The sequence below is a fragment of the Ictidomys tridecemlineatus genome, unplaced genomic scaffold, assembly GCF_052094955.1.
Source record: "Ictidomys tridecemlineatus isolate mIctTri1 unplaced genomic scaffold, mIctTri1.hap1 Scaffold_418, whole genome shotgun sequence".
In the NCBI taxonomy this organism is placed as follows: Eukaryota; Metazoa; Chordata; class Mammalia; order Rodentia; family Sciuridae; genus Ictidomys; species Ictidomys tridecemlineatus.
This window is the reverse complement of record NW_027522707.1, coordinates 197,160-269,248: the sequence shown is the minus strand read 5'-3', so window position 1 is coordinate 269,248 and position 72,089 is coordinate 197,160. Positions and strand designations below refer to the sequence as shown.

The window sequence follows — 72,089 nt, the reverse complement described above, 5'->3', positions numbered from 1 at the left end:
AGTATATGTGAGGCACTGGGTTCAATCCTCAGCACCACGTAAAAATAAAATAAAAATATTGTGCCACCTATAACTAAAAAATAAACATTAAAAAAAAGAATCAAGCTTTGATAAACTATTTGGGATAGCAGGTCCCATAAGAGAAGAGAGAGTAAGAAACAACCTTCTAAACAATTTTAATATGCAATTTCCTTTAACAGACTTTGCATAGGAAACACATAAGCCCATTTGGATGTGGAGAAGGATGTGCATACAGTGGAAGAGATGGCTGTAAAATAATGACAAGTTTTTTTTTTTTAATGTACTGGCAGAAAAAGAAAAGGAATACACCAAACTCAGGTTCCCAAATTTGGTAATTTTGTTTTTTAATGAGAAAAACTCAAGAAACATTAATAGGCATGTTCCATTTGGGCTTAACTGTGGGAAGAGGATGGACAGAACAGGTCACTCACACGCCTTTCGGGAGCCCTTGTTCTGTCTCTGTCATTCATTGAAGTATGTCCTCACTTGTGATGAAAAGTCACGCTGAGAGCTCACAATATAAAGGAACGTTTAGTCCTGGCATGTATAAAAAAATGTGACTCTGTCCCACGCTTGTTAAATCAGAGATGTGAAAGGAAAACCCAGTCTGCTTCTCCCTTTCGGGGCCATCCACAGGCCCAGACAGCAGCCGGACCCTCCACCCATCTCTCATCTGGCTGGGGGTCCACAAGCTGAGGTCATCTCTTCCTTCTAAGGGAGGAACCCCCTTTTCAGAAGATGGTTTCACTTTTCCCAAAAAATGGGTAATATTTAAATGTTCTAAAGAAACCAAGACCTTGCAGTGCAAAACAGTAGTAAACTGAATTTTATGAGTTTCTATCACAAGCATATAAAATGCTTTACTGAAACAACCACTGAACTGGAAAAACTCAGGAAAAATGACCTTGAATTCCATGTGAACACTCATAAATCTACCCCTTCCCTTTCTGTCTCCCCAAAGCACATGCTGCATAAAATCCATGTTCTACAGCAGCTTCCTCTCACCTCACAGCAACGCACAACACCATGTACAGCCCAGCATGTGTGGACTGACTGGAGGTCCCCTGGGGAAGCTCTTTTCTGTGCCATCTAACATCACTAGGTGAGCAGATAGGGCAGGGCATACATAGGACAGACTCAGAACAGGGCTGGCCACAGTGAAGACATAGTGGTCACAAGCCTCAAAGGAAAAAGAAAGGAAAAAGGTAAAAATGCGAAGAAGGAGAAGGAGAAGGAGAAGGAGAAGGAGAAGGAGAAGGAGAAGGAGAAGGAGAAGGAGAAGGAGAAGAAGAAGAAGAAGAAGAAGAAGAAGAAGAAGAAGAAGAAGAAGAAGAAAACTGCATGGGAATCCTATTAAAGAGAAATTTGGGGTTGGGGGTAGAGCTCAGTCATAGAGCTTGTTCAATCCCCAGCACTGGGTGGGGGTGGGGGTATTTTGCAGTTATGAATAATGTTCATACACAAATGCAGACTCATTTTCAGGCTAGGCAAAGCTGTCACAATCTGCTACAATTTAATCGAATATTTTGATTGTACATAAAATTAGGCCATACCTACCTGGGACAAACCTAAATGTACAGAAGCCGTCTGGGATATATACATGATTTTGCCATCAGATGCTCCCACAAAAAAAATCCATCCAAAGTCTGAAAAAGAAAACGTATCAGGGTAAGAGATGTTAGTTCTACACCAGCATTAAATCTAGAAATTTTGCTGTCACTGGGCTGGAGGTGAAGTGGGAGGAAGGCATAAAGCTCAGTGGTGAAGTGTTCGCCAGCATCCATGAGCCCAGAACTGGGGAAAAAAAAAATCAACGCATATTTGTTAAATTCAAAAAAGAAGCCAGGGCCATGAGGACCACAGGTGACAACATTCAAGGTTTATTTCCCAAGCCAGGCTCTGAAATGCTTTTAAAGCACTTTAAAAACAACCTTACATCCACATAACAAAAATCATGTGAAACATTTGAGAATTCCTATCATGCTCACTTTAAATGTAGTAGCTTTATTGTTTGGAGTTATTTTAGCACTTAGCACAAATCCGGAGTTCTATGGTACTTAGGGGAACATCCACTACTATATAGACCATTTAAGTCATAATTGGCAGTCATTTATACCACTAGGACATACTCGTAATTTGCCACAATATTCTAGTTACTCATAAGTACCATTTGAATAATAAATTCCGACCACTGCTGCTCCCCAGAAAATAAAACAAAATACCTGATTATTTTACCAGACAAAGTCTATAGAATTAACTATTTCAACTTTGTAAGAGATTGAATAACTTTTGCCAAATTCAAGGAGAAAAAGTATCTTCCAAAAAAATTAAAACTACCCAAATGAAATTCTGATTTTTACGTAATCCCTCTAAAAATAAGATAAAACTATAAGAGATAATTAAGACAAATAAAAAGGTAATGATTATTTTTCTGTGTCAAAGACTTAACTTTTGAAAAAGGAAACTGTACTTTATTTACTCATTCATATTTTAGATCCAGAACCAAAGAAAAGCAATAAAGTCTGTGGAAGACCCATACAATCCACAGTGCAACTCCCATAAAAAATATTCCAAATTAATTTATGGCCACAAATTCTATTTTTACAGCATGTAATTGAAACCAGATTACCTTTGGGTTTTCTACCCCCCCCCCTTGGAGGTGGGCTATAAAGAATGTAGCAGAAATGAAACTTGAAAGATATCCTTACATTCTTCTGTCTCAAATACCGTTTGCTGCAAAAATTCTTTGCTAACTAAATTATCACTACCTTTCCCTGTGCTAGGTTGAGACCAGCAACTTGATTATGTCTTACTTTCAGGTTTCTAACTCAGCTACAACACATTTTCCTAACAGAATCTGGGACATTTCAGAAATATAAACTATAAAGCAATTTCTAAAGTTACAGACACTTTGGTGTATTTTGCATAGTTGCTAAACTCTAAAACCATTAGAGATACATTTAACAAAACAGATCTCTTGCAACATCTAGGAAAACAAATAAAAGTGAAGAAATTATCATAATTAAATTCTAAACGTTACCAGCAGTAGCTTAAAAAATAATATTCTTAATTGAAAACATGGAGTGTGCTTTCCTAGCTTCAATTACCTAATTCACTTACATGTATAATAACTGCAAAGACAGCCATTCCACACACCACTCAGGAATTAATTAAATGTAAGACCTCTGGAAGTGTTGACTTTGCCCACCAGACTTTCTCTGAAGTTCCCCGGCAAGCACTTAGTTGTCCCTGATATTAGTGTCACTTATAATGTGGACAGTATGAAACACGGAAAACATCCAGAGCAAAGCTGGAAGGGCGGGCAGCCGGGGAGCCGAGGGCGTGTGGGCCAGGCTCCCAGACAGTGTTACCTGGCCGGCTGCTATGCCACCGCAGTTCTCTTTAGTTGTGAAAGTTCCGGGTTTCAAATATTCCCCCATTCCCTTCTCCCTCGCACATGTATTTTCAAAAACAACACACACACACACACACACACACACACACACACACACACACACACACTCACTCACACTTGCTAAACGCTGCCACATTGTGGCTCAATGCTTCCTGAACGGTGCTTCTCTGGCTCCAGAGCCTGGCCCAGTGTCTGGGACAAACCGAAGTAAGGTTGAAACGATTTAACCACGTTCAGGGGCGCCTTTCCGCCTAGGTCTGGGTGAGCTAGAAACTCCTGGGGCGCTGGGAGGGACAGGGATGCAGGCTGGGGCTGGGGCTGAGGCTGTACCTGACAGGCTAAGCATCCACGCTTGGGTTTTGACCCTCCCGGGCGGGAGCCACCCCCACCCCTGGGACTTCTTCAGCTTGGGGGCGGCCTGTGGATTTGTGCTGCGCACCTCGAGACTCGGGTGGCAGGGTCGGAAGGGAGCCCCCGCCAGGGCGACTGGCGGCGGCGGCGCTCCTCCCCCGGCGCGGTGGTTCTACCTGCAGCAAGTGGGATCACAGCTCCTTGGCGACACTGTCCAGGGGCCCGGTGCGACTCGGCTGTCCCCATGCATCTCCTAAACCTGGACAAGGAAATGAAACAACCAGTAAATGGCCGCGTTCAGCAAGAGGCGGTGGCGCCACGCAGAGCGCTCAGAGCCTGAGCTCCCTGAGCTCCTCGAGGCTGGAGCGTGCCCCTGCTTCTCGTCTGCCAAGCATGCTGCAGCCTGTGCCCTCGCAGCCGCCCCTTTGCCCTCGGTTTAAAAGAAAAAGACCTGAGGAGGAATTCCCTTCGAGGGCTCCAGCAGAGTGCCCCTGCGCTCACTGAGCCAAGCAGGGGACGGCTCCCGCAGGTCGCCCACGTGCTCAAGGCTCTGAAATTGCCATTTTATTTGAAATGCCACAAAGTAATCTAATCTGCTTTGAAATTGGCCATCCTCGTAGCCGAACGGGGATATCGATTTGACCTGTAAATATTCCCCTAAGGACCTTCTTTTCCTCCCTTCCCAGGTGTCACCCGCAATTCTGCTTTTTCCCCAAGACAGAGAGCCTCAGATGGAAAGGCCCCGCCGTCCAGGGGCAGCTTTTCCCATATTAAAAAAAAAAAAAAAGAAAGAAAAGAAAAGAAAAAGGAAATTTCCCTCCCCTCCACGTTATCCCATAGTCTTCTCGGCTCTCACTGGCTTCCCGGAAGAGCTGTCCCCCTTCCAAACTCAGGAAGGTTTACCTGGGGGTTTCCGGGAAACACGCTCCATATCCGCCAGCCGCGGGCGCGGGACGGGCCCAGAGCCGGGAGAGCCCAGGGTAGGCTCGAATGTAAAGGAGAGGGGGCGGTTCTTGCACAATCCGGAGCCCCCCAGTCCCTGTGCTTTTTAACTGCCTCATCCCCAGAACCTCCTGCTCTTCCCCACCACCTCCCCTACAGCCACCAGTGGTGCAGAAAATGCGTCAGGGGAATGGGGGCCCTGCGCATCCGAGTCCTTTTTCCCTGCGCGCTCGGACCAGCCGCTGTGACTGGGAGACTCCAGGCTTGCCTCTACCAACTCCAGAGGAAGCCAGAAAGCTCCTGAGGAGGCGGCGTAAGGAAGGATAGAAGAACCTTTAAATTTCCCCAGAATCCTTCCGTTATGGGGACCTCCGGTTAGCACCTCGGCCTCAGCACCAGGAGACAGAAGCAGGTGACCGCCATCTCCACTTGCGCCCTAGCTTCCTTAACCTCCCTCTTAGAGAATACGCCCTCGGGCTTTCTCCCTACTCCGGGAGCTCCGACCCCTTCAGGGTTTACATGTCCTCCCGGAAACCGTGGGCCGACCCAGATCGCGCCCTTGAGTGCGGGACTCTAGGTCAGGAGTCGGCTGAATTAGGCGAGAAGTGCTGGGCTGAAAACCTGGTCAGCTGCGGTGGATCCAGTGTGGATCCCTAGGCGGCAAGTCCTCTCTAAACCGGGAGCCTGGCATGAATTCCCGGAGAGTCGCTGCGCTGGCACCATGGGTCTCCTCTCTGACTCTGTGGGAGTCCGGGGTGTAGATTTGATTTAAAAATTAGTTGCTTATTTTAATTTCTCTTTGATAGATGTGCCTTTTGGTGCTGACTCAGTCATATATGAGGTGTTTGATTTTAGACAAATCACAATTAAAAAAATGTTTTTTAGTTGTAGCAGTAACTTTTTTTTTTTTTTTTAAATATGTGGTGCTGAGGATAGAACCCAGTGCCTCACACATGCAAGGCAAGCACTCTACCATTGAGCCACAACCCCAACCCCAACAAATCACAATTTTTAAGAGCTTTTAACTTTACTTTCTTCATCTAAAGTATCATGTTGATAATGCCTACTTACAGGATTATTGTGAAAATAATGTTAGGTAAGCATGAAAATGCAGCTTTTAAAAATCGAACATACCATTTTTAAGTATTGTTGTTGTGATTGTTGTTATTTTGTGTCTGGGTTGGTTAAGTTTCATGATTGTTGACATGATGACATCACCTGGGAATGTAGAATAAGTATGCATATCAGCAGATTTTAAGGTTATAAAAAATAGGTATGTTTATTTGTCTTCTAATGCTCCATTGAAGGGATGTTTCCATTTTCTCATTAAATGGTGGAAATAAATACACCTTTTTCATTAAAGAAAGTAAGTCTAATATTTTGTATCCTTTGAATTGAAAGACTACATTTCATTTTTTTCAGGGAAAATGGGGGACTACTGGGTTAAATTTTCAGCAAAAATAGCAGACACATGACAGGAATACAGATTATACCAAATAAAATTATAACTTGTTTTTAAAAAGTATCACAAAACAATATGAAAGAAAAAACTCGATATTTGGAGAAAAGTTCAGTCTTAAAACCTCATTTCACATCCTACATGAAAATGAATTTTAAAAATAAGAACATGTAGGCAAATTTGGCTCATTTAAAAAATAAATGATAAAAATTAAAGTATGATTATTCAGTAAGAAACGCAATATTTCTTCATCAGAAAAGAACGCATATCACCAGTAATTGACAAAAAAAAAACCAAACAGATGACAATAATTAACCCTCAATACTAATCAGTAATGGTAAGTAAAAATGATACGCTGTTTTGGCTCACTGCTCATGACAGTGCAGAGGGGGAAACCAGTTTCAAGAACTCAGGTTATAATTGTAAGTTTTTACCCAGGAACCCCAATTGTAGACTCTATCTGACGAATATATTAGGAGCTTTGAATGTTAAATTTGTGTCATTTGTTTTACCCCTCACCATCAGCACATATTCTTTCTAAAATTCAGAAAAAATAAAAATAAATTTAAAAATCACAGGTCTCTTTGGTATGTCTAATGAAAAACAGAACTGATCATGTTAAAATACTAGATGAGAGGGCTCATATATGTAGGATGGATCTGCAATAATGTTCTGATTAAAAGATAATTAGTGGTAAATAGGTCTGGTAAAAGACAATTAGTGCAAATATTAAAGGGAAAAACATGAAAATTCAGCCATGGGTATCTAATGTAGTTCTGATTTTCTTTGTTTATATATTTCTTCATTTTCTAAATTATGTGTTATTGGTAAACATTTTCTTATTAGCAAAATTGAGAAACAATGGTCAGAAGACTCTTACAATTGGATTGGGCTCCCAATATTCTGAGGTTTACTGATTATTATTACTTTACTGCTCATCAGGACCCTCTCACTTCTGGTAATATTTTAAAAATTGTTTTCCAAATAGTAATATCTTGCCCTAGAAGGAACAAGTGATATGATTCAACTGTGATGTTAAGTTTTGGATATTAAATCTATAAACTACAAGGATTTATACAAAATGGTCTTTGTTGCATTTTTCCACCCTACTTTAGAATGTAGTCCTAAAATGAAAGGAATAAGAGAGAATGTGATATGTGGATTCCTGACATTCTTTCCTAACAAGAATCATTTTTAAAACTCCTAATATGGAATTCTTCCTTAAAATATTTGCCAACTCTTTTTTTAATTTGATAACTTGTAGGGTTTTTTTTTAAAGATAAAGCTGGTGCTATCTTCTTATTTTCATTTGTTTATATATGTGATTATGTGATTTTCAAATATATGTTAATTTATAAACATGAAGTTTTTCTTTTTTTCTTCATAAAAAACTGAATATTCAACAAGAAAAGCTGATAGGTCTAAAACTGATTAATAAACATTTTAATTATTTAAAATTCTTTGAAACTTAAAAGCCTAGATTGTCTTATTAGTTATACCACCCTATTGTTAAAATGTACTTTTGCCATCAATTGAAATATAGCCTATTTTAGCCACTCAGTATTTTTTGAGAGAGTAAACATAGAACAAGTTCCTTTGGGGAATTTAGATATTTTAGCTTAGCAATAGTTACCCTACATGGAAATGAAACACTCATGGTCTGTCTGCAGGAAAAAGTTTAGCTCTGTAAAATAAGGATTGATAGATTCTGCATATGAAGTGAGAGTTTGGGGAATAGGTGTGCTTGTAATAGACTCTAAAACTGACTTTGTAAGCTGATAAGTTAACAATTTAGAATAAGTATAGGGTTTTTTCTTATGTAGACAGAATAGATTGATTGTAGTTCCAGGGAACTATTATTACATTTTAGCTATTTTAATCATGATTGGATCATATGCAGATGATTCTAAGTGATACTTTCATGTAACTAATCTAGTCCTAAATAAACAGGGCTAGAAAAAATCTTGTAAGTATGTCCTTTATTTTTGTATTGTAGTTTATCATTCTAATGATGTAGCAATGAAAAACAGAAACAGACTATGAAGAAGAATAAGGAGTTCATGGAGTTTGAATATTTATTTCCTTTTCTTAATATTGATAGTTCTGGATTGTATGTTTTGGTTCCCTCCAGCAGATCTGAGTGGGTGAATTGCTAGACAAAAGGAACAAAGTAACAACAGCTCTCCTGTAGTCCCAGCATGGGCTATATTTGCCCACATGGAAGAATGAAAGCTGTGTTAGAAATAGATGAGGAAAGAAATCTTGTTGTGTAATATGCAAACTGATCTCATGTTAATATACTGCTTTTGAAAGCATACAAGAATTTCCTCTATTAGAAAAGAATGGGTTATATCTTATGTTTTGACAAAGTTGTTCAGAAAATTGGAAGAAAAAATTATTTAATGTTTTAGGTTTATTATTGATTATATGTATCTATCCATCTTCCACATCTATGAAGTACATATGTATAAAATTGAGTACAAACAGCTACCTTTTAGCAAATATTACCTATTTCGTAGGAGAACTGAGTGTTTTAAGCAAGAAGCAAGATTCATATTAACCCATATGATTCTAAGGGCCATGTTTCTCGCACTGTATTAGGCTGTCTTGCTAGAGTGATTGGCAGAAGAGCTATCACACATGCTGCTAATTAGTCTGTGGATCGGTCCTCTTTTACTATGCAATGTTAACCTTTTTTTGTCTGACCTCTATAACATGCATTGCTTTGTTGGCTTTGGTTTGCTTGATAGATCTCAAAAGTTGCCCTCAGTTCTCAGGGCAGCCTGTTCTCAGGAAGCAATGTGATCTTCATCCTAGAGCTACTTTAGATTCCTGGCTTTGCTTCTGTGTCAAGAGGCCCAGCAGGCCTGGGTCCACTGAGCCTACTCAGCATGTTTTGTATTATATTATGGCAAAGCCATGATTGACAGAGGGAACTGAGAGGGAACTGAGCTGGGCTTCTTCCACCCAGCTGTGACACCAGACAAAATATTAAAACTTTCTGGATCTCCAGGTCTTCATCTTTAAAACAGATTACATGAAATCAGTGGTATACGATATAGGTCTTTTGGGGAGGAAGCCATAGGAATTGATGGGGAATAGGAGGTAATCTAGCATTATTCTGGGCCCACTACCATCCATGCTTCAACAACAGAGCCGTTAGGATTTGTGTGCATGGTACCTTGCACTTGTTCTATGTCTCCATCTCTCTTGGCTCTGATTCTAAATGAGTTTGTGTTTGAACAAAAGTTTGGGGGAAAAAAGAATTTGGAAAACACTTGACCAAATAGTTCTTAAGGTTCATTCCAGAGGAAGGAGCTGGTGAAAGCAGTTTTAAAGAAAGATTCCCACTATATATTTTTAAAATATTTTTTAGTTGGATACAATGCCTTTAATCAACTAATTAATTAATTAATTTTTATGGGGTGCAGAGGATTGAACCCAGTGTCTCACATGGGCTGGGCAGGTACTCTACCACTGAGCTACAACCCCAGTCCCCAAAGACCCCCACTATCTTTAATTTGACTAAAATATAATATTTAATATTGCTGCAAAACAGTTTTGAATGAGAAATTTCAAAAATAATCTCAAGTAGCAAAATTATGGCAAGATATCAGGCAGGCTGCATGGTATTTATGTGTTCCAGTAGAAATTAAAATAAAATTTCCTCTTGTTTCTTTTAAAAGCATTCTTTTTTCTTCTGGGGTAAGTATAAGATAACATTATTCCCAGTTAGAGGTCACCAGAATATTCTTTTTTAATAGAAAAGTACTACTCCTTGAAGACACCAGAAAGTTTACTTTCCATCTGTTCTTTTTCTCTTGAAAATTTATCATGCTGCTGACAGAACACATCTGCTCTTTCCTGTTGTGACAGTCAATCGAAAAGGTAACTAGATGCTAGAGAAAGGGAAGGAGTTTTGATGCAAAACTTGCTTTATTTGAGTTCCTTCTAGTCCTATTTTGGGGGTCTTATTTTAAATCAGTGTTCAATATGAATTATTAAGCAGTTTGTAGACATTTTGGCACAGTTTCTTTATGGAAGTCCTAGACATAAAAGTGGTAACTTGGAGACCATCATTCTAGAGTGGTTTTACCCAGGAGAACATTCTGTGATATGAAAATACTCTCTGTGTTAAGCAATAGGGTAACCAGTAGCGACTTGTGACTGTTGAGCACTTGAATCTACCCAATGTGACTGCTGAACTACATTTTTTGTGAATTAAATAAGTCATCAGATGTGGGTAGTGGCTCTTCTATTTTAAAGTTTAGCTCTAGAGGGTCAATGAAAATTTTGATCAACAATCAGTGAAATTAGTAAAAAGTCCTATTCTTAGGAAATAGAAGACATTCCCCACTTTTAAAATACTATTGACAATTTATGGTTTGAAATAGATTTTTAAAAATTTTTTTAAATTTTTTGATTGAATATTTCTTCAGTGCCGGGAACATAAACAGTTAACAAATGACTATGCTTTTAGTGGTACCCTCCACCTCCACACCAGGTCTGCTTAACCTCAATTAGGAGGTGTCTCTTACTACCTATGGAAAAGTCTGTCTTTGACTTCCTGTGTTTTCACACTCATCATCTTCTCAGCAAGGTCTATGGATTCCAGTTTCCAGTTTTACTCACCCTGGCCCAAGCCCAGGCTACTCCTGAACACCTACAACAAGGCCCACCCTTTCCTAGAGCCCTTAGACTGTAGCTAACTGGACCATTCTATAGTCTGAATATTTGACCTTTTTCAGGGTCCAATGTTCAGTTTCAGCTCCTAAAATGAGCATCACCAAACTGGAGTATAACTGACATAAAAGATTGGATTCATGTCACATCAGAGTTGAAGGGACCATTACATTAGTCCTCTTTTATCCTTGGGAGATATGCTCCAAGACTCCCAGTGGATGCCTAAAATCATGGGTAGTACTGAACTCAAAATATAATGTGGAGGCTGGGGATGTGGCTCAAGCGGTAATGCACTCACCTGGCATGCACAGGTTGCTGGGTTCAATCCTCAGCACCACATAAAAATAAAATAAAGATGTTGTGTCCACCGAAAACTAAAAAATAAATATTAAAATTTCTCTCTCTCTCTAAATATATATATATGTGTGTGTGTGTGTGTGTGTGTGTGTGTGTGTGTGTAGTGTTTTTTCCACATATACACACCTGTGATACAGTTAAAATTAAAAGTTAAGAACAGATAAAGATTAATAACAATAATAACAAAATAGAACAATTATAATGATATCCTGTAATAAAATTGTCAGCATCACTATTTTTGTGCTTTGGGGCTGCAGTGAAGTAAAATAAAGGTTACTGAACACAAGCATGGCAATATTTCAACAGTCTATCTGATAATCAAGATATCAATGGCAGGTAGCATATCAAACATGGGTATACCAGACAAAGACTGATTGATGTTCAGGGCAGGATGGAATGGGACTGTAAAAGATTTCATGTTACTCAGAATAATGCATAATTTAAAGCACTGTTTTTGGAGAATTCTATTTAATATTTTTGGACCCCAGCTGACTGCAGGTAACTGAAACTGCAGAAAGTGAAACAGCAGATAAGGAGGGACTACTGTATATAGAAACTATTCAATAAGCATACAGCTATTTATATTCTGCTTTGCAACAGGCAAAGTTGCATACCAGAATATAATTAAATGATTCTCATTTAACCTTTTCAGCAATCACATGTCCAATTTATTTGTATATTTTAGAGTTATGCTTAGGCTCAGAGAGGCTAAGTGACTTAATCCAGGTCACCCAGGTAAGAAGTAGAGACCTGTGATTCCTATCTACATTCTGGCTCTTGAGCTTGTGTTTTCAGTTAAAATGCATAATAAAATAGAGTTTTAAAAGTCAGTACAGAGGGCAAGTCTAAAAGGAATTGAGTTTAGTAATTATAAAGAACAGTTTTCTAATAATTCAAGGTCTTCACGATCAAACTGCTCACTCTAGGTAGTACCATGTACCCTCATTAGCTACTTGAATGCCTGCGTTTTTTAATGCTCAAATATCAGTAACTTGGTAGAAAGAGTTCTTAAATTCATGGGAGCTCATGAGTGGCACATGCCTGCTGGGGACCTTTCCAATTCAAATTTCTTCTGATTATAATTTGTCTCTTGAGGACATTTATTATCAATTTATTCTATATGATGAGCTTTCATTTTCCATTAAATTTATTAAGATGATTCTTTTTTCTATGTAAAACCAGAATGGAATTTGTTTATTACCTAAATTGACAGAAGGAGGGTATTCTCTCACTGTAGGTGAACCTGTAGAGGAATCCACTTCACTTTTCACTGAGGAATAAAAAATGAGCTGGATCATGGAAACCCTAAGGTGATTGCCAAAAGTATTTTAAACAGATCTATTAAATTTTGTTAGACAATAATGACAAGCAGGAAAGGAAGAAGGAAATGACACTGGATTCCAAGTTGCATGATATGCCCTTCTATAACTGAGAGTCCTGCTATTATTTTAATATTCATCTTGGTATTACAAAGTGCTCTTGGTGAATTCTGATATGCTTTATATGTGCCTTCATTTTCCATGGATTCACTAACATTTTTATTTCTTAAAGATGCATTTTATGTTTTAAAAGAAAATACACTGAATATACTAAAATCTAAGATTTGATAGTTGTATTTTTGAAAATGTGTTGACTTTCTCTTATTAGAATATAAGCATTATTGGAAATGTTGTTAAGGATAATTTTATGGGAAACAAGGGGATTAGAGAGGTTTTTCTTCTCCCCTGTGAACATTCTAGATTCAGTTTGAGAAAAAAAATAAGTCAATATATGTTCTCTTTTCCCCCTCTATTTGTTCATCCTATCTTTTTTCTCAGCTGCTCCCCATTGTGTCAACCCTCCTGGTTCTCTTCCTAAATCACACAGTTTGTATCAGAAATTGGAAGAGAGTGCATGTAATCCAAGGGATCCTAACTTGTACAGGTACTTTCATGGAGGTAGTTATGAATTATGATTATGCAGAAAGTTTTTTCTTGAAAAATTTATCACATACGAAGAACTTTAGAGAGAAAATATCACAAAAAGAGATGATGTGGCTCATGGGAGCTGTAAACAGGTTTAGAAGGAACTAAAAGGATTTAGTGTAGGAACAGGGAGGAATCTGTGTTTTCAGCAAAGGGGGGAGATTGAGAAAACTGAAATGAGCTAAGGTGTCTAGCCTGGGAATCTAAAAGGAAGGCTTCACTTGAAGTGTAGGCATTAAAGACGATTAGGAGATTTCTAGGTAAGGTAACGAATATCAGCAAGGAAAGAGGCAGAGAAGTGACAGGTATGTCTAGGGAATGCTGATCAACTTAGTTTACAACAGAGTTCAAGAAAGGGAGAAATCAAAATAAGAAAAATAAGTTCCAGGCTACATTGTAAAGACTCTCAAGTATCTGATTGAATACTTAAATACTAGCCTGTGCAGGAATGGTGGTTTAGCCCCCTTTCTTTTAGGAGGTTGGTATTTTTCATCAACTGTGCCACATATGTATGTACTGGTCCCTCCTACAAGGGAAGGCTCTCCATTGTATGTTTTTATTTATAGTGCTAATGCTGAACAAATTCGAGGTTTATTTATTAAATTGGCTGTTGACTGTATATAAATCTCTGGGACTATCAAGCCCCCTTTATACTTTATGTGCGGATAATTGTTTATGGTGTTAATATCATATAATAAATATCATGAGTTTGTTTTATGCATTACATGTATGTTGTGTATATATTTGTGTATATATGTATAGTTTTATGAGTTTGTTTAAAACTATATTTGTTTAAGGCAGATAAAAAATCTTTCTAGATATTTAATTGGAACAGATACTTATGATGGGGCCAAAAAAGAACTTATTTTTTCAAATACTAAACCAACCATGGAATCTTGGAACTGCAACACTGTCAGCACTCATCTCTTCCTTCCTTCCTTCCCATTTATTTTACAGATGAGACAACACCACTTATCTCAAACTCACAGTTACTGGCAATGCCAAGGCTAAAATTCAGTTTTCTGGTATCTTTCTATCATAGAAACTCTTCTTATCTGAAATAAGTGACCAATAAAAACAAAATATTTAAAGACTAACATACACTTGCAATTAAAAATAGATCACATCAAAATGGATCAGTCAGTCAGTTCTATAATTCAGATATAGTAGTAAAATTTTTGTTACCATTACATTAGCAGGCATGCTAAGTTTCTAACAAATCATTTTCTCTACAAGCAGCACCTCTAAATTGATCTTAACAAAGGTTAACCTGTGGCAGTATTGAGAACAAATAGAAGGACATTCTCTTCACCATGAGAATATTTCCTCTTCCTCTTTCCTGGCTACTTAGTTTATAATCGAACCTCTAACCACTTGATCACAAGGACCATCCTGGAGAGTCAAGTCCCTAGTTCCTGGAAGCTCATAATGCAGAGAACTATTAAGAACAATGTATCCTATGTGGGCTTATTTCCCAAGCTGAAATATAATTAACACTATTAATGATGACAATAAGCATCGCTGGAGTTATTGTCACTCACTCAGTGTTCTGCTTCTAATTCTGGAAGTTTCTCTAGAGAATAGGCTGGTCTGATTTATCTGCATCATCCCAGCAGGCAGCTGCAGCCACACACCACTGAGGAGGTGGTCCTGCTCAAGATTAGTAGAAGGAATGTTTGGACACTTCAGACTTCCAAGGGGCAGAAACGTAGCCCGCCTGAAAAACAATTTTTTCTGGATTCACTTCGAAGGCAAAGCAGTTTTTCACTCCTCTACTAAGCTCCGGGTTTCTTTCCCACTCAAGGCCACAGCAAACAATCAGTGAAGAATGAACGTTAATCAGGCTCTGGAATGGCTGCTATTCACTTGGAAGCCTCATAGTTTTCCGTGCTTTGTTCCCCCCCCCCCCACCACCACCTCTGTCAAGTCCCCAGGCCCTGCGCTGCCCAGTAAAGTCCTGAGCCCAGCGACAGAGTCGAGGGAACCGAAAAACCGCGGAATCAGAGGCAGAAGGAGCAGTGGGGGCTGCGGGAGCAGGAGTGGAGGGACCGGCAGGCCTAGCTCCCAGGCTGCGGCGTTGGAGGTGGCGGCTGGAGGAATGGAGCCCTTGCGGGTCCTTGAGCTGTACAGCGGCATTGGTGGCATGCACCACGCACTGAGAGGTGAGAAAGGCCGAATGCTTTCTGGAAAGAATCTAGGGCGCTTGTTGGTGCCTCTGCGTCGAGGGGGGCGCCGCGGCGAGGCGCTAGGGGCGGAGACGGAGTTGAGGCGGCGCTGGTTGCCCAGGAAACCGCCAGGTGCTACGCCTCCGTCTGCCCCTCCAGGCAGAGATTCCCTTCTCCAGGGCCCCACGTTGGTCGCTAGGGTGGGCCCTGAGCCTCCAGGGACCCAAGTTTGTGAGGTCGCTTTCCCTAGGCTGTTAAGTCCAGAGCCTGCGAAGGGGTTATGAAGAGATGATGGCTAACAGAGTGTAGGTAGAAAAACTTCTTAAGTTTTACAAGTACAGCAGCATATTTATAATTGGCAAAGATTAACTGAATATTTTAAATAAGTAGTAAAAATAATTTTGAATGTTCCCAGAACAACAACAAAAAATATTTAAGATGACAGATATGCCAGTTAGCCTGACTTCATCATCTCACACTGTGTACATGTATCAAAATGTCATATTGTAGGACACAAATATATACTTTTTCTTTTTGTCAATTGAAAACAAAAAATATATTCATCATAGTCAGATATAATCAGAATAATCAGACTAGTCTAACATTGCTAAACCAGTGTAAAATATAAGTTAAAATTGAAAGGATGGGAATATTGAAGGGAAAATGTAATTTTACAGTTGGCTTAAACCAATCAATTGCATAGGATAAGATGAGAAAATATAGTTTGACCTCAGTAAAAAGAAATCCTCAAGTTTAATTTGAATTCATGTTGAATTAATTCAACTGTATGCTTTAATCTGTTTTTAAAGTTTAACTGTAATTTTCACTAATAAACTTTCAGCTCTTTTATTTTAAAAAAATAAGACATCAAATTTGATTAAAATTTAAATTAAATTTCATAAATTACATTTAAATAATTCTGTATCAGCATATTATAGACATTCCTGGTAACATACATTAGAAGGGCTACTGACAAAAGAGTTTTAAATAATGGAGTTGCAAATATAGTACGGGTTCTGGGAATCTTGTCCAAAGTGAAACATATTTAGCATACAAAGGAAAGGCTGAGGAGATATATGATTCCTAACTTCAAATGTTAGACTTAAAAAAATACATTTCTAGCTCATTTTCACTTAAACTTTTTCATTTTGTAATAATTTCAGACTTTAAAACTAGCACAAAGAATAGGATACTGGTATATTTTTCACCCAGCTTTCCCAAATGTCTTTCATAACCTTAGTGAATTGATGAAAACCAGGAAATTAACACTGATAAAATAGTATTGACTTATGTATACATATTATTCAATTTTTGTCAACTGTCCCATTAGCTTCCTTTTCCTATTCCAGAATCACACATTAAGTTGTGTTATCACATTAATTTTCTCCACTAGGAGACACTATCTTAATTTTTGTCTTTCTTGACCTTGGTCCTTTTTAAAAAGAGCATTGAATAGCTATATTTTAGAAGGTCCCTCAATTTGAGTTTGACTAAAAGTTCTTCATGAGCTGAGCTTAGTGGCCACACTAATAATTCCAACTATTCTTGAAACTGAGACAGGAAGATTGCTTGAGTCTAGAAGTAGGAGGCCAGCCTGTGCAACATAGCAAGGCTTGTCTCAAAAAAAAAAAAAAAAGAAACTCTTTATGACTAAATTCAGACTATGCATGTTCTCCATAAACACCATGGAAGTGATGTGCTCTTAAAGAAGATGTCTCATCACAGATGATATTTGCTTTGATCACTTGATTAAATATCTGCCACTTTTAAATTTTCTGTCTTTTCTCTACCCTAGAGTTAATATTTGGAGTGTGTTTTTTTCATATATGACAGTACTTTCAGACTATGCAAATATCCTATTACTTATAATATTTTTACCCAGTAATTTTAGCATCTAGTAATGATTTTTGCCTACAATCATTATTGGCATAATATTTGCCAAACGGTGATGTTTCTCTTTTCACTATTCTATTTTTTCCTTGGAATTCTGTGATGAATGAGGTGTTTTTTTTTTAACTCTTTATTCATTTATTTATATCAGGATAGACATAAATTTTGTTTTTAAATTAATTTTTAAATTTGTTTTAATTATACATGACAGTAGAATGCATTTATGCACTTTAATATATCATACATAGATGTGATGTAATTTCTCATTTTCCTGAGTGTACATGTTGTAGAATCATATCGGTTATGCAGTCACATATATACATAAAGTAATTATGTCTGTTTAATTCTACTATCATTCCTATCCCCCACATCCCACCTCCTTCCCTCCAAATATTTCCCTCTACCTAATCTAAGGTAACACTATTATTCTCTAGTGCCCCCCACCTTATTGTGAACTAGCATCTACATATTAGTGAAAAACATTCAGCCTTTGATATTTTTTTAAGATTGGATTGTTTCATCTAGCATGATATTCTCCAATTCCATCCATTTACTGGCAAATTACATAATTTCACTCTTCTTTAAAGCTGAGTGATATTCCACTGATTTTGTATATATACACACTCAGTGATATATATCACATTTCTTTATCCATTAATCTATTGAAGGACAGACACCTAAGTTGGTTTCATAGATTAGCTATTGTGAATTGAGCTGCTATAAACATTGATGTGGTAAATACTGTGGTAAAATATTGTAGTATTTTAATTTTAAGTTCTTTGGATATAAACGGAAACCTTCCATGATAAACAAAAATACAAAGAATTCAAAACTACACAGCATACACAACAGAGCATCCTTGAAAAACTATTCCATGAGAATGAAGTGAAAAAAAATAAAAACCAACAAAGGGAGGATCTACACTAAAGGAACCAAAAGGAGAAACTAAAACAAATCAAAACCAAAAAATAAATAAAATTACAGGGATCACAAATCATATCTCAATAATAACTTTGAATGTTAATGGCCTAAACTCATCAATGAAAAGACATAGATTGGCAGATGGGACTAAAAGTAAAACCCAACAATATGCTGTCCTCAAGAGACTCACCTCATGGACAAAGATCCATAGGCTTAAGGTGAAAGAATGGGATAAAACTTATCACTCATATGGATTACAAAAAAAGCAGGGGTTTCCATTCTCGTCTCAGATAAAGTAGACTTCATACCAAAGTTAATTAGATGAGACAAGAAGGACATTTTATACTTCTTAAGGGAAGTATATATAAGCAGGACATAACACTTATAAATATTTATGCCCCAAACAATGGAGCATCTATGTACATCAAACAAACCCTTCTCAATTTCAAGAGACAAACAGACCACAATACAATAATACGGGGTGATTTTAACAAACCTCTCCCACTACTGGACATGTCTTATCTTCCAAAAAAAAACCAAAAAAAAAAAAAACAAAATAAGGAAACTATAAAACTAAATAATATAATTAATAATTTATACTTAACATAGATATATAGAGTATTTCATCCATCAATAAGCAAATATACTTTCTCCTCAGCAGCACATGGTCTTCTTCTCTAAGATGCAGCAAATCTTATGCCAGAAAGAAACTATTAGTAAATTGAAAAAAAAAATAGATTATACCTTGCAATCTAACCAGCCACAATGGAATGAAATTAAAAATCAATGATAAAATAAAAAATACAAACTATGGTAACAAATGGAGACTAAATAATACACTATTTGAATGATGAAATGATAGAAGAAATCAAGAAAGAAATAAACATATTCTTAAGAGTTAAATGAGAACATTGAAACAACATAAAGTTTTATTTTACTCAGTGGATTTTACTCTATTTCTATCATTATTTTGTTGCTCATACCATACTACATTTGGCCATTGGAAATTTATTTACCTTGATTCCTGTCTTCTTTGTCTTATTCATATTATTTTCAGGATATTTTTATTTTATTTTTTTTTCTTACTATATAATATTATGTATTAATCCTGTATTTCCATTTCCCTTGCCCTTGAGTCAGTCATTTTTCTAAGGATGTCTGTTTTTTTTATTAGCAAATAGTTTAGATATCAAAATGCAGGCACTAAATGTGCTTAAGTCTCTGAAGTGCCTTTGTGTATTTCTCAATGGAATATTATTAGAAAATATATTATAATTTGATATCTAGATTTTTTGTGTCTTTTTGTTTACTACTATTAAAAACTAGCATATTTAGCACAAAATTTATAGCTAATGCTACAGAAGGGATTCCTCAGATGTATAAATTTATATCAAATAAACATACTCTCTGTAGTGTTCATAATAAGAACAATGAGCTTTGTGCTCACTGGAACAGAAAGCTTTGATTATTATCAGAAACAGTGAAGGGAGTTGAAGGCATAAAAATCCTTTTATCCATTTTAGCCTGACTTGCAGAAGGCTTCATCAGTAAAGCTATGGTGAAAAAAAAAAAAAAACAAAGCAAATGAGGATATTTCCTTTATTAGAGTTCTAACATAAATTTGCTTTCTGTCCATTATTTTTTACTTTAGATAGATGAGATCCAAGTATAGGTATTTCTGCTATAATGCTATACATACTTTATAGTCTGCAAAATAGTAGTCTAAAAATAACAAGAATTAAACACAAAAAAAAATAGATTAGGGTAGAGCCCTCAAAATTTATGGAACTTTATATGTATTAACAAAAACTTCTAGCAGTAATTAACTGTCAATATGCTGAGTGACTACTACTATGTTTACCTCTCAATAACAATATTTAACCAGAGTTTCTATTTCCAACATGTGCATTTTTATAGTCTTAGATGTTTCTAAAATATTGCTTGTTCAACCTGTAGAGTCTCTGAATAAACAGTGGTTTCCTGAAGTAATCTTTGGATACCTGGGTGTTATAGAGGCTTTTTTTCAGTGGTAGTTTTGTGTATAGTTGTACAGTCTTTTAAATTCCTTTCCACATATTCCTCTGCCTCCTTCTATCCCTTCACCCATTTCATTAGTCCCCAACTTGGGGCTAGGTTTTATGAAAGAAAAAATATTGAAGAATCATACAATTCCTACTCTTTACAGATTGGAAATAATTTGGAAGTATTATAAGACAAAATATAATCAATTGGTAGAATGCTGTGTGCAGTTATAAACACTAGGCTTGCTTGTGCTATGTCCTAGCATTGCCCAGTTTTTCAAAATGCACTTCCAATGGGAGATGTTGCTGATCCTCCTCAGTCATAACAAGTTGTGAACTGATCTTTTCACTTGTTGACATTCCCAATTTACTGAAAGGAGAGGGTTTCTAAATTCTATAGATTTAATTTGTCAGTATTATGGTTTAGATGTTTGGAGTCCCCAAAAAGCTAATTGAGAGAGAATGCAAGAAAGTTTAGAGATGAAATGATTGGGTGACAAGGTTTGACCTAATCAGTACACTGATTCCCTGATAGGAATGAACTTGGGTGGTAACTATAGGCAGGTATGATATGGCTGGAGAAGGTGGGTCCTTGGGGCATGTCTTTGATGTTTATATTTTGTCCTAGTGAAATAAGCACCAGCTGGCACCATCTCTCTCTCTCTCTCTCTCTCTCTCTCTCTCTCTCTCTCTCTCTCTCTCTTTCTCTTTCTCTTTCTCTCCCTCTCCTCCTCTCCCTCCTCTTAAACTCCCCTATTCCTGGTGTGATATCTTGAGCAATTTCCCTCCACAACACTCTCATGTCATTGTGTTCAACCTCATCTCTACACTCAAGAAATGGAGTCAAGCTTCAATGGACTGAGACCTCTTAAATTGTGAGCCCCCAAATAAATTTTTCATCCTCTAATTGTTCTTGTCAGGTCTTTTGGTCACAACAGTGAAAAAGCCAACTTAAAAAAATGAGTCCATCAGTACCACAAAATCTTGCCTCAAGAAATAAGAAGAAACCTTTTGCAATTTACATATTGTTCCTGTTCAAATTTCCTCTTTGGGTGAAGATATACTTTAGGGTGGCAGGTGGCTAGGGAACTCTTTACTACTTCTTGAATATTATATTATTTATTAGAAAGTTAATTAAGGAAAATATATTGTTCATATATATCTAGTTGTTGAGAAATAAAAAAAGATGGAAGTAATTTAGAAGAATTTTAGAGAGAAATTATTTATGCTTATCTAAATAATATAATCAAGTAAATATCTTTATATAGAATATAGATATTCCCATTTATATTAAAAAATAAACACCTAGTATGGTAGTGTACTAGTGTAATGTCAGCAACTTCGGAGGCTCAACCAAGAAAATTGCATGTTCAATGACAGTCTCAGCAACTTAGCAAGACCCTGTCTTCAATAAAAAAAAAATGCTGGCAATATTTATCAGTGGTAACGTGCCTCTGGGTTCACTTCCTGGCACACAAACAAAAAAGTAAATAACCTTTTTGCAGGTAAATATTATATAATGTTTTGTGTGATATAGAGAATGTAAAAAGTATCTTGGGAATGGATTTTTCCCCCATGTTGATTTGAAAAAAAATTCTAGTTTTCTTGAGATTTTTCAAAGAATTTTTGTATTAGAAAATTTTATCATCATTCCTAAAGAGACAAATGGTCTATTACTTTCCTAAAGAGACAGATGGCCTATTATAAATCCTCATTATCCAGATAGAAAGTGGAGATTGAGAATGATGTAATTATCTTAATGGCATTTAAGATAACAGAATATAAGCCTCTAATATAAATATTCTATTGGGCATATTAGGATGATTTTGTTTAATGGAGAAAAAAATTATACTAATTGAAGATAGGCTACTAGGCACATGTAATTTAGTCTCCTACTCTGGTATTCAGTTCAAAATTGACTCCTGTAGTTAAAGAATTCAAAAGACACTTGGAGCCACATATATTTTTGCTTTGGTTTTTTTACTTTGGGATTTTTTTTCAGGATCTTTAACTTAATTCATAGTTTTGTTTCTATATATATCTACAGTTTTCTAGAAAATAATATGGCAATGATTCCTTTCTAGAAATTAAGCTTTGTATATTAATTAGAAAATGTAGAATGTAGCTTTTAGCTACACAGTGTTTACTTGGAATGTTTTTTCTTTTCCTTTATAAAGTTTGGTAATTTCTTTAAATTGCTAAGATAAAGCCTTAAATGTTGCCTGGTATTTAAGTATGAGTATTCTGCTTTTTGTGATCATGAGACTATTGCAAAAGAGTAGGGGTCCAGTAGTGTGGGGAATGTCCACTCCATTTTCTGCCTACCTTTATAAAACATCAAGAAGCTCCCAACTGATTCAAGAGAGCATATGTGGGGTTGTATCTGCTTCATTCTTCTCTTGCTCATCATTGGCCCTTTGCCTCTTTACTGATGCTGATTGTGTTGACTGGTTGCTTTTGCAATGGTTGTTCTGGTGTTATAATGAAAATAAGAGAAATCAGAGATCTTTAATATTAAGAGAAAGGCTGAAATTGCAATTCATCTCTTCTCCTTCTCCAATTTTGATGTGCCTACAGAAGTCAGCAGAGCATCCCTTTCATGAGGAAAACAGGATTCTCCAGCTCTTTTGCATTTTGTTACTCAGTGGGAAGCACAGAGAAAAAGCAGAGCAGGAAAACATTCATTGTTTTTCAATCTTTTCAGAGTGCTGTTGATCTTTGTTGGGATAAGAAACACAGTGTATTATTCCTTAATTGCCCTCCTCAAAAGAACCTGTTGTTAAATTCCCATTGTTTGACTAGCATTTAGGAAAGTAATTATTAATAGGTTCCAATGATAAATAATATGGCCAGGAGAAAATTTGACATGGTACTTCAGTTGATGGTGGGATGATGTTGACACCTTTGCATGGTGGATACTGAAGAAGAGTCAGTGGTAGAATTGATGAATAAGCATTTACGGGAATTGACTTCCTTTTTAACTGGACAATTACAAGCTTTTGTATTTACTGTACTTCATAAAAAGGAGGCTTTCACATATTTCAACTCTGCAAAACATGTTTTTTTGCAAATATTTGTACACCTAGTAGGAGAATGACAATTTCTATGTTTAACACGCTATCTTGAGGAGCAAGAAAAAAACAACTTGAAATAACACTCAATTTGTAGTATAATAAAGGATGTGGGTTGCTTAGTGATATCTTCTTTCCTTTCAAAGTGTTTCTTAAAACCAGATGTGAGTAGAAAAGAAGGTATTCAGAACACACAATAAAATGGATGTGTGCTTTGTGAAATTGGGAGAATTCATCAATACATGAAACAATGATTTATCATTGCATTTGGTCCTAAAACATATCAATGTAGATCAACAGAGGCACTGTAAGATAGATAGCTACTTTATAATACCAAGGCAAAGGGGTTAATTGGGCTTACTGGGTTCAGTTTGCCACCCTCATGGCACTTTCTGTTGTCTGTGTCAACAGAGTTTCAAAAGTAGATTCCCACTAAGCCATCCACTCTGTTATTTATACAGTTGTACTACCCAGGAGGGATGGATCAGTTTACAAGCTGGGAGGCCTTTTCTTCCTCTTTTTCTGCCCACTTCATGCTTTCTTATCCAGCTGTTCCTACACACCTCCATATTCCTAATCTCTCCTCAGTTCTTCTGATTTTTATTTAATTTTCCTCTTTCCTCTTATTCATGGATTCATGTGTATGCATATTATACCTGGTTCTATTGAACTGCACATGATTCCTTGTCACCTCTAAACTCATTTTACTAAGTTACACCTCAAAACTTACTGAAACCATTTGAAATTTTTGTCAGTAAACCTTTTAAAAACTCTTTAGAAGTTAAACCATTGCACATGTAGCTACAGTCCTCTTTATCTTCTAGTACCTCCACACTCCTGAGATGTTATTATTTAAAAAAATATACTGCCAGACCATTCTCATATTTGTATATCATCTATCTATCTATCTATCTATCTATCTACAAACATAACATGGCATTCTGAAAATATCATTCTGCTTTTGTGCTGGAGTCTGGCTGGCTGGGCATAAAAACTGGGGGGGGAGGGGAGGGGCGTGACAAGCAACTTGTAAAGGTTGATACAGAGGGAGCCACTTCATTGTAGGAGAGTAGAAGTATATATACACCTAATTGAAACAAGCTGTGTATAATTAGTTAACATCATTCAGATACAGCAATCCTCTCATCTTAACAGTTATACACAGCTAAACTCAATCAACATCATCTTAATGACTCCATAGCTTTACTTCACACCACTCCTCTTGGCAAAGTGCCAGGCACCATCTTGACTTGTTTGAGGCTCTCTACATTTTCCACCTTTTATTTTTAAACAACAAGTATGTGGCTTAGGGACCCTGGCTCTTCTAGGTTGTCCAATAGTATACATGGTCCTACCCGACATTGGATGGTCTGACCTCAAATCGTCAGCCTCCTGTCTTAGGTTGGTAGCATTGTAATTGGATCCTACCTGTTTTTGACTACTGGCCCAACACACTTAGCCATATTGTGGATAATTACCATTGTGGCTTTTACACAAACACCATAAATAATCTGCTACAAGCAGAAAGGGAGGATACAAAATGCAATGATACCATGCCAATTGATGGCTCCAAGTAAGAAGCCTTTGGAAAAATTATACCAGCAATGACACCTTTAGCAAAGATACCGAGTTACAATTTGTTGTCTCAATAGATTACAGTTTGTTGTCACAATCCAGGTAAAGCAGTATCTAATTAAATCACAGTCCATTAAGTTCACAGTCCAGGTAAATCACAGCCCAGATAATTTCTGCAGGCAGCTAGCCTCAGCTGTAGCAGCAGAAACAGCAATCAGCTATGATGATCTGAAGTCTTGTCCGATTCTCAGCAACAGTGGAAATCTCTCCACCCTCGTACTCACCGGCACTGGAACGAAGGCAGGAACTCCAACAATGATGGCTAAAGAAAATCCTGTAGTATTCCAGGAGGCACTAAGAAACAACTTTCTGAAAAATTTAGTACATTATCTCAAGGTTTTTTACATTTGAAATAGGCCTTTTTAGTGGTAGTCTTCTTCTCATGCTCTTCTTCCCTATCCCATTTTGAGTCACCCCCTTATATCAGAGAAGATATTTGGCATTTGTTTTTTAGGGATTGGCTACCTTCACTTAGCATAATCTGCTCTAATGCAATCCATTTGCCTGCAAATGCCATGATCTTGTTATTTTTTAGTGCTGAATAATATTCCATTGTGTATAAATGCCATATATTTAAATACATTCATCTATTGAAGGGCATCTAGGTTAGTTCCACATTCCAGCTATTGTGAATCGTGCTGCTATATACATTGATATGGCTGTGTCCCTGTAGTATGCACTTTTTAGGTCTTTTGGGTATAGTACTAGAAGGGGAATAGGTGGGTCAAATGGTGGTTCCATTCCCAGCTTTCTAAGGAATCTCCATACTGCTTTCTAAATTGGCTGCAACAATTTGCAGTCCCACCAGCAAGGTATGAGTGTACTTTTTTCCCCCGCAATCTTGCCAGCACTTATTGTTGTTTGACTTCATAATTGATGCCATTCTTATTGGAGTGAGATGGTATCTTAGAGTAGTTTTAATTTGAATTTCTCTGATTGTTAGAGATGATGAGCATATTTTATGTACTTGTTGATTGATTGTATGTTCAATTCTGAGAAGTTTCTTTTCAAGTCCTTGTCCCACTTGTTGATTGGGTTATTTGCTTTTTTGTTGTTTAACTTTTTTAGTTCTTTGAGATTAGAGCTCTATCTGATGTTTTGGGGGTAAAAATTTGTTCCCAGTATGTAGGCTCCCTATTTACCTCACATATTATTTCTCTTGCTGAGAAAAAACTTTTTAATTTGAATTTGTCCCATTTGTTGATTCTTGGTTTTAACTCTTGTGCTACAGGTGTCTTATTAAGAAATATGGGGCCTGCCCCCATGTGATGAAGATTAGGGCCAACTTTATCTTCTATTAGATGCAGAGTCTCTGGTCTAATTCCTAGCACCTTGATCCATTTTGAGTTGACTTTTGTGCATAGTGAGAGAAAGGGATTCAATTTCATTTTTTTGCATTGGGTTTCCAGTTCTCCCAGCACCATTTGCTGAAGATGCTATCGTTTCTCCATTGAATGGTTTTAGAAGAAGACTACCACTAAATAGGGAAGAGAGGTGGGAGGGAAAAAGAGGGAGAAGGGCAGTTGCAGGGAAGATGGAAGGAGAACCTCACTATTTACGGAATACATATATGATGTTGTAATGAGAAAAGAAAAAAAAAGTGTGTCACATTAGATTGGATAGAGAGAAAGGATTGGAGAGGAGGGAAGAGTAAGGAGGATAAAAAAGGCAGCAGAAAAGAATTGACAATATGATTGATGTATGAATATTCCATGTATGTATTATATGTCAAAATTCATTCTGCTGTCATGTATGACTAAAAATAAATAAATAAATAATAAATAATTAAAAAAAAAGAAATAGGCCTTAATGGTGCTCATTACTCATTAGCTTCCAGGTAGGAGAGAACCATTGTAGTTATTGGCATTGGAAATGACCAAACTTCAGGGGCCCTGTGGCCCGGCCTCCACAGCTGCAGCATCCTCGTGCAGTCCAATGGTGGGGGGGCGAGAAAGAGCCGCCAGCTGGAAGGTCCCCACTGCATCCACTACCGGCTCACGCCCACAGCAGCCAACATGCTTCATGCACCCTCTGTTGATGAAAAGAGATTTATAGGAGCCTCCTGTTGTAATTCCTTTCCTGATAATCCTTCCTCCTCTAAACTTTCTTTCTTCCTCTGACTAGAGTTCCTAGTCTTTTATCAATATATGTCTTAACTGTTCTTGATTTCACTGGGTGCCTCCTTTTCTCAGCAATTTACCTAACACCCCTTCCATATTTCCATAACAAAGACAAAGACAAAACAAGATACAAATATATTTTATCAATCTTCTTCATTTTTAAAAAATGGCCATACTTCCTCTCGCCCTGTCTGCTAGAGATGAGCAGATTTGCTCCTGTCCTATCTATATTTAGGGGTGGGCAGCTTTTCCTTGTCACTCTCCCCCGAGTATCCCGGGGCTCCCTGTACAGGCCACCATCTGCCATAGTCCGGCTGGCTGGGCAAAATAGCCGGGAGGAGTGACAGGCAACTTGTGAAGGTTGATACAGCAGGAGCCGCTTTATTGTAGGAGAGTAGAGGTATATATACACTTAAGTAATTATACACAGCTTGTTTCAATTAACATCATCCAGATACAGCAATCCTCATCATTTTAACAATTAAACACAGCTTAACTCAATCAACATCATCTTAGAGACTTGCTGGCATTACCTCAAACCACTCCTCTTAGCAAATTGCCAGGCGCCATCTTGACTTGTTTGTGGCTCTCTACACTTTTGTAGCTCTACATTCTATTTTTCAGAAGCATGCCTATTGCAGAGAGATTTATCCCTGCTACCCAGATCAAGTTCAAACTGGTAACTGAATTGTAATTCACATTATATTTTCTACATACTAAGGGACTTTTAAGTTATATTCAGCCCTCCCCCCTTCCCATTAAGCAATACCATAGTGAAGAGACATATAGTTGCCATGATGAACATATTGCTAGTGTTTCATATTGCTAGTGTTTCATATTGCTAGTTTTTTTCCAAACACCAGTTAATAACATAAATTAAGTAGTATGCAATCTACATTTGAAAAGAGAAGAAAATGTAGTAAAAGGTGTCAGAGTAAATGTTATTTAATTTTCATGAATATATATTACTAGGCTCTAATAGGTGAATATTCACTATACCTTCTATGGTAAAACTCAGTCAAAAAGTTTATGGGGTATTAAAAAACTTATTTTGTATTGTACACTTCAATGTGCTCTGGGTTTTGGATTCAAAAGTGGAGTATTCTGGATCATAGGCACCATCATATTTTGTAAGACACAGACAACAAGTGCAATGCCTATTTATACTCCCTACATGATAATCATTATTTAATATTCTAGCCAGAGTTTTACATGTTGTATTAATGTGGAGGGTGAAAAGTTCTATACTATTTTAATTTTAAAAACTGAAGTTAAGTATAACCTCTTAAAGAGTATTAAATCCTATACTTTTAAAAGATTCCTATTCTTAAAAATAATATGAAAGCTAGAGAAACTTTCATCTCCATAAACTTTTCTAACATTTCCCTTTTGTAAAGTACCAAGCCTAGAACCATGTGGTCTTGGTAATTACTAAAAACAATGATTCAGAGTCTTCTACTTCACAAACTGTAAACAGGATTCTTTTAACAAATATCAGTACTCCGGTGTCCACAGCATTTTTGAGAAATATTGATATCCCTCAATATATGAATCTACTGTGTTTCAGTCAAATTCTATTGTTCCCAAGTCCTCTATTGTGGAAGAGCAGATGCTAGCAAGGACTAGAATATATTTCAGGCCTTTGAGAAGACCACTATAGAATGAAAGAATTCCCATCATGAATAGAACATTCAGAAATAATTTAGGTCTAATTGTTGTTGGTTATCCATGTTTTTCTTTGAGAATGGAGATATACTCAATTCCTTTTTTTGGTGATTGTTAGTGGTTATTTCAACTTACTGGTATACCTACTAGATTCATTCATTGGTGCTATATGTGTCCTCATAAATAATGAAGGAAATAGTATACTTTACTTATGACAGCTCAAATGTCGGAACAAAGATTGTCCTTTAGTTGTGGAAATTTTGATTCTTACACTAGCAGGCAGGCATCTATCATTTAGGTAATTGCCTATAAGTACATACTGTACATTCTAATTTCATTTTTGGGCTCAATATTTTTAATGCCTTAATGCAATTCTGAATTTCATGAAAATGGGCATAAAATATAAAAGACAGGGAATGGGGTGTTGGGTCAGTGGCACAGCACTCACTCACTTAGCATATGCAAGATACTGAGTAGGATCCTCAGAATCACATAAAAATTAATTAATTAATTGAGTGATTAATTTATTAAAGGTAGAAGAAGAACTCAAAGATGAAGAACACGAAGAAGAATAGGAAGAAGAAGAAGAAGAAGAAGAAGAAGAAGAAGAAGAAGAAGAAGAAGAAGAAGAAGAAGAAGAAGAGGAGGAGGAGGAGGAGGAGGAGGAGGAGGAGGAGGAGGAAGAGGAAGAAGAAGAAGAAGAAGAAGAAGAAGAAGAAGAAGAAGAAGAAGAAGAAGAAGAAGAAGAAGAAAGAAGAAGAAAGAAGAAGAAGAAGAAGAAAGAAGAAGAAGAAGAAGAAGAAGAAGAAGAAGAAGAAGAAGAAGAAGAAGAAGAAGAAGAAGAAGAAGAAGAAGAAGAAGTAGTAGTAGTAGTAGTAGTAGTCAATGATGACTCAGGGAAAATGACAATAGAGTGAGTTTAAATTTTGGTTTCCAATTCCAAAATGTTTCTTCAGAACTGCACTTTTTAAAATATTTCAGATCTCCTACTTTTATGACATGTTTAATAGTGTTTTTTGGATTAATCTTAATATGCTGTAGTTATTCTTTTAAGGAAAAACCAGCTGACATGCCCCACAAGACTGTAAATCAATGAAAATCTTTCATTAAGCAAAAGTTCCTTTCACATTTGCTACAATCATAGTAAATACACTTCTTTGTATAAAGGGACTATCTTTGTTGGGCATTTAAAATATCCCAATAAACTATATGTCATAACTGAAAATCTCATTGTTGTTTATGGAATCATGGATTAATCAAATTCAATGCTGTACACTTTAGAGTACAATAGAAGGGAACTCAAAGATGAAGAACACAAAAAAAATAGGAAGAAGAAGAACAAGGAGAAGGAGAAGGAGGAGGAGGAGGAGGAGGAGGAGGAGGAGGAGGAGGAGAAGGGAGGAAGAAGAAGAAGAAGTCATCAAGATGACTCAGGGAAAATGGGAACAGAGTGAGTTTAAATTGTGGTTTCCAATTCCAAAATGTTTCCTGAGAACTGCAACTTTCTTTGTATTTGAGATCTCCTACTTCCATGACATGTTTAGTAGTGTTTTCTGGCTTACTCTTAATATGCTCTAGTTATTGTTTTCTGGGAAAACTAGTTGACATGCCCCACAAGACTGAAAATCAATGAAAATCTTTCATTAAGCATAAAGTTCCTTTCACATTTGCTACAATCATAGTAAATACACTTCTTTGTATAAAGGGACTGAATTTGTTGGGCATTTAAAATATCCCCAAAGGCTAGATGACATACATGAAAATCCCATTGTTGTTTATAGAATAGTGGATTAATCAAATTCAATGCTGTAATCTTTAGAGTAAAATAGAATGGAAATAATTTACTCATAGTATCATATTTAAACCATCTTTATTTCCAAAATACTATCCTAAGAATTATAGTTTTATTTAGCTTCAGTCGGAGCAAAAGTATAATCACTTACTTAAGTAAAAGCAATTACTTAAAAACTAAAAATGAGAGGTAAGTCAAATTACTTTTGAAGAGAGACCAAAAACATCAGGTTTCTTGTTGATGTTCAGTAGCAGGCTCACCTGAAGGTGGAATAAAGCCTGAAGGGCACTCACTTCTACTTTCAGAATACAGGGGTGGGGGGAGGAAATCCAGCTCTTGAGGTAAGGTCATGAGGAATATACCTCCATTCATAGACATCTGGCATTGCAAAAAATGGAGGGGGTGGTGGGCCCGGTGGAAAATAATCTCGAGGTGCCCCATACCTGTTTCCTTGAGGAGGCGGAGGGGAAAATGGTCCTCTTCTCATGAACTGACTCCTCGGGTCCACAGGAAACAATTCACCTCTGACTGGAGGAAAAGGTGCCAACAATGAGCCAGAGCCAGCTGCTTGGTTTTCAGCAGGGAGAGATGATTCGGGGACATTGGAATCATCAAGATTGATTTTGGTCTCCTTTCTACTGGATTGACTTTCTGAAGACATAGGCCCATCCTCTTTATCCAAAGAAGGCAGATTAGAACCTCTGAGTTCTGCTGGTCGCGATGGTCTACCATAATTCGAATAACATCCACCTTGCCAAGGAGGACCCAATGGTGAGGGACCGTTGGGGGAATGCTTTCAGCCCAATGCTGCATTTGAAACACCAAGTGCACAGGGATCTTCCTCTACAAGTTCAAATTGAAGCTCCCTTTCAGTTAACTTTTTTCTGTTGCGAGCGTTTTGTTTCATGAAATAATGGAGGTTTCTTTCAGCAATCCAAGCCGCCAACTCACTCTCATGTGCTTTTTTCTCACAGTAAATAATCTTCCCCTGACAGGACTGAATGGTTCTCTCCAATTCTTCTTGAAGATATTTGGCTCGCTTTCTGTAGGTCTCCAGCTCTTCTCTTGTATGGCCCATCTCTTCTTAGACCTTGGAAAGTTTCTCCTCTTGCCCCACCCGGTAATTTTCCTCTACTCTGAGTTTCCCATGGAGTTTCATCATATTTTCTTGATAGAATTCCATCATGACTTTAAATTTCTGCTGAAGGTTCTCATTCTCACCTTCAAGCCATGTATTTTCTGATAACAAGGTTGCCTGTTCAGTCTTCAGACTTCTAATCTGTTCTCTAAGGTCTTCCTTTGTTTTCTCTACTTCAGATAATAAAGCACAAGTTTGATATCTTTGTCCTTCTAATGTTTCTAAGGAGGCCTTTAGCTTAGCACCATCAACCAGTTTCTTCAAAGCTCCTTTGGGCTCATCATCCAAGTGAGCACCAATTCCTGATTCACTCGTCATTCCCCATTCCAAATTCCCAATGTCTGTTTGGGCTTCCTTGGTTGGAGAAGACCTATCTTTCATCTTCAGCAAGCCTTCAGTAAGAGACTCCATGTGATTTTCTTTATCAGTTTGAACTTGTTTTGCATAGAATTGAGAGTCTTCCAATGTGGTGCTCTCTTTACATTGGACATGTCCTTGTTCCCTCCATGCTTCAGCGTCTCCTTGTAAGATGGGTTTCTGACTTTGCTGAAGCTGGGAACGTTCATCCAAGGCTTCCTTCATTGCCAGCTGAAGTCCTTCCTCACTCATTTGAAGCAGTCTCAAGTTTGTTTTAGTTTCAGCTATTTGTGATCTGACTGATTCTGATTCACCTTCAAAGGACTTTATCCTTCTCGATATATCTGCCATGATTTCGTCCTGTTTACAATGTTTGGCCTTTTGTTCTTTTAGCTCTTTTTCTAGAAAGAGTCTTTCATCCCCATGGCTCAGTTTGGACCTATGCAGCTTTTCATAGGTTGCCTCCAAATTTGGGACGTCTCTTAGACCCTTCTCAGAATTGCTGCCCTTTAAAGTTGACTCTAAGCCTTCAAGCTCTTTTTGAACAAGGCTAACTTTCTCAAGTAGTTCACATTTTTCTTCAATTCTTCTGGAAAGTTTTAAAGCCAGCTGTTTTTCTCTTCCCACATAAAGCCTGCTTCTAACACACTGAAAACTTCTCCACAAAAACAAGAGAAGAGCAAAACATCCAATAGCTCTACACATCACCAACTCCCAAGGAACATCATAAGGATTAGGGCCTGGCTTCATGTCTTCAGACAATGCTGCCCAAACCCTGCCTACTTCTTCCAGGACCACCCACTAATATGGCTGTAGGGCAGTCCTTGGTGCCTCCATCAAGCTAAGTTGGCTTTGGCTCTTGCCACGACAATCACAGCCTGCCCAGGCAGGCCAACATAGGCTGTGAACACTCAGGTGTTTGGTGAGGAACTCAAACCTGCATCAGGCAACGGAACAGACCACTGAAAACCCCTGCAAGGGGGGGTTGTGAAGGTGGGGAGCTGGGGGGAAGGACTCCCAGGAGCCTTGTGGTGCTCAAGTGCCCATCAGGGGAGTCTTGGCCCATTTCTTCCCTAACCAGTGCATCCTGAAGTGTCACGGGTTCAGGTCACTTCCACTCCAGCCAGACAGGAGTCCTCTCTATGCCTCCCATCCCTGAGTTTGATTTAGGCCAGGCCAAGGTGGAGCTTCTTAAGTTTCTATACAGTAATAATACCACTCAGTTTGATGTCATGCAAATTCTAAAGCTTTCTAAACTGTCTCAACAGATTTTATGTCATATATTTATATTTGTACTGCTTGCCCTTTTGCTTTAATGACCCATTGCTTTTTCTGCTTTTGTTCTCTCCCTTTTTTCTTCCTTCCTTTCTTCCTCCCTCCTTTCTTCATTTTTTCCTTTTTTTCTTCCTTCTTTACTTCCTCCCTTCTTCCCTCCCTTCCTTCTTTTTTCTCCCTTCCCTCCCTTTTCTTTTCTTGCAGTATTGGGCTTTAAACTCCAAGGCCTTCTGCATGCTATATCCCCAGACCTGCTGACTCTTTCTAGGAAGGTCATTTGAATTATTTCTAAAGAAGAAAACTATCATGATACACTTCTTTCTTTCTTTCTTTCTTTCTTTCTTTCTTTCTTTCTTTCTTTCTTTCTTTCTTTCTTTCTTTTTAAAGCTGGTTTAATGACTTTTCTTTTTTTTAAGTTCACCCATAACATTGTTTTTTTTTTAGGTCTCTTTTATTTTATTTTTCTTTCTTTTTTAATTTTTATCTTATTTGCATTTTACATTTATTTTTTATTGGTTGTTCACAACATTACAAAGCTCTTGCCATATCATATTTCATACATTAGATTGAAGTGGGTTATGAACTCCCAATTTTTACCCCAAATGCAGATTGCAGAATCATGTCGGTTACACATCAACAATTTTACATAATGCCCTATTAGTAATTGTTGTATTATACTACTTTTCCTATCACCTACTATCCCCCCTCCCCTTCCCTCACATCTTCTCTCTCTACCCCATCTACTGTAATTAATTTCTCTCCTTGTTTATTTTCCCATTCCCCTCACAACCTCTTATATGTAATTTTGTATAACAATGAGAAAGTCCCTTCATTTCCATGCAATTTCCCTTTTCTCTCCCTTTCCCTCCCATCTCATGTCTCTGTTTAATGTTAATCTTTTCTTTCTGTTCCTCCTCCCTGCTCTGTTCATAGTTGCTATCATTATATCAAAGAAGACATTTGGTATTTGTTTTTTAGGGATTGGCTAGCTTCACTAAGCATAATCTGCTCTAGTGCCATCCATTTCCCTGCAAATTCCATGATTTTGTCATTTTTAAGTGCTGCATAATATTCCATGGTGTATAAATGCCACATTTTTTTTTATCCATTCATCTATTGAAGGGCATCTGGGTTGGTTCCACAGTCTAGATATTGTGAATTGTGCTGCTATGAACATCGATGTGGCAGTATCCCTGTAGCATGCTCTTTTAAGGTCTTCAGGGAATAGTCCGAGAAGGGCAATAGCAGGGTCAAACGGTGGTTCCATTCCCAGCTTTCCCAGGAATCTCCATACTGCTTTCCAAATTGGCCTCACCAATTTTCAGTCCCACCAGCAATGTACAAGTGTACCCTTTTCTCCACATCCTCGCCAGCACTTGTTGTTGTTTGACTTCATAGTGGCTGCCAATCGTACTGGAGTGAGATGGTATCTTAGGGTGGTTTTGATTTGCATTTCTCTGACTGCTAGAGGTGGTGAGCATTTTTTCATGTACTTGTTGATTGATTGTATATCCTCCTCTTAGGAGTGTCTGTTCAGGTCCTGGGCCCATTTGTTGATTGGGTTATTTGTTATCTTATTGTCTAATTTTTTGAGTTCTTTGTATACTCTGGATATTAGGGCTTTATCTGAACTGTGAGGAGTAAAAATTTGTTCCCAGGATGTAGGCTCCCTATTTACCTCTCTTATTGTTTCTCTTGCTGAGAAAAAACTTTTTAGTTTAAGTAAGTCTCATTTGTTGATTCTTGTTATTAACTCTTGTGCTATGGGTGTCCTATTAAGGAATTTGGAGCCCGACCCCACAATATGTAGATTGGAGCCAACTTTTTCTTCTATCAGACGCAGAGTCTCTGATTTGATATCAAGCTCCTTGATCCATTTTGAGTTAACTTTTGTGCATGGCGAGAGAAAGGGATTCAGTTTCATTTTGTTGCATATGAATTTCCAGTTTTACCGACACCATTTGTTGAAGATGCTATCCTTCCTCCATTGCATGCTTTTAGCCCCTTTATCAAATATAAGATAGTTGTAACTTTGTGGATTAGTCTCTGTGTCCTCTATTCTATACCACTGGTCCACCCGCCTGCTTTGGTACCAGTACCATGCTGTTTTTGTCACTATTGCTCTGTAATATAGTTTGAAATCTAGTATCGCTATACGGCCTGATTCACACTTCCTGCTTAGAATTGCTTTTGCTATTCTGGGTCTTTTATTTTTCCATATGAATTTCATGATTGCTTTATCTATTTCTACAAGAAATGCTGTTGGGATTTTGATTGGCATTGCATTAAACCTATAGAGAACTTTTGGTAATATCACCATTTTGATAATGTTAGTTCTGCCTATCCATGAACATGGTATATTTTTCCATCTTCTAAGATCTTCTTCTACTTCTCTCTTTAGGGTTCTGTAGTTTTCATTGTATAAATCTTTCACCTCTTTTGTTAGGTTGATTCCCAAGTATTTTTTTTTTTTGAGGAGATTGTAAATGGAGTGTTTTTGTTTTGGTTAAGTTTTATTTTCTTTATAGACCAGCAACCATAAAAATTAAACAACTGGTTAAATAAGAACTGTTATTTTATATCATTGTACTGTCATTTTTTTACTTTATTTTTTTAATTTTTTTTAGTCATACATGACAGCAGAATGTATTTTTACATATAATACATACATGGAGTGTACATACATCAATCATATTGTCTATTTTATTCTGCTGCCCTTCCTATCCTCCTTACACCTCCCCTCCTCTCCCATCCTTTCAGTGTATCCAATCCAATGTGACACACTTTTTTTCTTTTTCTCATTAGAACATCATATATGTATTTTGTATAACAATGTGCTTCTCCTTCCATCTTCCGTGCAACTTTCCTTCTACCTCTTTTTCCCTCCCACCTTTATTTCCTATTTAGTGGTAGTCTTCTTCTCATGCTCTTCCTCCCTATCCCATTTTGAGTAATCCCCCTTATATCATAGTAGACATTTGGCATTTGTTTTTCAGGGATTGACTCACTTCACTTAGCATAGTCTGCTATAATGCCATCAATTTTCCTGCAAATGCCATGATCTTGTTATTTTTTAGTGCTGAGTAATATTCCATTGTGTATAAATGCCATATTTTTTTAATCCATTCGTCTATTGAAGGGCATCTAGGTTGGTTCCACATTCTAGCTATTGTGAATTGTGCTGCTATAAACATTGATGTGGCTGTGTCCTGTAGTATGCTCTTTTTAGGTCTTTTTGCTCTAGCCCCAGAAGGGGAATAGCTGGGCCAAATAGTGGTTCCATTCCCAGCTTTCTAAGGAATCGCCATACTGCTTTCCAAATTGGCTGCACCAATTTTCAGTCACACCAGCAAGGTATGAGTGTACTTTTTTCCCCCGCAACCTCGACAGCGCTTATTGTTGTTTGACTTCATAATGGCTGCCATTCTTATTGGAGTGAGATGGTATCTTAGAGTAGTTTTAATTTGCATTTCTCTGATTGCTAAAGATAATTAGCATTTTTTATGTACTTGTTGATTGATTGTGTGTCCTCTTCTGAGAAGTTTCTTTTCAAGTCCTTGTCCCATTTGTTGATTGGGTTATTTGCTTTTTTTGTTGTTTAACTTTTTTAGTTCTTTGAGATTAGAGCTCTATCTGATGTTTGGGGGGTAAAAATTTGTTCCCAGGATGTAGGCTCCCTATTCACCTCAGATATTATTTCTCTTGCTGAGAAAAAACTGTTTAGTTTGATTTTTTCCCATTTGTTGATTCTTGGTTTAAACTCTTGTGCTACAGGTGTCTTATTAAGACATTTGGGGCCTGCCCCCATGTGATGAAGATTAGGGCCAACTTTATCTTCTTTTACATGCAGAGTCTCTGGTCTGATTCCTAGCTCCTTGATCCATTTTGAGTTGACTTTTGTGCATGGTGAGAGAAAGGGATTCAATTTCATTTTGTTGCATATGGATTTCCAGTTCTCCCAGCACCATTGTTGAAGATGCTATTCTTTCTCCATTGCATGGTTTTAGCACCTTTGTCTTATATAAGGTAGTTTTAATTTTGTGGATTTGTCTCTGTGTCCTCTATTTTGCACCCTTGGTCTACAAGCCTGTTTTGGTGCCAGTACTATGCAGTTTTTGTTACTATTGCTCTATAGTATAGTTTAAAATCTGGAATCGTGATACCACCAATTTCACTCTTCCTGATTAGAAATACTTTAGCTATTCTGGGTCTCTTGTTTTTCCAGATGAATTTCATGATTGCTTTTTCCATTTCTGCAAGAATGTCATTGGGATTTTGATGGGAATTGCATTGAATCTCTAAAGTGCTTTGGGTAACATGGCCATCCTAATAATATTAATTCTACCAATCCAAGAGCAAGGTAAATCCTTCCATCTTCTAAGGTCTTCTATTTCTATCTTTCAGGTTCTGTAGTTTTCATTGTATAGCTCCTTCACCTCTTTTGTTAAGTTGATTTCCAGGTATTTTTTTTTTTTGAGGATATTGTGAATGGAGTAGTTGTCCTCATTTCCATTTCAGAGAATTTGTCACTGATATACAGGAATGCCTTTGATTTATTGGTATTGATTTTATATCCTGAACTTTGCTAGATTCATTTACTATTTCTAGAAGTTTTTGGTTGAATTTTTTTGGGTCTGCTAGGTATAGGATCATGTCATTGGCAAATAGTGCTAATTTAAGTTCTTCTTTTCCTATATTTATGCCTTTAATGTCTTTCATCTGTCTAATTGCTCTGGCTAGTGTTTCAAGAACTATGTTGAATAGAAGTGGTGAGAGAGGGAATCTCTGTCTTGTTCCAGATTTTAAAGGGAATGTCTTCAATTTTTCTCCATTGAGAAAGATGTTGGCCTGAGGCTTATTGAATATAGCTTTTATCATTTTGAGGTAATTTCCTGGAATCCCTAATTTTTCTAGTGTTTTGAACATAAAGGGATGCTGTATTTTGTCAAATGCTTTTTAGCATCTATTGAGTTGATCATATGGTTCTTATCTGTAAGTCTATTGATGTGGTGAATTACATTTATTAATTTCCGTATACTGAACCAGCCTTGTATCCCAGTGATGAATCCCACTTGGTCATGGTGCACTATCTTTTTGATATGTTTTTGTATCCAATTTGCCAGAAGTTTATTGAGGATTTTTGCATCTAAATTCATTAGGGATATTGGTCTGAAGTTTTCTTTCCTTGAGGTGTCTTTATCTGGTTTGGGAATCAGGGTGATGTTGGCCTCATAGAATGTATTTGGAAGTACTCCCTCTTTTTCTATCTCCTGAAATAGATTGCAGAGTATTGGTATTAGTTCTTCTTTAAAGTTCTTGTAAAACTCTGCTGTGTATCCGTCTGGTCCTGAGCTTTTCTTGGTTGGTAGTCTTTTGATGGCTTTTTCTATTTCCTCACTTGATATTGGTCTTTTTAGGTTGTTTATATCATCCTGACTCAATCTGGGCAGCTCATATGCCTTAAGGAATTTATCGATGCCTTCACTATCTTCTATTTTATTAGAGTATAGGGTTTCAAAATAATTTCTAATTATCTTCTGTATTTCTGAAGTGTCTTTTGTGATATTGCCTTTTTCATCCCATAAGCTAGTAATTTGGGTTCTCTCTCTTCTTCTCTTTGTTAGCATGGCTAGTGGTCTATTTATCTTTTTAAACTTTCTGTAATATTTTATCTTCTCCTGATATAGTTTTCTTTTGTAAATGCTGTGTTGAACATAAATAAATGAAAATTATTTTGTCCTTTGTCTATTTGCTTTAAATTACTTAATTTGTATAATATTGATTTCATATTTTTCCTATATGAGGGTTAATTGCTCTTGACAAATATTATACATTTCTAATTAAAAACAGGATAACATATGCTTGAAGGCTGGTTGCAATATTATACACATAGCATTGATTTCAGTGCCTGGCAAATGCTTCTCAGAGAGAATGACTGAAGCAACAATGACTATTATCACCAGTGCTACTGTTATTATGTTACACCTGCAAATAGCTTTTTTATTTCTTGACCTTTAGCTGACTGTGAGTTACAATATATTACATAACCCTAGGAAGAAAACAGAGCTTTATTCATTGAAATCTTTGCCAACTCCAAATGAATGACGTCATAATAGTTACTATTCATTGAAAGATTTTAAGTTTGTAACTCCTCTTTTGGGACAAGTGATTTCTTTTTTCATTTGTTTGTTTTTCTTTTAGACTTCCAAATGATTTACAAAGATAAAGATTTGATCTTACAAGATGTATATGTCTGTTACTGTATGTAAAGCTGGATATCAAATTGGTAAAATGTAATACAATGACTTTTTAAACTAAATTTATAAAAATGCCTAAGTTTGAAGTTATCTCTCTTATTTTAGAGCAGCCCTCATGTTTGCTGTGGAAAACAAATTAACACAAATAGTTGAGCTGCTTCTTCAATGTGGTGTTAATGTGTCTGCTTCAGATAATTGTGGAGAGAAGAAGAAGAAGAAATAATAATACAATTTCCAGATTAGTAGAGGTAAAAACACCTAGCCACAACCCATCTTCAGTGTGCTGTATCTTAAGCTCCAGGTAGCTCTCCTTTTTCCATCCATACCCTTGTTCTATTGTGTGTGGATGCAAACCCGTAAAAGACACCAGCCTGCAGGGATCCTGATGTTGTATCATCAAACACTGATCCCAGTTTCCTAGAACATGTGTTGGTAAGTGTGTTACTTATTTTTTCACACAACACCCCACTCTTCAAAGGGAATTGTAGCAGCAGGAAGGGGTGAATCCTAGGTTGACAACCAATTCCAAGTGGTCAGGAGAAATGTTAGGTAGCCAAGGAAAGAGAAGCATCTTCTGTGAACTCTGCCCCACCCCACCTCAGGCAGCCATAGTGTGGCTGTTTGTGTCCTCGTGTTTCAGTGGAGGCAAGTTGGGTCAAGTCGACAGCATGACTGCACTTAAGAGCTGGCTATCAGCAGTGCCTGCAAAACATGCACATGAGAAATGACTTCACGGTTGGAGACCCGCTTACTATCAAGCATATTAATTTAAGGGAAAATGAACACAGGACCTAGATGGAAAACAAAACAACAAAAATGAAGTAGTTTGGCAAGTAGAGTCACTCAAAGAATGAGTAGTCACCAGCACAGGGAAGGTTCAGGCTTCTTTTAATATAAATAATCTCAATTAGAAAAATATGAACATGTGTCTACGCATGAATGTCCTATGAGTTCCTGAAAAGTATGTGGGATTTTTCTCCTTTTGGATAAAATGCCCATAAGAGACAGGAAAAGGGACTTTTTCTTTCCTCTTTCTAGAGGTATACTCTTGTGAATATCTGCTTTTGATGGCTAACTTTATGGGAAAGGTCTGTATTTCTTTAATTTTGATGGTTAACTTATCCCAAAAGACTTAATTATGTCTTTCATTTTCCCCTTTTCCCTTTGGATTCTAATATGACCAGCATTAGACCTTGCTGCTGTCTTTTGGCAAAGAAATTCAAGGTTTGCATCCTAGCCAACTGGAGAGTTTATCATTTAACAAGGGGGCCATCTATGTAGGAGGGCTTTGTTAGTCTTCTAATTGCTCAATCAGTGGTGTGTGTGTGTGTGTGTGTGTGTGTGTGTGTGTGTGTGTGTGTTGGTGTGTGGCATTCCTGGAGGAACCACATGGGTGGCATTCTGGAGAGTTTCCAGGGAGCGTGTGTGGAGTGTGCTGGTGGAGTTCAGAAATAAAGTTTGTTCCTGCTTGAGTGGCTGGTGATTTGTGCCCAGCCAGACTGCAGCAAACAAATAACTCGTTGCCTGGAAGTATCCTGTGTTCCCAGCACTCCAATATGCATTACAGAGCTCTGTGGTGCTGTAAGCATGGGTTACAGAAGTTGCAAAAGGATACTTTGTGACAATGTGCCAAGCAAGACCTTATTTCACATTTAATACCTTGTAGGAAGAAGAGAACAGGAGAGGAGTCTTTGAAGCAGACAGGAGAGTTCAGTTGGGAAAAGCAAGGAATCCATGCCCTCCATTGCTGGAGATCTCCAAGTCACTCCCTGGTTTTACTGAGCTAGGTTCATGTGCGATCTGGAAAATGGAAGAGAATATTTACAAAAAGAAAATACATTTTTTCAGGTGGGTCTTTTGTGATGTACTCCTGAAAGGTGTGGTGGAGATAAGTTTCATAATGGGTCTTTTTAGCACTAGCTCTGAACCTTCTATTTGGCCCTTTGAATTGAATTATTAATCTGTGGTCCAGACTCAAACCTCCTGTGTTTCTTATAATAACCTTATTTCCCTAATCTTCAAATCTGTCTTCTGTTTAAAATAGTTGCTTTTTTTAAAAGAGAGAGAGAGAGAGAGAGAGAGAGAGAGAGAGAGAGAGAGAGAGAGAATTTTTTAATATTTATTTTTTAGTTTTTGACAAACACAACATCTTTGTTTGTATGTGGTGCTGAGGATCGAACCTGGGCTGCACGCATGCCAGGTAAGCACGCTACCTCTTGAGCCACATCCCCAGCAAAATAGATGCTTTTATAATTGGGGCCCTCATACTATGTGGTCCACAAAGCATGCATTGATCTATGCAATGACCTTCTTTGTTATTTTCAGTGAAGGAAAAACTCCTGAAACTCCCCCTCCCCCCACTGCCAAAAAAATTGTAGGATCTTGACAAGAAATTAAAACATACGACAACCTTATTGATCCACATTCATCTCATTTTCCTCCTTCTCCCAAGACAAAGTGAACCCTCATCCCGAGTTATGTGATTAATATTCTCTGGAATTCTTTTCCAAAGGATCTTATCAAATCTTCTTTGTGGGGGCTGGGAATACAGCTCAGTTGGTAGAGTGCTTGCCTCACATGTACAAGGCCCTGGGTTCAATCCTCAGCACCACAAAAATAAATAAATAAATAAATAATAAATACAATCTTCTTTGTGTTATACATATTTTAAAAAGTATGTATATGCATACATGTTGTTTTAACTTTAAAAAAGAATGTGTAATTGTAGGCCTTACTTATATTGGTAAGATCCACACTGGTGATGCATGTGGCAGGCATTTGGTTTAGATTTTCTATAATATTTTATTATATGAATATATCAGAATTTATTCAGCAACACTTCCTTTTCTGGTTGTCTGGGTTACTCATAGGTTATTGATATTATGAACTGTGCTTTTATGAACATTCTTACATCTATTCAATCTTATCCATGTGCAATCTAAGAGTGAAATTAGGTTAAGGGTTACATTCAGCTTTAGGAGAGAGTGTCAAACTGTTTTTTAATGTTTTTATTTGTGCATTATAGTTTATATAATAGATATATAATCATATATACATGAAATATAATTTCCCCATTTCATTCCCCAGTACTTCTTTTTTTCCTTCCCCTACTCCCATACCTGTTCTCCTTTCTCTACTCTGCTGGTCTTCCTTCTCTTTACTTATTGCTTCTTTTTAAATCAGTGCTGTATAGCTATACCCAAAGGTGGACTTCACTGTGGTATATTTGTAGGTATTCATAGCATAATTTGATCAATTTCATTTCACCATTATTCTCTTTGTCTGGGCCTTCTCCCTCCTTCTCTACACCATTGATCTCTCTATTTTTCTGGGATCCACTCTTCTTTTTAAGTTTTTTTTCATATTATGCTCTAGCTTCCATATATAAGAAAAACATGTCCCTTGAATTTCTCAGTCTGGCTTATTTCACTTATCATGATGTTTTCCAATTCCATCCATTCATTCAATTACTAATAAAAGCCATCATTTCATTCTTACTCATAGCTGAATTAAACTCCCTTGCATAGATATACCACATTTTCTTCATTCATTTATGTGTTGACAGGCACCTGGGCTGGTTCCATAACTATGTTTTGTGAATTGTGTTGCTATAAATGTTGATGTGGCTGCATCCATATAGTGTGCTTATTTTATATCTTTTGGATAAATATCAAGAAGTAAGTTAACTGGGTCATTTGGTGGTTCCTTTGAGGAATATCCATAGTGCTTTCCATAGTGCTTGTACTAATTTGCAGTCCCATGGACAATGTTTGAGTATACCTTTTCCCCTCATCCTCATTTTCTCTCTAATATGCCTGGCAGGTTGATAAGATGCTTTGAGTCAAGTTCCCATAATAGGCCCTGGGTCACATACCATTAAAACTAAAAGAAGCTTTAGTGATAGGAATGAGGAACCTAACTGAGTATTTATTCAACAGCTATTAATCAGGACTAACTTGGTGCTAACTATTGCCCTAAGCCCTGGAAACTTACTAGAGAATGAGTCAAAAAATACCTCCACTTTCCTGAAGTTACTTTCTCATCTTGGGTGGGAACTGGGATTACAGATTGATTAAGATACTTTGAAAAACACAATGGTTAGATAGGGAGAGAGAGAAATAGAAAGTACTGTTCTCAGGCCTCCCTTATTCTCCTTTGCCTTCCTGTGAGTGACCCTGAATAGTAGGGTATCTATTAGCACTCAAACTCCCATCTTAAAACACTTCCCACTGCTACCTGTCTTGCTATCTGGTATGCCAATCAAACCCAGTAGTACAGCCCCAGCACCCAAGTTAGGAAAACATGATTCAGAGAGCCATGGAACTATGAATACACAAGACTGGATACGTTCTGAAATCCACCTTTGTCAAGTATGCCCTCACTGAGCACCCACTGTGTGCCAAGGTCCTGTGGCATGTACCAGGGCTACCAACAAAAAAAGTCAGTGCATATGTTCTCCAGGAACTCACAAAACCATGGGTAAGTCAGAAACACATGGTGACACTTCCAAAGCAATGCATGTGATACAATGGAGACATGAATGGAGTTCACTGGGAACCCAGAAGAGAAACACCTAGTCTGGTCTCAGAAGTCAGGAAGACTTTCTTCAAGAATGGATGCCTGCTGGAATAGTTTGTGCTCTATAAGGCCACCAGGAACAGAAACCTAGTTGGGTGCTAGAGAGCTAATTCTGAGGTTAAGCACACAATTTCAGCTCTGGCTTAAACAGCCTCACTTAATATCTTACATTACCCAACCAACAAAAGCATTCATTTTCTCATCTGTAAAACAGGGATGATAGAGAACATATGTTCATTATAAGAATTAAATTAAAATGTTTCAAGTACTTAGCTCTTAGCCAATTCTTTTCATGACCAACTTACAGCAAATCAATTCAGTTGGCCAAATTACCAATACACTGAATTTGCCAAAGTTACCAAGTAGCTTAATTAGAATATTCAGCTGCGAGTGTCTGATTGTAAGGTATGTTTTACTATTAACCAAATTTAGCTTCATAATGCCACCCAGCAAATGAATCTTGTATAAAGTGACATATGCAAAGCCCTGGGTTCAACCTTTAGCACTGCAAAGGTTGGGGGGGGGGAGATGGCAAAGCAGAAATAAGTCTAAGCTGATTTTTTTCTATGTGAAGTGCTATTTTCCAACCAAATAATAAGCATTTTATGTCAAACAAATTTGCTTCAGTTTCTTCAAATTTCCTTTTGATACTCATGAATGTCTTTTTCTGTTCTTTGAATTGTAAATTTTTTACTGATCTTTCATTAGTTTTTTTCAGGCTTAAATTTAAATTCATTAAGTTTAAAATTGAATTTTGTTGTAATTCAGTTTTAACAAGTCAAATTTTAATGCAAAAAATCCCAAAGATATCTGAAATCTCAATTAAGTTTAAAAGCATATTAGAGAAATCATGATTAGCAGAAACAATTCCTTCCTGAGAAATGCTGAAAATTTTGGCTCTAACAAGGATCATTTGGAAAACGTGAATAAGTAGTAGTTTGCATAAACATTTGACATAAAAATGTGTTCAACAGTTCAAAAATGAGAAAGTTAATTTCCTCAAAACATACTAGTGTAATGAATCACATTATCAGTACTTCATTTCTGATATGCATTGACCATAAATAGAAACTTTAAAGGAAACAATCAACAAAACCAGCTTCATAAAACCCCAAAAATGTTAAGTGTGAAGTGAAGTTGATATAAAATCAAAATTTTCTATAAGAAATGCTGAAAGCATATCTCTATCAATAACATCCAAAACTAAACATTGCCTAAAGTTACGAAATTTTCTGTTAAAAGCTACTGAAACTTTTTTTGTTGTTTTAATGAATATTCAAACCAACTAATGTTGGCCATTCTGGAAAACTAATTTGATAAATTGGTGTCAATAAATTAATTCCTGGGATATTAAGCCCAAAGAAGAGAATGCAGTCCTGGGAGAAAAAAAGAAAAAACAGAAAGTAGATATGACAAAATGGAAGCAACAGAATTTAGCTGCAATTCTGCAACCAGGAGAGGGAAAGAAATTATGGATGCCTGAAAACACACTGAACCCTCTATTTACTGATTTTTCTATGCATATATGTATACCTATGATAAAGTTTGTAAATTAGGTACACTAAGAGATTAACAGCAATAATTAACAATAAATTATGACAGTTACAGCAATATGCTATATATGCAAATGTTCTCTCTCTCTCTCTCTCTCTCTCTCTCTCTCTCTCTCTCTCTCTTTAGTTGAATGGAACTTCAGTTAACTGAAACAGCAGACCTCAAAATGCTGGATAAGAGGGGTCTATCCTTATTAGAAAATATGTTCAGGAGATAGATAAATAAATAAATATGTGTATGTAAATTTTTACCAGACATATACCATTTTCAGCACTTTAATGTGTATCCTAGACATTTCTTCCATCACTACTCATATGGATATTATGGAATCTTCTCATATACAGTATATTCTAGTTTGTACGTTTTCTCCCTAACACTACATATATATATATATATATAAATGTTCATCTACATCAGTGTTTGAGTGGTACAGAATATTGTATTGTGTGTGCAATGTCTCAACTGCATTCCAAATGTGCATCACAGTCACCAAACAATCTCAATGACTGATGGTTAGTGCTCTCATATACTTTCATTGAACAGGGCTTCACTGAGCCAATCACACTGTGCTGACTTTTACATTGTTTCCCTTTGTTCCCAACCAGCTGCAAGGATGAAATGAGTATCTTGTACACTAAACCTTTGTGCACAGCATAATCATTTTCTATGGAGACATTTTAATAAGTTTAATAATAAGTTTTTAAAAGTTTTATAATTCTTAATCAAAGGCATTTCCATGTTTTAACTTTTATAGTATATTTAATCAAATTGTTCTCCAAGGTTTTATTAATTTACATTCACTTTGGTAGGAAACAAATTCCTTTTTCCACACTCTGAGAATACTACCATCAATATTCTAAGTTCAAAAAACATTTCACTAATTCAGTTTGCATTTCTTCTATTACTATTTTGATAAAAATTTCCATGTTTCTTGGTCATTTGTTTCTCAGTGTGGACTGCCTATTGGTATTCTTTCTCCTTTTGTCCACCGAGTGTTTTTTCTCTTATTTATTTGCAAGTAGTGTGTCTATTGAAAGCCTTGTTTTCATTAAAGCTGCAAAACTTTTATAGAAATTTGTCTTTTGTCTTTTTTCTATAACTTTGTCTTTTAGATTCTTAAAAAAGTTATGTTGTTAGTCTTTCATTATTTTAAAATTCTCTTTTTGTTTGAATGAAAAAAAATATATATGTATATATATCATACAATTTTTCTTTTGGCATTCTTTTTTTTCATTCTCTTTATTTAAATCTTGGTTCCACTGAAAATTCATGTCAGTATGAGATACAATGCAGGGATCTAAACTTCTTAGAAATACTAAGCTTAGTGGTCGAACAACGTTTATTGAAAATATTCTCTTTGTCTCCTGATTTTAGTTGGCACCTTTGTCTTACATTGTACATCGGTTTGCAGCTGGATATATTTTTGTTATTTCAATTATATTTCTATGTTGATTATTCTTCTAATTATACATGTCTATCATTCTGCAATAACTTTTAATAATTTGTTGAATAGTTGTCATTTTATTATTATGCTATTTGAAATTTTTATTGGCTAACAGGCCATCCTTAAGCATTTATTCTTCTACATGAGCCTTCAATATTCCTTTTGTCCATTTCTTAAAAATTGTGTTTAGATTTTTCTTGGAATTATGTTACATTTATGTTATTCTGGTAATTATGGACATCCTTACAATATTAGGAAATTATTGCTTTTTGCCATTTGTTGAAGCTGTTTTTCATGTTCTTCAGTAATATTTTATAGTTCACTCAATAAATATCGAGCAATTATCTCACCCAGTTAATTTGAAGCTGTTTATCATTACTGCAGGTTATGACAGAGTTCTCTTTCCTCTGCCCTGCCCTTGCCATCCTGTGAAGTTTTATGGGTTTTGTAACTGACTATCTTGCAGAGTTCACTCACTATTAATATTTTTCAGCTGACACTTTTGAATTTACAGGTAGACCTATGATAACTTTGTGCCCTTATTAATATTCATATTTTTTTCTCTTGTCCTGAACATGGTTCAGAAATTCACAATTGTTGGGACACTACTTAACTCACCACTCTATCCCTGAATCTACTGGACTATAGTAGCATCCTTGTTTTTCCTTCTCTCTCTCCTCAGTTCCTGATTTTCAGGACTGAAATCCTTAGTAAAATTAATTGGGACACATTTAAACATTTTTATAGACTTAAGCCAATTAAATTATATAGAAAGTGACTCTTACCTTAATGTGTGACTGAATTTGTGCATCCATCTCCAAAACATCTGAGCCTCTATCTCATAGAAGTGGTGGGGAGTTCTTTATCAGTTTTTTCCATGGCTTTTAGTTTCATCAGATTTTTTTCTCTCTCTTCTTGAACAGGTTTCTTTGCCTTATTTGGTTTTCATAAATTTAAACAAGTATGTTTTTGTTTTACTATATTTTATTTTATTTTATTTTATTTTATTTTATTTTATTTTATTTTATTTTATTTCATGGTACTGGGGTTTGAACCCAGGGCACTTAACCACATCCCCATCCCTTTTTAATATTTTATTTTGAGGGGCTGGGGATGTGGCTCAAGCGGTAGCGCTCTCGCCTGGCATGCGTGCTGCCCGGGTTCGATCCTCAGCACCACATACCAACAAAGATGTTGTGTCCGCCAAGAACTAAAAAATAAATAAATATTTAAAAAATCTCTCTCTCTCTCTCTCTCTCTCTCTCTCTCTCTCTCTCTCTCTCTCTCTCCCTCCTCTCTCTAAAAAAATATTTTATTTAGATACAGGGTCTTGTGAAGTTACTTAGGGCCTTGCTAAATTGCTGAGGCTGGCTTTGAACTCAAAATCTTTCTGCCTCAGCCTCTCAAGCCACTGGCTGATTTCTACTTTAGTTTTCTTCCCTCTCTCTGTTTCTAATCCCTTCTTAATTCTAGCATTATTTATTTATGTTTTCTTTTTTCACATGTAAACTTTCTCTAAGCTTGCCTCTTTTATTTTTTCGTTTTGTATTTTTTTGTTTTGTTTTGGTAACAGGGAATAAGCTCAGGAGTACTCAACCACTGCACCACATCCCCAGTGCTTTTTTGTCACGACCCCCCTTGCCCGCAAGGAAGACGCGACTCAGGAATCTTCTTTCAGCAGTTTATTCAGGCCCTTGATATTCTTCTAATGATTCTTCTACTACCCGGAATAATAATTGGATGCCCCTCCCAGCCTTAATAAAGCACCTCGAACCCCAATGCAAAGCTGCCACGTGTACCCTTCTCACAGGGTGCTAGAAAATGACACGCCAACTTTCTCTGATAAGGAGCTGGGAACACGCCAACTCTCTTTGATATGGAGTTGTCCTTCACAGACCACAACGGAGCCAGCGCCATCATGTAATGGCGACCACAGTCCGCAGGAACGGCTCACCACACTTTTTATTTTTTATTTTAATACAAGGCCTTGCTAAATTGCTTAGGTCCTTGCTAAATTGCTTAGGTACTCACTAAATCGTTGAGACTGGCTTTGATCCTGCCTCAGCCTCCTGAGTCACTGGGGTTACAGGTGTGCACCACCCCCTTGCCTTTAGTGGTCTTTTAAAAGAGCTAGCTCTTTGATTTCTTATCAATTCTATTATTTTCTGCTTTCTAATTTACTTATGTCTGCTTTTATCTTTCACTTTCTGTTTCTACTGTCCATTGTATCTTGTATCCATTTTTTAGTCAATTGCTAACTAAGTGTTTCTTTTTTTTCCCTTCATTTTTATTCAGTTACAAAACCACTTAAAGTTTGTCTTTTCTCTGATAAGTGATGAGAAAGAAGAATGCACAGAGAGGACACTGTAGCTATGAGAGCAGGCTCAAAAACAGAGATCAATACTGCATTTCTCTGCTGGGCACCTGGCTCTGCCTCTTTGGTGCTAGCTCTTCAGGTGGTACAATTATGCACATCATCTCTTTCCTAATTTTCTTCCTGCTAAATGTTAACCAGAGAGCTAAAGTGACTCAGGGCTGCACTCCATGTTTGGAAGTCATGGAAACGAAGGCCCTTCCAACTTTATCACTTTTTCTTAAGCAGTTTTGTCTCATTTGCTTGACCCTGGGTCCTAAGTGGTACTTACATGGAATTGTATCTATTAGCCTGAGAATATGTCCATTTATGTTATCATAAACAACAGACAACCTTATGTACTGAGTGTTTCTGACACCCTGGCACAGGAGTCACCCTGCACTACCCTAACCTGCCCAACCCCATTTTACCCCAACCCCCTCAGCCATCTCTCATCTCCTGGCTCTGTAGGATTTATAGAAGGAGGACTGTGGTATAGAGCATTAAGAAGATGTAAGGGAGCATGGGAATGGATTTTATTGGAAATATTAAACTGTTGAGGAGAAGGGAAGGATGTACAGTGTAAAATACTCTTCAGTCAGGCCAGGCTAAATCTATCTGTGACATCTCTAGAGGCTTACTCTCAAGGCATCCCAGGGCTTCCAAAGAGAACCTAAGGAACCCCGGATTTTAATCCATGATTCTAGTGGAACTCCATGTAGGACAGTGTTAATATCTATTGGCCTTTTGCATATGGTGACAAGCAGGGAGGAAATACAAAATTGGGGGATGGAAGGAGGTGGGTGTCTGCCCATGCTCGATTACATAATTTCCCTTCTTTATGGAATGCATATCTTCACTTCTAATCAATTCCTTGTGGGATAACAGTCCCTGTGTTCCATTACTGAAATAATTAGCACTGATAAAAGTTTCCTGAGCTTTTCTATGTGGCAGATATTTTGCTTAAGTATAAATATCTTTACTGGGACAGAATTTACATACCATAAAATTAATTCATTAAATATGTACAATTCAAATATTTTCAGGAAATTTATAGGATTGGGCAGCCATTATTAAAATCCAGTTTTAGGATGTTCCATCATCTTACAAACCTCCTTCAAATCTGTTTGTAGTCAGTCCTCTAACCCATGTTCAGCTCCAGGCAATCATTAATCTGCCTTCTGTGTCTACAAATTAGTCTTTTCTAGAAATTTTATATAAGCTGAATCATATAATGTATATTCTTCTGTATATTCTCCAACTCCATCCATTTACTGGCAAATTATGTAATTTCACTCTTCTTTAAAGCTGAGTAATATTCCACTGAGTGTGTATATATATATATATATATATATATATATATATATATAATATTGCAGTATTTTAATTTTAAGTTCTGTGGATATAAACGAAAACCTTCCATGACAAAAATAAAAAGAATTCAAAACTAGACAGCCTACACAACAGAGCATCCTTGAAAAACTATTCCATGAGCATGAAGTGAAAAAAAAATAAAATAAAAACCGGCAAAGGGAGGATCTACACTAAAGGAACCAAAAGGAGAAACTAAAACAAATCAAAACCAAAAAATAAATAAAATTACAGGGATCACAAATCATATCTCAATAATAACTTTGAATGTTAATGGCCTAAACTCATCAATGAAAAGACATAGATTGGCAGATGGGACTAAAAGTAAAACCCAACAATATGCTGTCCTCAAGAGACTCACCTCATGGACAAAGATCCATAAGCTTAAGGTGAAAGAATGGGATAAAACTTATCACTCATATGGATTACAAAAAAAGCAGGGGTTTCCATTCTTGTCTCAGATAAAGTAGACTTCATACCAAAGTTAATTAGATGAGACAAGAAGGACATTTCATACTTCTTAAGGGAAGTATATATAACAGGACATAACAATTATAAATATTTATGCCCCAAACAATGGAGCATCTATGTACATTAAACAAAAAACTTCTCAATTTCAAGAGACAAACAGACCACAATACAATAATACTGGGTGACTTTAACACACCTCTCCCACTATTGGACATGTCTTATCTTCCAAAAAAAAACAAAATAAGGAAACTATAAAACTAAATAATATAATTAATAATTTATACTTAACATAGATATATAGAGTATTTCATCCATCAATGAGAAAATATACTTTCTCCAGCAGCACATGGCTTCTTCTCCAAGATGGAGCATATCTTATGCCAGAAAGAAACTATTAGTAAATTGAAAAAAATAGATAATACCTTGCAATCTCTCCAGGCACAATGGAATGAAATTAAAAATCAATGATAAAATAAAAATACAAACTATGGTAACAAATGGAGACTAAGTAATACACTATTTGAATGATGAAATGATAGAAGAAAATCAAGAAAAAAATAAATATATTCTTAAGAGTTAAATGAGAACACTGATACAACATAAATTTTTATTATACTCAGTGGATTTTACTCTATTTCTATCATTATTTTGTTGCTCATACCATACTACATTTATTTATTTACCTTGATTCCTGTGTTCTTTGTCTTATTCATATAATTTTTTAGGATATTTTCTTTTATTTTTTTTCTTACTATATAATATTATGGATTAATCCTGTATTTCCATTGCCCTTGCCCTTGAGTCATTTTTCTAAGGATGTCTGTTTTTTTTTATTAGCAAATAGATAGTTTATATATCAAAATGCAGGCACTAAATGTGCTTAAGTCTCTGAAGTGCCTTTGCGTATTTCTCAATGGAATATTATTAGAAAATATATGTATTATAGTTTGATATCTAGATTTTTTGTGTCTTTTGTTTACTATTATTAAAAACTAGCATATTTAGCACAAAATTTATAGCTAATGCTATAGAAGGGACAGAAACAAAACATATCTGGAATAAATGAGGAGAGATAAGTAGGAGATAGGTACCAAATTTTAAAGTGCATATCATGCAACATGGAAAATGAAGTTTATGCTTAAACTTAATGGTATTCTTTTGATCAAGAAGAATAGAATGCCATCCTTCATGTTGGACAGGAAAAAAATTATTATTTAGATGTTTAATATCATATAAGGATACACATATTGCTTTCCAAAAAGCAATAATTTGGTCTCAGATTACTCATCAGGATGAAATCTTAGTTTAAAATAAAATGATTTTGTTTCCACTTACACTGAAATTTTTTTCACTAGAATAACACACTATGATGAAAGTACCTATTATTTTTATCCATTTTTTTCACATTTATCATATGGTAAGAAAAAAAAATATCCAACTTATTTTGAGAGTGCTTCTTAAACTTTTGATTGAGAAGTGAAAAAAAAAATCCTTCAATAAGGGAAATATAAACAAATCTAGTTTATAACTTTAATTTATATTGTATATCACATACTCTCAATTTTATAAGAGACATATCTATTCCCAAGGTAAAAATGTACTGGTTTAGCTTAGTTAAATATAATACTATTTATTGAGTGCAGCTGTAAAAGTGATAAGCAACTTGCATGATGTTATCCCAAACTCTATAAAATAAATCTTCTCCCTATTTACACATAAGTACAATCCCTTTCCTCTACTCTACTGATGTCTCTTCTATTTTAATGGTACTCCCCCAACACTTTTACTTTTTTGGGGGGGGGGCGTGCAGGAGGAGTATCAGGAATTGAAGCCAGGGGCACTTAAACCTTGAGCCACATCCCCAGACCTTTTTATTTTATACTTTGAGACTGTGTCTTGCTGAATTGCTTAGGGACTTGCTAAGTGGCTGAGGCTGGCTTTGAATTTATAATCATCTTGCCTCAGCCTCCTTAACTGCTGGGAGTAAAGGCATGCATCACTGTTTCCAGGAAGTATATTAATTTTTGCATAATCACATAAATGCCGAAATTAGTAAAAACTAAGATGCTAGACATTAAAATTTTGATATTTCTTTGCTTTCTTCAGATGTAGGTTGTTTTGTGAAAATTTGTAGATTCAAGTGTTTTTTAAGTTAATAAGGAGTATTGCACATTTTTAATAGAATAATGGAATTTTTTTTAATAAAACTTGATGTAAAAAATAGAAGTATTCAAAATTACTCCATTGACATCAGAACTGTCAAAACTACAAAACTGAGTTCGTAATATAAGTTAGTGTTAATTGTATTCAACAGTTAAATGACTCAGCTGGGTGTTGTGTCACACACTTATCCTAGTTACTCAGGAGGCTGTCACAGTAGGATCACAAGTTTAAGGCCTACCTCAGCAACTTAGTGAGTCCCTGTGTCAAAATAAAGAAGGACGGTGGTAATGGGGACATAGCTCAATGATAGAGTGTCCCTCAGTTCACTCTCCTGTACTGAAAAAAGAAAAATTGAAGGAATCTATGTTTCTATCTTAAAACAGTTTCAGTTTGTTTAAAACAGTTCAAAATCAGATAGAATATTTATGCTGCTATGTACATTACAATAGTCAAGTTATGGAACCAGCTCAGGTGCCCATCAACATAAGAATGGATAAAAATATGTGGTATATATAAACAAGAGAATTCTACTCAGCCATAAAAAAAAATGAAATCAAGGCATTTGTTGGCAAATTAATGGAACTGGAGAACATAATGCTAAGCAAAATAAGCCAGACTCAGAAAGTCAAGTGTTGAATATTTTCTTTTATGAAGAAGCTAGAGAGAGGTAAAAAGGAATTCAAAAAGAAAAATAGAAGAAAAACCAATAGATGAAGTTGCTTGAGAGGGAGGGAGAAGGAGAACATATGGGGACATACTAGTGAACAAATTTAACAAATTATGCTGGATTTGTGTAAATGTACCAGAGTGAATCCTGCATGTATACACAAACACACACACACACACACACACACACACACACACACACACGTGTGTGTGTATATGTATATATAAAATATATATATAGATAGATAGATAGATAGATAGATATATTGCATTAATTTAAATAATAATGATAGAAGTGATATCAGTAGGGGAGAGCAAGGAAATCAGGTGTACTCTGGAATGAGATTGATCAAATTATGAATGTATGAGTGTGGCAGAATAAATTGCACCAATAAATAATTTAAAAGAAACAAAGGCCACAATAAAATAATAGTTTACCACTGGAATGTCCTCACATGTCTCTGGAAATGGCACACATTGTTGTGAACACCTTGAAAATCTTCATATGTGTCAGCTTAAAAATAAATTTATTTTAATTTGAAAATGAAAGAAATTCAATAATCTTAAAAATATTATAGAACTAGGTAACAGTGGTAAACAATTATGTGGTTGTTGGCCTTGATATTGCCCTTCAATACTTTGTCTTTGGCAGATGAATGGACAGAATATTAAAATTTGGATTGTTTATGTAAAATTGTGGATGTGTAACCAACGTGATTCTGCAATCTGCATTTGGGGTAAAATTGGGAGTTCATAACCCACTTCAATCTAATGTATGAAATATGATATGTCAAGAGCTTTGTAATGTTGTGAACAACCAATAAAAAAATTTAAAAAATAAAAAATAAAAAAATAAAAAGCTATGTATAGTAGGAAAAAATTCCAGATGTAGCCAGAATATTTAGAAATTATGACTATCACTGGGTTGTTTGATATTGATACCCATGTCACCAAAGCATGACTAGAATTCATCTTTTACCTCCTGAATTCTGCCATATTCCCTGTTACTTATATTTGTTTTGTGAACAAATAACACTGTATAAACTTAACAAATTCTCCAATTTCATATTAACTTTATTCACATTAAAGCTGAGGTTTTTGAAAAAAAATAAATAAATAAAATTTGGGTTGTTACTCAGTTATTGTTGAATGAAATACAAGCTGTAAAATAACAAGTGATGAGCAAGTATGCTACTGTTTCTGAGCTTTTAAACCTGATTCACCAGGAAGTGACTCTAGCCTGAAAAGTGGCATTTCTCTGATCGAGTTGCCTACCTCTCTAGACACTGTTTCTTATCATGGGAAGTCCAAGGGCTTGATTACAACTACAAAAAGTTCAAATACTGTATTATTGAGTACCAAAAGTTTAAGAAACAAATGTGAGGAGAATGATGGATGAAGTGGCAAGCTGAGTCTAGGGTATGTAGACAGTTGTGCTGAACTAATGCTTATGCTCTCTCTCTGTCTCTCCCCTCTCTTCTTCCTTCCCACATTTAAATCTCTCACTGAAGGTGTTTCAAAAATTTTAAATGATTCTTAATCATGATTTCCAAGGTTCCTTGTATAATTTTCTATTTTCATTTTTCTGGTTTCAAAAATATAGAGTGTTTCAACAATCAATGAGATAAGACCTTGAAATCTTAAAAAGAGCATAATTATCTTGTTAACAGCTCTTTGAATCCAAGAGCTCAAAGGCACCTTAGAAATCACTCTTTTGGGTGTATCATGTACTTTGAAATGCCTAATCAGTTTTCCTCCAGTTAGGTATATTTTTATTTGATGATTCAATGCAATCTTAGTTTATATTTCATTTTAAATAATACCATTTCATCAACTGGCCGCCGGCCAGATCTGCAGTTTATTTTTTGAATAGTGGATATTATTGATTGTTGATGCAGACTTACAGATAGCCTGATCCAGAAGAAAATAATCTTTTAATATTATAGTAAAAAAAATTTGTGACTTTTTAAAAACTTTGGTGTTTATATGCTAAATATGAACTTATACCCTTATGGACTCTGAACAAAGTTTGCAATTAATCATTATTATTGTTTATATGAATTATACAACATGATATTTGCTGGTAGATAATGTTATCTTAATATATCAGTTAATCCTTTGGAAAGTAATTATTTATTTGCTGATGATATCTTAGAAGCAAGTATCCTGATTTCTGTTTTTTTTTTCTTGTTTCTTAATGCAATTCCTGGCATGTAGCAGGTACTGAATGAATGTTCAATGTATGAGTGAATTTAGAGAGGCTAGTTTTTAAGTTTGTAGCACTGTTTATATCTATTCACTTAATAGTGTTGGATTTATATATATATATATATATATATATATATATTAATATATCACAATCTTACTAAAGAGCAATTTAGGGTATCTCTCCTATTAAAGAATGGATACAAAATTTAGATTATATTCATTATTGCTGATAAATACTCAGATGCAAGCACACACTGGAAGTAGTTTCATTGGAAGTAGTTCACCAGTCATAAAAATACTTAGTTATGGTGCACCAATGGTAATTTGATAAAGAAAATAATATTATAATCTGCTGGAAGGTTGCGACTACTCTTAAAGTTAGGAGTTATTTGAGTTATTTTCACATCTTTTATCATAACAGAGAAAACTATTTGAGACAAATTTATATCTTGGAGCTAGTATGCTTGCAGTTAAAAGATACTGTGTTTGATGTAAGAAATTTGATAAAAAGAATGACTGACTAGGAGAAAAAGAAACCTGAATAGGGTTTAGGAGAAATGTGTTTAAAATTAATACTCAAAAAATCATCCACATTTACTTATGTTTGAAGTTTTTATACTTAAAGTGCCTCAATGCAGTTAAATTATAAGATTAGCAGATTTACATGAAATGAATTTCCTTTCTATTAAAAATATTTAAATAAAATAGCTTTTCCACATAACTTGGTTAGCAATAGACAAAAAGTTATAGCTGTGAATATGTATAAGCAATGTACTTTTAAAAAAATTATTACATTGAAATATTAATTTGTATTTTTGCTTATTCTCTAATTACTAACTATATATTTCTTTTGAATCCTTTGTTGAAATGTGGAATCATTGAAAGAGAGCTTGGAAAAGAAACTTTGAATCTAAGAGTGCAGTATTTGATTGTTGTTTAGAGTTGAGTGAGCCATTGCATAGTTTTGAGAAAGGGAGTGATCTACAATCAATCATTTTATAGTCAAAGCTATAAATATAATCATAATATGTAAAGCTATGCCATAATGTTTATGAAATTTGTAATCATAACCAAATCTTGTCAACCACAGTTACCTAGCAGGTGTGTTTATACAGAATGTGTTTATACAGAATTAATTAAACTAAGATTTTTTTTTCATTTTTTTCAATTAACATGACAAGTTTATTTTATATATGTTAATTCATTTCAGTAGTTGGAAATTCTATGTCTGATTTTTATTTAAAATATTTTCCTAGTTCTTCATAACAGAAGTTGAGCGTGTGTGTGTGTGTTTTTGCACAAATTCTTGTGGTCTAACATTCAAGATTTGTTTGGGTGGGGTGATGAAGGACAGTAGAAAAGTTATTAACATCCTTAGAATTCAATGTTGTATGCATAATTTGAATCTATCTGGAAAACAATGGAAATGATTTTTACCATCTCAAGTCTTTAATTAATTTCTCAAGGGTGGAAATAAATACCGTGAAAGATTTAGCACTCAAATTCTAATGACTATCAAACAGGTGGCAAAATTTCTTCTCCCCTACCATGCAACTTTACTTCAAGAAATGCTTCATTTAGCAAGTGCTGCTGCTAGCAGATAATTCCCTCTTTCAGAGCAGAAAAACAAATGAAGGGGAAGCAATTCTTTGAAGAAAACCTTTTTTTCTTGATTTTCTTTTTAAATTGTGAGTGTGAGAAATATGTATTTTATTTTCTTGGGGGATAGGTGGTGGAAAGCATGAGTGAGTGCACTGATTAACCCACCTATGTTGTAGTATTGTTAAATCATTCCTGGCTTTTGGTTTTTTGCTCTTTTGTATACCAAAGCACTGGTAGTAATTTTCAGGTGTGATAATTATATTAACCTGGGAGCTTAAAACATTTGTATAATACTTTAGACACTAGCTCAAGAGACCCTATTCTTAGTGAAATTGTGTTATTAGAATACATTTTTAGACTTAACCTCTGTAAGGAAATGGTGGCAAGCAAAAGGTTGCACTGAGAAACCAATTGGTAACCAAATACAAAAAAAGGTCAAGATATTGTTCTTATACTTTTGCTTTTTTACTATTCTCTGATTCATGTGTTTGGTGTGAGCTAGAAGCTAATGTGCCAATGCATGAGTTGGTATACACAGCCTCTACTAAGAAAAGTTATGTTTCCATGTATTTTTGGAACTAATAATTTCAAAAAGCACTAAAATTTAGTTTCCTAATCCTTCTCAATGAAATTTGACCTTACCTGCCTTTTTGTATAACATGAATTGGGGTTTGCAGTGATAAAAACAAAGAAAATAAAATGTACATTTTATATTTTACTGGGACAACTCCTCATTTTTTAAGTAGTAAAGTACTTAATTGCATTTGAGTTCAAAGCCCAAATAATCTCCCAATGCCCAAAACAAATTCTTCCCAATAATCTCCCAATGCTCAAAACAAATTCTTCCCAATAATATCCCAATGCCCAAAACAGGAAGAATTTGTTTGGGGCATTGTGATATTATTTGGGCTTTTAACTCAAATGCAATTAAGAGGGGATATTCTTCTTCCTATGTGACAAGTTAATTTGTTATAGTAAATTATAAGAACACACCATTCTTTATAGAATCTCTAACAAATTAAACTTCTACATAACTAGAAAATATATTTGAACCAGATTGTCAGAGCACTCTCACTGTAGCCCATCTACCAGGAAATGAATGTCATATAAAATCCTTCAATGTCATGATATTTGCTATAAAAATAAAAGATTTGTCCATTAGGTGGTTTTAAAATTTTCTTTTCAAATATTCATTTGTATGGACATTCCATGTAGACAGTAGGGTCTTAATATATTTCTGCACTAGAAACTTGAAAGAATATATTCAACTCTACTCTGATCATTTTATAGGTGTAGAGTGTTTGTTTTAATTTGCATATTCTGGAATACTGATGAAGTTTAACCATTTTTGTTAACCATTAATATTTCATGTTTTTGAATTGTGTGCTCATATCATTTACATATATTTCTCTTGGAATACTTGTTAAAATATGGAAATTATGAGGCACAATTACAATGTTGGCATCATTTTGTAAACATGCAACATGCTTAAAATGTTTTCCTCATTTGTCTTAAAACAACAATGCAAAGAAATGCCATAGTCTATGTATGTCCAGTTTGACCATGTTTACAATTGTTTCAGCAAAATGATACAGGAATGCTTCTATCTGTAACCTAATGGCTGTTCAAAAAAGTAATTGTTTTCTGTGAGCAAGAACAGTTGACTGATGCATCCCCAGTTTTGTAAAAGATTACTTTTGTGTTCTGGAGCAGGGGGAGTCACATTGTTTTGAAAATAGCATTTGTCCAGTGGATAGGAGTGTCTTGGCAGAGATATGCAGATTTAATATTATAGAAAGAAAAATATATTTTATTTTTAGAAAGAAAATTGATGAATATAATCTTTCCCCGGAATAACTTTGTAGTGTTGATGAAATGGGAGTATTGACACAGGATTCATTATATTCTAAACTTCATATTGATCCAAATAACAACTGTTTTAAGCAGAATTAATAAATCATTGTTTTTACATGAGCTTATATAAAATCAAATCTTTTCTATATAATAGTCTTATAAACTTAAAAGCCAATATCTGCTTATCTGCTGTAAACACTTGATCATTAAGTGATGGATGTGAGGACACCACAGGAACTCTATCTGGTAGCCATGGAAGAGTTAGTTGTAATTAATAATCATACTGTGTTTTTGTATTGCTAACATCACTACATGGAATTAAGCAGAGAGGACCAGGGAATTGTTTAAAATATAAAATTGATTGAGAAACATTTTATTAGGCACTCAGTTTCTCTACATCTATGTATCTCAACTTTAGCAATGTTGATCTTTTTTCCTGAGAATATCTTTGAGGTACAGAACTGTCCTGTGAGTTATAAAATGTTTAGAAGCATTCCAAAAGATGAAAGTAATTGTGTGCCCCTCCACAATTGCTATAGTGAAAAATGTCTCTAGACAGTAGCTGAACGCATATGTGTGGAGGTCAGCAAAATGTCTTTCACTCCTCCCTCCTTCATTGAGAAACACTGGCCTATATGTTGTTTTTAATCATATGAATTGTAAGACAAATAAGATTTTCTTTTAAAAAGATTTTTGGTTGTTGTCGCTTTGGTTCATGGAATTACTCAGTCATTCCTTTAAGTGTAGTCTGATATAATTTTGGTCTGGGGTTGCAGAGAGGTGTCACCTCCTTACAATGTTGAGGAACAATGCTCTTCATATCTAGTCAGTAAATTTAATGAAAAAGAGATGGAAGGGAATATTGATTCTACTAAGAATGGTGGCATATCATGTACTGTTACTGACGCAGAAATTATAGGAAGTGTTTTGAATGTTAAAAGGTCAATACATACTGACAAAAAGTCATAAAGAAGATGAATTTACTGAAAGCTTCTTCAGCTTCTGAAGTAATTAATTAGGAAGCCAGCTACATTATATTGCCAAGAAAGGGCTGCATTTTCACATTCTGCGTTTCAATTTTAAGAGAAAGAGACAAATGACAAGTAAACAAGTTATTATCTGTAGTTTATTCATAAAAGCAATTTCCAGGGTAAATCATAAGGGCAATGTTGTTTCAGCTTTACCCCTGTTTCTTTCACATCTGCAGTTTTGATAAATGATAATTGATAGTTATTTAAGCATTCCAATGTTCATTCAGGAGACATGTATTAAGCTTCTCATGCCAGGCTCTGTGTAGAAAATACAGATACTAGGAAAAGAGTCTGCTTGAATATCCTATTAAAATAATTCTCAATGAATAGAAAACTTCTGATTATAGATACTACTCAGCTCAGCAAAAATCTATTTTTTGACTTTTCAAACTAATTCTGTAATTTTAAATATCTGTCTACAAAAGTTATTGAGAAGTATAGGTGAAGGTATGTATTAATATTTCTGTTATGATTATGATCTCTGAGGCTTAAGATTTTTTTCCTTTTCATGAGATCATCTAAGAGTTTTCACATTTTAGTTTCTTTTAGCACTCAAAATTTAATTTTGTTATGAAGAAGGTGCTTACATTTCTTTTCTTCCATGTGACAGTTATTAATTTGGTCAGGTGACAAGATTTTATTTTTTGTGTGTCTTTATGGATTTTATATTTATTTTTCTTTAGATTCTTTGTCTGTCTTTAAACCATTAAATAATATATGCTCTCTAGTTGCATATAAAATCCTGTGGGATTTTCATTTGAATTGCATTAATTTTCCAGAACAGTTAATGGACAATTAGTTATAATTAAGTTCACCCCATTGGTGAACTTAGGGCATGTTGACATCAGGTTTTCTTATATGTCCTTCAACAATGTTTTTAAACCTCACAACGAAAGTCCTGCTTATTAATTTTTTTGGTTCCTGTTGTTACAATATTTTTTTTCTGATTAGCTTCCACTCCTTACTGGGAAGCTATTAATTTTTGTGTATTCATCTTTTGTCCTGGAAATTCACTCTCCTTTCTTGTTACTAAAGAAAACCAAATATTTTTGGCTTTTTTGTTCTTTTTCTTGTGCCCTTATTCCTTATCTTGTTTTATTGCAAGGATTTCCAGTACAATTTTGTACAGGACTGAACCTAACAGTCACAATTATCTTGCTCTTGCTTTAATAGTACTACATCTAAAATGTCACCATTCACATGATATTTACTGTATGTTTTTTTCTAAATATATTTCATAAGGTTAGAATAACCATATATTTTTTGTTTACCAAGATTTTATTTTTTAAATCAAATTTAGTGTCTATTATATCATAAACTTTTTCTAAATATCTTCTGAAATGAAAACACATTTTTCTTTTTTCCCTCAGCTGTGTAATGTAGTTAATTATACTGACAAATCTTCTTATGGTTAACCAGTCTTTTATACTAGCACTAAATCTTTCCAGGTAATATATTTTTGTTTGGTTTCAAACACATGGTTAAAAATCACAGTGCATTTAATGCAAGATGATTAGAATTGATGTATTTTACAAGAAATAAAATCATTTTCTCAGACCTAGAACTTAATTTTTTGATTACTGTAATTAGACAATATTATGAACTTTCCTTATTTCATCTATGATTTGAAATGTGAAGCAGTTTTTAAGTTGGTATAATTTAATGAAAAATATATATTGTAATTTTGGTTTATATTTTCCCCTTTTTAAAATAATTGGCTTTAATACTATTTGGTTAAGCTCTCTTAATATGAGAGATCATGTGTGTATGAGATACATACGAGATATAAATAAAATTTATTGTCATTTCATCATGTATCTTGTCTCCTAAAACAACATTTGTATAATCAGAATCTCAAGATCAGTACCCAAGTTAACTTTGCCTTCACATGTAATGTGGGCTTCCTCTTTTATGAAAGCATATTAGTAACTTCTCTGTCTTCCCATGGTTTTTCAATCAAGTGGCACAGAACTTTGTGTTGACTGCTTAAATTTGCTTAAAAACAATTTTTTAAAAGTTGTATTACTTTTAATGCAAATCCCTGTTATTAAATATCAAACAATAAGTCCATAAATTTATACAAAAGATGACTTGTTCATGTATTCTATGGGGTTTCTACATTCATTCCATTAAAATGAATGAAACATAACTTGATTTACAAAAGGATTAAAACATGATTAAGCTTCAGGAGTGATGTCATGTGAAATGCCTAGATGGGAAATAATAGATAATTTATTTTTCATTTTTTAAATATTGAAATGTTTTAAATTAAATTACTTTATGGCAATTATTTTCAGTTTAATTCACCTGACTATGATTAGAAATGAATAGATAAAAATATGCCTGGAACAACAGCTGATTTTGACTTTTATTCTTGCAGTTATATCTCTGGTGGTGGTTTGTGTAGTCATTAGTTAAGTAAGGATAACCAACTTTTGTCCAGTAATGGAAATTATTCAAATATTTAAGAAAATTAGAAAAAAATGTGCAGTATGCAAAAAAAAATATGTCATTGGATAAATTATTAAGTTTATACAATGATGTCACATTAACATTTGTAAAGCCAGAAAAAATCAGAAACCACTTTTTTACATGATGAATGACTACTATATGTTTTATTTTGTTTAATATTTTTTCAGCAAATACATTTCAGAAATTAATTGTTGTGTAGGCTTTTAATAAAAGGTATTAATATTCTTAACATATAAATATACATGTACATTTATGCATACATACTTACATGTATACCCTTTTAGAATTAAAACCAACATGGAATTATTTTATTAATACTGCTTGAATAACCTCATTTAGTCATTTTGTGCATGTAGACACACATGAAAACTAAAATATAAATACTAAATATAATTTCAAAAATTTAAAAAGTGAATCTCATACAAATAAAAAACTGAAAATAAGGGCTGAGTTGTGGCCTAGCAGTAGAATGCTTGCCTAGCACATTCGAGGCCCTGGCTTCAATCCTCAGCACTACATAAAAATGAATAAATAAAATAAAGGTATTGTGTCCAACTACAATTAAAAAATAAATATTAAAATCTGAAACTATGTCAAAGATTTTTAGCTATTAGAAAAGTAAACTAGCAAAATGGTACAATAGTTTGAGAACTTTATAAACAGTAGTTTTTATCATCCATCTCGAAAGGTTGCTGAATCATATTGCTAAGTTAGAGACAAATTTGATTAATATAATATATAGCAATAAAACAATCTCTTTTTTCCAGACAGAAAAATATGCATCTTTAGTGGACGAAAATATATAACTTAATAGTTTTCTGGTCCTAATAAAATAATAAACAGTAAGTGAGACAAAAACATATCACTGAAAGAACTGAGTTTTTGAATGTGTCTTTCAAACAATGCTCAGTAAGACATTTAAAGATGTATGTCCATGTATGGATTTGTAACAAATCCCACCAATGTGTACAACTATAATGCACCAATATAAAAATGAGGAAAAAATACAATAACAGACATGTGGCCTTTATCTTATTTTAAGGCTTTTGATAAAAAAAAAAACATTTCACAGAAAGGAAGTATTAGATCTTAGAATTTTTTCATCAGGATAATGTTTTTTTTTTCAAACCAAAACTATATTATAATGAAAAAAATCTAGATTATTTCTTCAGAAGCTTTTGAGAGATAAATTATTTGATTTTGCAAATTTATTCTTCACATTTTACCTACAATGATAACCTTAGAAAATAGAATTTTGTGCATTTTAATGTGGTGACAAAGACTTTAAGTAATATTGCCTAGCATGTGGGAGGGCCTGGGTTTAATCCTCAGCACCACATAAAAATGAATAAATTAAATAAAGGTATTGTGTCCAACTACAACTAAAAATAAACATTAAAAATAACAGCATCATTGTAATTATTGATCAAACTAGAGTGGATTCTGAATGCAGACAATGCAGAGTGTAAACCTTCAGGTTTTCTCTCGGTATTACAGCTATGATTTCAGAGACCACTCTGCTGCCATCTGTCAGACTAAGGCTCTTTCAAGGCTAGAAAGATTCCTTGGTTAAGTTATATGTGCTGGTGATGGGTTGGGGTGGGTTGAAAACCTAAAACTGGAAAGGTGACGATATTAGAAGAAATCCCTCTTTCTTCCTGCCTCCCTCCCTCCCAGCCTATTTTTTTCCTCCTTTCCTGTCTTTCTCAATTCCTTCCCTTTCTTTGTTCTTTCTTTCTAGGTTTAGGAGGCTTATTTCTTATAGCTGAGAAGGTGACTGGTGCCTGCACTAGAAGGTGAGGAGACAATAACAGCTCCTAGATTGGTGGGGTAGTGGAGTGTCATTGAACAAGATGCATAGATCATAATAAGCAAGTCAGCAAACATAAAAAAAAAAAAACATAATGGTAGGTGCTTCTCTCAGAAGAAGGTATGTATAATCTGGATTTTTTCTTGAATGGGAAGTCAAAGCAACAGAAAATACATAGGTAGAAATTTTTTCTGTGTTGGATGATAGCACAAAATGTTTTACAAGAGTCTTCTAGAGATATAATGCAATTCAATTTAAAGCAATGGGCAGTAGGGTGGGGAAGTAGATAGAGTAGCATGGATATCTGAATATTAGGTATTGACACATTATAAACTTGAAATAGCAAAAGTACTGAGACAAGAACAAACAGAAACTATATTATGGAAAAGAATTTAGCTTAAGAACAGTGGTGTTTTGAAAAAATATACTAATATTTTAAGATTTGGGATTGTATTTTTGTTTTCTTCTTTTGATTGTTTCTCTTTCCTATATTTTTAAGAATAAATCTGTATTGTTATTATATGCCATATATAGCATATTGTATCAAAGTTCAAAATCATGTGGTAACCATAATATACACACACAAACAGGCATCACACCTCACACTTTTATCAAATTCAATAATTGAAATGGGGTTTTCTTTGCTCTTACTTGTCAAAATTTAATAGTAATAAGGTATATATAACAAAAAGAGGCAAAGAATATAATCTCACTTTGCTAAGAAGATTGGATTATAGAAAGATTACCAAACCATATGCTGCTCAACATTTTATGTTTTTCTTTTTTGTCAAAGCAGATCTGGCAAAGAAACACATGTTTAAGTTTTGCTCCAAGAAAAGATAATCTTCACTTCAGCATTTATTATGCACCATGTATACAAACTGCAATGAGTAAACCAACTCACACTTTGGTTTCATGTAAATAAAACCTAAACACAAGAAAATGTAATATCTAGTAAAAATGTGTCACAAAGGCCAAGATAAGAAAATGGATAGCTAAAATATGCAATTAGCAAATTCACTGAAAGAAACCAGGAGGATTTGGAGATGAGCCATAGAAATATAATTCTATACTTTTGGCTAAGAACAACATTATACTTATAGAAAAATATAGACACATTTGGAGAGAAGTTCTGCATTTCATAAAAAAGAATGAAAGAGAAATATCTTTGAAAATAGGTGAAAGGCAGTCATATAAAAGTGTCAAATGTGATTTTTTTAAAAGGATGGGTGCATGCAATATGCTTCATGATTTTTTTATGTTTCAAAAAGTGATCATATTCTTTCCAAATATTTGAGAAAATATTGTTCAGTATTACAAAATTTAATAATTTGTAGAAACAGAGTTTCTTCATAATGGCCTAAAGATTGATCAACTTTTTCTCCAACTATAGGGGAATATATGTGTTCATTTATGGATTGATCTTTTTATCTTTTTTTAGCTTAGATACTAAGCTTCTTTGAATCAGTGCACACAAAAACAAATTGACTGTGTTGTCTAAGTGGCAAATTAGAATTAATTATGAAACTTATAGAGCTCATATAGTTAGGTTTTAGTAATGCTAACAGACTACTACCAGTAGTCAATTATTCCAAAAAGTTAATGGTTCTGCCTGTTGAGATATCATCAGAAACTAGTATGACAATAGAGGATTACTAATCAACAGGTCAGATTTAAGTGTGGCAAGATAATAGGAACATGGAAACAGTGGCAGCAGCCTCAGAGGACTGTTTTTTAAAATATTAAAGTCACCTGTAGGAAAAGGATGGAAGATAATTTTTTCTAGAGTCAGCTGTATATATAAAATAAAAAGTAGTTAACCTATTTAAGTAGTTTTTGAGCTTTTGGGATTAGAATCACCACCCGTGATGGTAATTGCCACATAACAACATCAACAGTATAACCACATCCCAGAACCTATAGAAGCACCTCAATCATCATTGAATTAAAGCAGTGGCTGCTCTAATACTGGGTCTCTACTTATGAATCACTGATGATTGCCGATAAATACCTTCTTAAATACTCAATTGTCAAATATCAGAATTTACTAAGTAATCCTTCTATGTTACTTTGAAGCTAGCTTGAAAACACATCAACCAGTTTTTACTTCTTCCTTTCATCAAGTCCTAAACTGCTCCAGTGCAAACTGTAGAAACCCTTTTTACTCCATTTCCTTTCTGACAGACATTGCAGTGACCATATGTATCTTTAGTTAAATCCAAACTACATTTTACATGTTGCTTAAACTTTGGCAGCACATCTGGGAAACATTTGTGTTATATCCCCATATGTCCTGATATGCCAGTGAAGAACAAATTATTCATTCGATCATTTCAGTTACATAAGAGGTAAATGAAAATGTTTGACAAACATGACCTGCAATATAGTGTAAAACAAAAAGAAAAAGAAAATAGTCAACAAGCACCCTAGTTGACACCAGTTTGTAGAAAGAAAAGGTATTTGTGAGGGAAAGATAAATATGATTTCAAATTTGAAATCTCATGTTGGGTTCTGCTTTCTGTATTTTCTTTTAATTGACACTGGAGCATATTCAAATCTTTGTTGTTCATGTGTATTTATATGGTGGAAGGGTGCCATCTGTAAGCTTTGAGAGGATCATGACAGCTGGTTTATTTCTAGTTTATTAATATTTTCCAAGTATATTCCATTAAATTATTTGCTCCGGAGGAATTGAGAAACTGGATGAGATTCCCTATTTAGATCATTGTATTTGATATTAATTTGGGTTGTACAGAAATTAGCTATGCAGCCTTTGTCAAGAATCCTTAATTGAGACCTTAATTTTTAGATTTGTAAAATGTGGTTATCAAATAGAGACTTCTCAGGTACAACAATTGGGTAAGATAAAATGTGAAAAACACTTAGTACAATATCTGCAAATAAAATTGCTCAGTAAGTACAACTTTGTTTTTATCAGGCACCTAATTTTTGCTATATGCAGGAATTTAAACCCTGAGAAGGTAAAGCAAATGTAAAAATCAATTAAAGAAAGACACATCTCTGATAATCACCTGATGACAAAATTCAAGATATGACAGATATTGAGAAGCTTAAATTAGCAAGATAATTATGAGTAGCATCCAGGAAATAGTCTGAAAAAATATACATATAATAATTATTCTGTATAAAATGATCTGCTATTTAATCTGGAATTTAGGAGTGCCAAGCATATGAATTCGTTCCTTCAGTCCTTCTTTGAAATGTTTCTATAGCATACAAAACAGTGAGGGAAATAGTCCATGGGAGTCTCATGTTTATCTGAAACAAAATTAAGAAAATCTGTTAGAATACTGATTGCTTTTCATTATTGAATATGTTTTCAGAATTCTTTATTTTCTGTGTCCAGAACTATACAGTAAAATAGCTTTATCAATGGCATTTTATATACCAAAAAGACTTGGAACACAGGCAGATGTTCCTAAAGAATAGCAAAGGTAATTTTACTGCAAGATAGTGAAATAAAGATAAAATCTTTGAATAATTGAGAAAACAAAATAGGAGAAACTGGTACTTGCTGAGAGAAGTTAGGTAAACTTGACATAATAGTATCCAGAAAGCCTTCTTGGACTGCAACACCACTGAGAGCAGTGGACAGCAAGGCCCCTGGACATTCCATCAGGTGTCAGACTGGCCTAAAGGTGAGCTTCATTTAGAATTTAATTGCAAGAATTCTTTCTCAGGTCATTAAATGTTTCCTTGAAGCCATCCTTTACTTACCCATATTCTACTTACAAACTATGGGGAAAATATCAATTTCAAAGTTGATCTTTCATTTTCTGAGGAAAGATTGAAACTTGCAAAGTAAAATGTCAAAGTCTCTCTTGGTCAATGGCAGACAGCACTTTTTAAATGTTATTCTCCAATAAAGAATGGTAATTCAATAAAATTATCAATTATCAAAAATTATCAATTCTTTTAAATCAGAATGTAACTTTACTCTGTTCTCTCATGTCAATGTTAGAAATCATTGCAATAAAATTCACAATTCAGATGTTTAAGTTTAAAGCAAAAAATAAAATAGAAATACACTCTTTCTGAAGATCTGTCCTGACCTAAATCTTGTAGTTTTCAAAACATCATTAGCCTAAAATTAGCACATGTGTAATTTCCAAATGCAAACATATGCAAATAACCTTGCATATTTTAGCTTCTAGGATTGGGACTCAAATCGGTCCCTGTGGTTTTAATAGTAATAATTTATATAAATTTAAAAAATAACTGTGCACAATTTTTGACAGAGTCATAGAAGTTAAAATTTTAGAGTTACAGTTTTTTAGAAAGTACAAATGCAACTTTCTAATGAGTAAACAGAGCTGTGGTTGTCCAAGGTGGGTGCCTGAGTCATTCGATGCTGTAATTATTTTTTTACCTTTGCCCAGATTAAAAAATTGCAAATTAATCTACCATAAAATTATATTCTATTGAAACTGCAGTGTAATCTGAAAAAAGAAATGAATAACTTGATCCATGTTAAAGCAAAGGGCAAAAAGGAATGGAGATTTTTCAGAGTTCAATCTGCAAGTTGTTGGGAATTCTTTCACTTAGCTTTCCTTCCTTTATGCCACAAGCAATGAGCTCTATATGTGGAGCAAACCATAGTTGTTAATTTGACTCATTTGAGATAAATATGATTTTTTCCAAGAAAGATAGAGTAGCCCCTGTATGTTATGGATTGATCAATAATATATGAGCAAATTGAGTTTCTGCAGAGTTATACAAGTCCAGGCATAAATAATGAAAATAATTTAAAACAAACTGAGATATTGGGAAAAGGCAAACATTTATGAGTCTAGGCAAGATTTGTAACTGGATATTTATTAGTTACATGTTGGCTGAGGCTGTGTTCCCATGCAACTCTTGAGACCCAAGTAGTGTTAGACATGCTAGTATCTTGTTTGGGGATCAATCCCAAGTATACCAGTGGAGAAGTTAATATATGATACAATTAATAATCAAGTTACCCCTGGGACACATAAAATAAACTTCAGAGTTGTCACATCTGTGAATGAGGAGGCTGCAGGTTTTTTTAATCATTAGTTGTGGAGTAGTCCCAAAGGTTTAATCTTTCCAGCATATGTCATCCTTCCCGCTCTTGACAGTGGCTGGAAAAAATCCTAACAAATATAGGTGTTTCCTGTACACCTGGACACACACACACACACACACACACACACACACACACACACACACACACACACAGAGAGAGAGAGAGAGAGAGAGAGAGAGAGAGAGAGAGAGAGAGAGAGAGAGAGTCTCATGGGTTAATTAGCAGTTTTAAGCAGGTTTGAATTTACCAGGTTCTATGGTACCAAGTAAGAAGATATGATAGTAATATATTCTCAGAATGTGGGAATAAAATGAAATTATGAAATATTATAGGGAGTAATAATAGGTTCCTCTAAACTATACACAAGGACGTAGCTCAGGTGAAATCTATGTACAACATCCTTTCTCTCCCTGGTTCTGCAGAGTAAACTGCATTGTCATAACTACAAGCATGGATTTAGCTCAAATGAGGTTTTTAGCCAAAATACTGAAGAACTCCTGGAAATAGAGTCCCCTTTGCAATTGAATGGATAAGGCTCTAAGAGTCTGATATGATGTTATGCATAATGTAGGTCATATTGCTAGCTCTTTGAGCTTCACTCCATGCCCACCAAAAAAAATCTCCTGATTTTAAATCAATCCCAGATAGATTAATCTATAAAGAGAAGAGTTAATACTACATACTAATATAATTTTATTTGGCATTGTAAATTAGTGAAATTTAAAAGTTGATATCATGATATTGGCCAAGACAAAGTCAAGTTCCTGGATCTAGATCATGGCAACTTCATCAGTATATTATGAGACCACCTAGTAATGCCTCTTTCAAGAACTATCTAGCCAGTATTAAGTCTGGTAAGAAACCTGCAATCCTCAGCAATGGAGATCTAGTACTCAGGTACTGAAATACAGAATAGTGGTGTATTTGAAAGATTTCTGTCAGCATACAAAGATACCAGAGAACACTACTTATGAAGGAAAATAAGGTTTATTTTGATTTATAGTTCTGGGAGTTCAAGTCCATTAATATGGACCTCTATTCATGGCAGCACATCATGGTAGGAGCATGGGCCTACCAATCTAACAGAGACTGAGAAATGGGATCTGCATATATCAGATTTACTTATGGACCTTTGGAGAACACTCATCCAACCATAGCAAAATTCTTCTTTATGTGCATTTCTATAATATTTTATTCATGTGTTTAAAAAATAATCAGGTTTCAACACTGGCCATCCTAAGAATATGTAGAATGAAATGTGCAATTCAGATTAACCCTAAGTTTAAATTAATTGGGAAAACATCCAGTTATATATGTATTCCTCAGAACTCTTACTACCTCAATTTATAGGTTTAAAAAGTTGAAAAGATATTGTATACTCTAATTCTATTTAGAGATTCAAAATATATATTAACCTTTAAAGATTTGGGATGTCTTTAAGATAAGTGTTCAACTTTAACTCAGAATTTTTCCTTTCTTCTCTAAGGCCTCCTACTTTCTTTAATGACACATTTATTAATGTCCCTTAGAATATATTAATAGATTATCATTTCCATCAATTTATTATTCTATTTAATGTGTTAAAAGTCATTATTAAAGTTTGTAATTGGGAAAATTAATCTATTTTTTTACATATTTATAAAGGTTGAATGCCTTGTGATTATTTATTTTGCCCTGGAATAATATTCAAATCAATTTCTGCTTATCTTCTTTTTACATAATGTTGGTTCTCTTAATAAAAATAGTTTACCAAATATAGAAAACTGCATTTTCATTTCTCAGATCACAAGAAAATCTTTTCCAATTCTGTGCAAATATTTTTTTTTCTGCATTTCCTAGTGTACATCTATTTGCATTGCTAGGTCAATATGCTTGAGTTGCCAATATAAACATTGAAATGATCTGAAACTCCCTCTGACAGAGAGGTTTCCCCCACTGATAGTCA

At 35.1% G+C, this 72,089-nt stretch overlaps 1 pseudogene; it reads right to left on the bottom strand.

Annotated features, from left to right (window-relative positions):
* Window positions 1-30,697: 30,697 nt before the first annotated feature.
* On the bottom strand, window positions 30,698-32,804 carry LOC144373495 (melanoma inhibitory activity protein 2 pseudogene; annotated as a pseudogene).
* Window positions 32,805-72,089: the final 39,285 nt, after the last annotated feature.